Source organism: Aegilops tauschii, chromosome 7, assembly GCF_002575655.3.
Source record: "Aegilops tauschii subsp. strangulata cultivar AL8/78 chromosome 7, Aet v6.0, whole genome shotgun sequence".
In the NCBI taxonomy this organism is placed as follows: domain Eukaryota; kingdom Viridiplantae; phylum Streptophyta; class Magnoliopsida; order Poales; family Poaceae; genus Aegilops; species Aegilops tauschii.
Window position 1 is genome coordinate 139,910,165 of NC_053041.3, and position 72,089 is coordinate 139,982,253.

A 72,089-nucleotide genomic window follows, 5' to 3' on the forward strand; every position below is an offset into this window, starting at 1 on the left:
CTCTGTAGCCACCAAAAACCAATCGAGACCCTGTTCCGGCACCCTGCCGGAGGGGGGAACCCTCACCGGTGGCCATCTTCATCATCCCGGCGCTCTCCATGATGAGGAGGGAGTAGTTCACCCTCGGGGCTGAGGGTATGTACCAGTAGCTATGTGTTTGATCTCTCTCTCTCTCGTGTTCTTGATTTGGCACGATCTTGATGTATCGCGAGCTTTGCTATTATAGTTGGATCTTATGTTTCTTCTCCCCCTCTACTCTCTTGTAATGGATTGAGTTTTCCCTATGAAGTTATCTTATCGGATTGAGTCTTTAATGATTTGAGAACACTTGATGTATGTCTTGCGTGGGATAACCGTGGTGACAATGGGTTATTCTATTGATTCACTTGATGTATGTTTTGGTGATCAACTTGCGGGTTCCGCCCATGAACCTATGCATAGGGGTTGGCACACGTTTTCGTCTTGACTCTCCGGTAGAAACTTTGGGGCACTCTTTGAGGTTCTATGTGTTGGTTGAATAGATGAATCTGAGATTGTGTGATGCATATCGTATAATCATACCCACGGATACTTGAGGTGACATTGGAGTATCTAGGTGACATTAGGGTTTTGGTTGATGTGTGTCTTAAGGTGTTATTTTACTACGAACTCTAGGGCTGTTTGTGACACTTATAGGAATAGCCCAATGGATTGATCGGAAAGAATAACTTTGAGGTGGTTTCGTACCCTACCATAATCTCTTCGTTTGTTCTCCGCTATTAGGACTTTGGAGTGACTCTTTGTTGCATGTTGAGGGATAGTTATGTGATCCAATTATGTTATTATTGTTGAGAGAACTTGCACTAGTGAAAGTATGAACCCTAGGCCTTGTTTCCTAGCATTGCAATACCGTTTACGCTCACTTTTATCGCTTGCTACCTTGCTGTTTTTATATTTTCAGATTACAAAAACCTACATCTACCATCCATATTGCACTTGTATCACCATCTCTTCGCCGAACTAGTGCACCTATACAATTTACCATTGTATTGGGTGTGTTGGAGACACAAGAGACTCTTTGTTATTTGGTTGCAGGGTTGCTTGAGAGAGAGAGCATCTTCATCCTACGCCTCCCACGGATTGATAAACCTTAGGTCATCCACTTGAGGGAAATTTTCTATTGTCGTACAAACCTCTGCACTTGGAGGCCCAACAATGTCTACAAGAAGAAGGTTGCGTAGTAGACATCAAGCTCTTTTCTGGCGCCGTTGCCGGGGAGGCTGGGTAAGCGGCACTCACACCCCGTCAAGTAAGCTCTTTTCTGCTGCCGTCGCCGGGGAGGTGAGTGCTTGAAGGTATATCTTTTGATCTTGCAATCGAATCTTTTTGTTTCTTGTTTTATCACTAGTTTAGTCTATAAAATAAAACTACAAAAAATGGAATTGAGGGTACCTCATATGCTTCATATTTTTAATATCTTTCATGAAAATAAGGATTACGATAATTGTGCTCAATTGCTAGAGGAAGAATGCATTAGAATGATTGGCACTAAATTTTTGAATGATGAGCATGATTGCAATGTTGTTAGTATGAATTCCTTGAATACCCATGATGCTAATGATATGCAAAGCCACAAGCTTGGGGAAGCTATGTTTGATGAAGATGATATTTTATGTCCCCCAAGTTTTGATGAGCAAATTTATTATGATGAAAGCATGCCTCCTATTTATGATGATTATTGTGATGACACGTATGCTATAAAGAATAAAGATAACCATGAAACTTATCATCATGATTTTAATTTTCAATTGGATTATGCTTCACATGATAGTTATTTTGTGGAGTTTTCCCCCACTACTATTGATGAGAAGAATTTTGCTTATGTGGAGAGTAGTAAAATTTCTATGCAAGTAGATCATGAAAAGAATGCTTTAGGTTATATTGTTGAATTCATTCATGATGCTACTGAAAATTATTATGAGGAACATATGCTTGTAGGAATTGCAATAATATCAAGTTTCCCCTCTATGTGTTGAAAATCTTGAGGCTATGCTCGTTTTAATTTCCTATGCTAGTTGATTCTTGTTCCCATAAGTTGTTTGCTCACAAAATCCCTATGCATAGGATGTGGGTTAGACTTAAATGTGCTAGACATATTCTTCATGATGCTCTCTTTATGTTTCAACTCTTATCTTTTATGTGAGCATCATTGAAATCATCATGCCTAGCTAGGGGCGTTAAACGATAGCGCTTGTTGGGAGGCAACCCAATTTTATTTTAGTTTCTTGCTTTTTGGTTCTGTTTAGGAATAAATAATCCATCTAGATTCTGTTTAGATGTGGTTTTATCTTTTAATTAGTGTTTGTGCCAAGTAAAACCTATAGGATCTTCTTGGATGATAGTTATTTGATCTTGCTGAAAATTCGAGAAACTTTCTGTTCACGAAAACAATTGTTTAAAATCACCAGACCGTGATAAAATACTGATTCTAATTGCAGCAGATCAATACTCAAATTATCTAGGTCGTCCTATTCTGGCTGAATTTTTGGAGTTCCAGAAGTTTGCGTTAGTACATATTACTACAGACTGTTCTGTTTTTGACAGATTCTGTTTTTCGTGTGTTGTTTGTTATTTTGATGAATCTATGGCCAATAAAATAGTTTATAAACCATAGAGAAGTTGGAATACAGTAGATTTAACACCAATATAAAGAAATAATGAGTTCATTACAGTACCTTGAAGTGGTGTGTTGTTTTTCTTTCGCTAACGGAGCTCACGAGATTTTCTGTTAAGTTTTGTGTTGTGAAGTTTTCAAGTTTTGGGTAAAGATTCGATGGACTATGGAATAAGGAGTGGCAAGAGCCTAAGCTTGGGGATGCCCAAGGCACCCCAAGGTAATATTCAAGGACAACCAAGAGCCTAAGCTTGGGGATGCCCCGGATGGCATCCCCTCTTTCGTCTTCGTTCATCGGTAACTTTACTTGGAGCTATATTTTTATTCACCACATGATATGTGTTTTGCTTGGAGCGTCATTTTATTTTCTTTAGCTTTGCTTGCTGTTTGAATAAAATACCAAGATCTGAAATTCTTAAATGTTAGAGAGTTTTCACATGGCTAAATGATTATTTAACTACTCATTGATCTTCACTTATATCTTTTTGGAGTAGTTTGTCATTTACTCGTATGCTTCACTTATATCCTATGAGTAAATGGTTGAATGATTTGAATGTCATAAATCTTAAATTATATATGTTTCATATGCCTTTCCCATGGGAGTAACTCCTTCACATATAAGAAGTAGAGGTGGTAAAGTTTTTGAAGGTTAGCAAACATTGTATTGGTCACTTGAACAATTCATGAAAGAATATTGAAGGAAGAGAGATTTCACATATGAATATACAATCTTGGACATCTTCTATGATTGTGAGCCCCATTAATTATTTTCAAACCTGAGCAAATTAGTTGAAGTTGGACAAGGAAGACAACATAATGAGTTATGCTTGGGTATATTTGTATAGAAGTTATATTGTTATGGATCCTCTAACATGTGGTGCTTGCTATTTAGAATCCTTTGCTAGCCAAAATATCTGTACTAAGAGGGAATACTGCTTGTGCATCCAAAATCCTTGAACCAAGTTTCTTCCATGTGTGTCCACCATATCTACCTATATGCGGTATTTACGTGCCGTTCCAAGTAAATTTGCATCTGCCAAACTCTAAACCTTCAAATAATAATCTGTTTTGTATGCCCGAATCGCTCATGTAGCGACTAGGGGTTAGCAGTATCTTCCATGCTAGGTGGGTTATTCTCACGATGAGTGAACTCCGCTCATCATTCACGAGAAAAATGGCTGGTAACTGGGATGCCCAGTCCCATGATCCAAAGATCGAAATCAAAACAAAAATAATTGCAAACAAAACTCCCCCAGGATTGATGTTAGTTGGAGGCACCCGTTGTTTCGGGCAAGCCATCATTGATGATTGTTGGTGGAGGGGGAGTAAAATCTTTACCTTTCTGTTTGGGAACCGCCTATAATGTATGTAGTATGGAAGATATTGGAAGCTCTTGGTCGTTATGTTGACAATGAAAGCATACCTCTCAAAATTATTTTCATCTCTGTTTTTGCTTCGAGCTCTGGCACCTCTGCAAATCCCTGCTTCACTCTGCGAAGGGCCTATCCTTTACTTTTATGCAAGAGTCAGTAGTATTCCTCCTCATTCCAACCTACTCTTTAGTTGGCAAGCATCATGTGATGGAAAGATCTGAGCATATATGGCCATTCAAATATATTTGATCATTAATTATTATTGTTGACAATTATCTATATGATAAATAGGTTGGGAGGCGAAACATTAAGCCCCTATCTTTCTCTGTGTTTGATGAATACTATTTGTTCTAAAAATATGCTTTGAGTGCTAGCAATCATGGAAGACTAAATGATAGTTGAGTATGTGAAGTTTGCTGAATCAAAGCTCTGACATAGACTCTTCCTGAAAATAAGATGAATTGAATTGTTTGATGACTATTAACACGGTTTGTTAGTTTTCAAGAAAGTTTATGGTCTATGCTTTAACATGTGAATAGTTTGTTACTTGATCATGCAAAGTTTTATGGTATGAGCTACTGTTATGACATATAATGATGCTAGAAAAGGTGATTGAAATTATCATTGATCAAACTTGTGCACCTGCTAGCATTCACACTTCATAAATTCTTTCTTTATCATTTACCTACTCGAGGACGAGCAGGAATTAAGCTTGGGGATGCTGATACGTCTCCAACGTATCTATAATTTATGAAGTATTCATGCTATTATATTATCCATCTTGGATGTTTTATGGGCTTTACTATGCACTTTTATATTACTTTTGGGACTAACCTATTGACCCAGAGCCCTGTGCCAGTTCCTGTTTTTCCCCTTGTTTCAGTGTTTCGAAGAAAAGGAATATCAAACGGAGTCGAAACGGAATGAAACCTTCTGGAGAAGTTATATTTGGAAAGAAAGTAACCCGGGAGACTTGGAGTGCATGCCAGGAAAGCAACGAGGGAGGCACGAGGCAGGGGGTGGGCGCGCCCTCCACCCTCATGGGCCCCATCTTGTCCAATTTGGACTCCCAAGGGGGGGGGGCGGCGAGCCCTAGGCCCTCTCCTCTCTCTCCCACAAGGCCCATGATGGCCCATTAGTTCCCCCGGGGGTTTCGATAACCCCCGGCACTCCGATAATTATCCGGTGACCCCCGGAACACTTCCGGTGTCCGAATATAGTCGTCCAATATATCAATATTTATGTCTCAACCATTTCGAGACTCCTCGTCATGTTCATGATCACATCCGGGACTCTGAACTATCATCGGTACGTCAATACACATGAACTCATAATACCGATCGTCACCGAACGTTAAGCGTGCGGACCCTACGGGTTCGAGAACTATGTAGACATGACCGAGACATGTCTCCGGTCAATAACCAATAGCGGAACCTAGATGTTCATATTGGCTCCTACATATTCTACGAAGATCTTTATCGGTCAAAACGCATAACAATATATGTTGTTCCCTTTGTCATCGGTATGTTACTTGCCCGAGATTCGATCGTCGGTATCTCAATACCTAGTTCAATCTCGTTACCGGCAAGTCTCTTTACTCGTTCCGTAATACATCATCCTGCAACTAACTCATTAGTTACATTGCTTGCAAGGCTTATAGTGATGTGCATTACCGAGAGGGCCCAGAGTTACCTCTCCCACAATCGGAGTGACAAATCCTAATCTCGATCTATGCCAACTCAACAAGTACCATCAGAGACACCTATAGAGCACCTTTATAATCACCCAGTTACGTTGTGATGTTTGGTAGCACACAAAGTGTTCCTCTGGTATTCAGGAGTTGCATAACCTCATAGTCATAGGAACATGTATAAGTCATGAATAAAGCAATAAGAACATACCAAACGATCAAGTGCTAAGCTAACAGAATGGGTCAAGTCAATCACATCATTCTCTAATGATGTGACCCCGTTAATCAAATGACAACTCATGCCTATGGCTAGGAAACTTAGCCATCTTTGATTCAACGAGCTAGTCAAGTAGAGGCATACTAGTGACACTCTGTTTGTTATGTATTCACACATGTACTAAGTTTCCGGTTAATACAATTCTAGCATGAATAATAAACATTTATCATGATATAAGGAAATATAAATAACAACTTTATTATTTCCTCTAGGGCATATTTCCTTCAATTCGGACATATGAATAGTTCTGAGTGATTCGGGTATTTTTCGGAGAACCGGGGAGTTACGGGAATTCACGGGGGAAGTATTGGTCCTTGTTGGGCTTTAGTGGAAAGGAGAGCAGGGCTACAAAGGGAGGCACTGCGCGCCCCATGGGCTGGTCCGAATTGGACTAGGAGGGGGCAGCGCCCCCCTCTTTCCTTCTCCCTCTCCTCCTCCTTTCCTCTCTCCACCTCTTGGAAAAGGAAGGGGACTCCAACTAGGATTGGGAATCCTAGTTGGACCCCCCCTATAGGCGCGCCCCTCCTAGCCCGACCTCCTCCTCCTTCCTCCTTTATATACGGGGGAGGGGGGCACCCCAAAGACACACCAAAGTTTCTCTTAACCGTGTGCGGTGCCCCCTCCACAGTTACACACCTCGATCATATCGACGTAGTGCTTAGGCGAAGCCCTGCGCCGGTAACATCATCACCACTGTCGCCACGCCGTCGTGCTGACGGAATCACCCTCGTCCACAACTGGATCAAGAGCACGAGGGACGTCATCGAGCTGAACGTGTGCTGAACGCGGAGGTGCCGTACGTTCAATGCTTGGATCGGTTGGATCGCGAAGACGTTTGACTATATCAACCGCGTTACTAAACGCTTCCGCTTTTGGTCTACGAGGGTACGTGGACACACTCTCCCCACTCGTTGCTATGCATCTCCTAGATAGATCTTGTGTGATCGTAGGAAATTTTTGAAATTACTGTGTTCCCCAACAGTGGTATCAGAGCCAGGTCTATGCGTAGATGTTATATGCACGAGTAGAACACAAAGAGTTGTAGGCGATAATAGTCATACTGCTTACCAGCAACGTCTTACTTTGATTCGGCGGTATTGTTGGATGAAGCGGCCCGGACCGACATTACATGACCGCGTTCATGAGACTGGTTCTACCGACGTGCTTCGCACACAGGTGGCTAGCGGGTGTCTATTTCTCCAACTTTAGTTGAATCGAGTTTGACTACGCCCGGTCCTTGTTGAGGGTTAAAACAACACACTTGACGAAAAATCGTTATGGTTTTGATGCGTAGGTAAGGACGGTTCTTGCTAGAAGCCCGTAGCAGCCACGTAAAACTTGCAACAACAAAGTAGAGGAGGTCTAACTTGTTTTTGCAGGGCATGTTGTGATGTGATATGGTCAAGACGTGATGATATATAAATTGTTGTATGAGATGATCATGTTTTGTAAAAGTTATCGGCAACTGGCAGGAGCCTTATAGTTGTCGCTTTATTGTATGAAATGCAATCGCCATGTAATTGCTTTACTTCATCACTAAGCGGTAGCGATAGTCGTAGAAGCAATAGTTGGCGAGACGACAACGATGCTACGATGGAGATCAAGGTGTCAAGCCGGCGACGATGGTGATCATGACAGTGCTTTGGAAATGGAGATCAAAGGCACAAGATGATGATGGCCATATCATATCACTTATTTTGATTGCATGTGATGTTTATCCTTTATGGATCTTATTTTGCTTAGTACAGCGGTAGCATTATAAGATGATCCCTCACTAAATTTCAAGCTATAAGTGTTCTCCATGAGTATGCACCGTTGCTACAGTTCGTCGTGCTGAGACACCACATGATGATCAAGTGTGATAAGCTCTACGTTCACATACAATGGATGCAAGCTAGTTTTGCACGCGTAGAATACTCGGGTTAAACTTGACGAGCCTAGCATATGCAGATATGGCCTCGGAACACTGAGACCGAAAGGTCAAACGTGAATCATATAGTAGATATGATGAACATAGAGATGTTCACCATTGAAGACTACTCCATCTCACGTGATGATCGGACATGGTTTAGTTGATATGGATCACGTGATCATTTAGATGACTCGAGGGATGTCTATCTAAAGTGTGAGTTCTTAAGTAATATGATTAATTGAACCTTAATTTATCATGAACTTAGTCCCGATAGTATTTGCATGTCTATGTTGTAGATCAATAGCTCGCGTATAGCTCTCCTGTTTTATTTTTGATATGTTCCTAGAGAAAACTAAGTTGAAAGATGTTAGTAGCAATGATGCGGATTAGGTCCGTGATCTGAGGATTATCCTCATTGCTGCACAGAAGAATTATGTCCTTGATGCACCGCTAGGTGACAGACCTATTGCAGGAGTATATGCAAACGTTATGAACGTTTGGCAAGCTCGATATGATGACTACTTGATAGTTTAGTGCACCATGCTTTACGGCTTAAAACCGGGACTTCAAAAACATTTTGAACGTCATGGAGCATATAAGATGTTCCAAGAGTTGAAATTAGTATTTCAGGCTCATGCCCGTGTCGAGAGGTATGAGACCTCTGACAGTACTTTGCCTACAAGATGGAGGAGAATAGCTCAACCAGTGAGCATGTGCTCAGATTGTCTGGGTACTACAATCGCTTGAATTAAGTGGGAGTTAATCTTCCAGATAATATAGTGATTGATAGTGTTCTCTAGTCAATATCACCAAGCTACTAGAACTTCGTGATGAACTATAATATGCAAGGGATAACAGAAACGATTCCCAAGCTCTTCGCGATGCTGAAATCGGCGAAGGTAGAAATCAAGAAAAAGCATCAAGTGTTGATGGTTGACAAGACCACTACTTTCAAGTAAAAGGACAAGGGAAGAAAGGGAACTTCAAGAAGAATGGCAATCAAGTTGCCACTCCCGTGAAGAAGCCCAAAGCTAGACCTAAGCCTGAAACTGAGTGCTTCCACTGCAAAGGAATGGTCACTGGAACCGGAACTACCCCAAATACTTGGTGGATAAGAAGGATGGCAAAGTGAACAAAGCTATATTTGATATACATGTTATTGATGTGTACTTTACTAGTGTTTATAGGAACCCCTCAGTATTTGATACTGGTTCAGTTGCTAAGAGTAGTAACACGAAAACAGGAGTTGCAAGATAAATAGAGACTAGTTAAGGACAAGGTGACTATGTGTATTGGAAATGATTCCAAGGTTGATAAGATCACCATCGCACACTCCTTTTACCTTCGGGATTAGTGTTGAACCTAAAATAAATGTTATTTTGTGTTTGCGTTGAGCATGAATATGATTGGATCATGTTTATTGCAATACGGTTATTCATTTAAGTCAAAGAATAATTGTTGTTCTGTTTACATGAATAAAACCTTCTATGGTCATACACTTAATATAAATGGTTTATTGAATCTCGATCGTAGTGATACACATATTCATAATATTGAAGCCAAAAGATGCAAGGTTAATAATGATAGTGCAACTTATTTGTGGCACTGCCGTTTAGGTCATATTGGTGTAAAGCGCATGAAGAAAGTCCATGCTGATGGGCTTTTGGAATCACTTGATTATGAATCACTTGATGCTTGCGAACCATGCCTCATGGGCAAGATGACTAAGACTCCGTTCTCCGGAACAATGGAGCGAACCACTGACTTATTAGAAATAATACATACCGATGTATACGGTCCGATGAGTGTTAAGGCTCGCGGTGGGCATTGTTATTTTCTGACCTTCACAGATGATTTGAGCAGATGTGGGTATATCTACTTAATGAAACACAAGTCTGAAACATTTGAAAAGTTCAAAGAATTTCAGAGTGAAGTGGAAAATCATCGTAACAAGAAAATAAAGTTTCTACGATCTGATCGCGGAGATGAATATTTGAGTTACGAGTTTGGTCTTCATTCGAAACAATGTGGAATCATTTCGCAACTCGCGCCACCTGGAACACCACAGCGTAATGGTGTGTCCGAACATCGTAACCGTACTTTATTAGATGTGGTGCAATCTATGATGTCTCTTACCGATTTACCACTATCATTTTGGGGTTATGCATTAGAGACAGCTGCATTCACATGAAATAGGGCACCATCTAAATCCGTTGAGACGACTCTGTATGAACTGTGGTTTGGCAAGAAACCTAAGCTGTCGTTTCTTAAAGTTTGGGGCTGCGATGCTTATGTGAAAAAGCTTCAACATGATAAGCTCGAACCCAAATCGGAGAAATGTGTCTTCATAGGATACCCAAAGGAGACTGTTGGGTACACCTTCTATCACAGATCCGAAGGCAAGATATTCTTTGCTAAGAATGGATCCTTTTTAGAGAAGGAGTTTCTCTCGAAAGAAGTGAGTGGGAGTGATGACCCGCAAGTATAGGGGATCTATCATAGTCCTTTTGATAAGTAAGAGTGTCGAACCCAACGAGGAGCAGAAGGAAATGACAAGTAGTTTTCAGTAAGGTATTCTCTGCAAGCACTGAAATTATCGGTAACAGATGGTTTTGTGATAAGGTAATTTGTAACGGGTAACAAGTAACAAAAGTAAACAAGGTGCAGCAAGGTGGCCCAATCCTTTTTGTAGCTAAGAAAAAGCCTGGACAAACTCTTATATAAAGGAAAGCGCTCCCGAGGACACATGGCAATTATCGTCAAGCTAGTTTTCATCATGCTCGTATGATTCACGTTCGTTACTTTAATAAATTGATATGTGGGTGGACCGGTGCTTGGGTACTGCCCTTCCTTGGACAAGCATCCCACTTACGATTAACCCCTCTCGCAAGCATCTGCAACTACGAAAGAAGAATTAAGGTAAACCTAACCATAGCATGAAACATGTGGATCCAAATCAGCCCCTTACGAAGCAACGCATAAACTCGGGTTTAAGCTTCTGTCACTCTAGCAACCCATCATCTACTTATTACTTCCCAATGCCTTCCCCTAGGCCGAAATAATGGTGAAGTGTCATGTAGTCGATGTTAACATAACACCACTAGAGGAAAGACAACATACATCTCATCAAAATATCGAACGAATACCAAATTCACATGACTACTTATAACAAGACTTCTCCCATGTCCTCAGGAACAAACGTAACTACTCACAAATCATATTCATGTTCATAATCAGAGGGGTATTAATATGCATAAAGGATCTGAACATATGATCTTCCACCAAATAAACCAACTAGCATCAACTACAAGGAGTAATCAACACTACTAGCAACCCACAGGTACCAATCTGAGGTTTGAAGACAAAGATCGGATACAAGAGATGAACTAGGGTTTGAGAGGAGATGGTGCTGGTGAAGATGTTGATGGAGATTGACCCCCTCCCGATGAGAGGATCGATGGTGATGACGATGGTGATGATTTCCCCCTCCCGGAGGGATGTTTCCCCGGCAGAACAGCTCCGCCGGAGCCCTAGATTGGTTCTGCCCAGGTTCCGCCTGGAGACGGCGGCGCTTCATCCTGAAAGCTTCCTTCTGATTTTTTTCCAGGGCGAAAGACACCTTATACCAGAATTTGGGCATCGGGGGGCTGCCAGGTGGCCCACGAGGCAGGGGGCGCGCCCAGGGGGTAGGGCGCGCCCTCCACCCTTGTGGACAGGGTGTGGCCCCCCTCTGGTGCTTTCTTCGCCCAATATTTTAATATATTCCAAAACTGACTTTCGTGGAGTTTCAGGACTTTTGGAGTTGTGCAGAATAGGTCTCTAATATTTGCTCCTTTTCCAGCCCAGAATTCCAGCTGCCGGCATTCTCCCTCTTCATGTAAACCTTGTAAATAAGATAGAAAAGGCATAAGTATTGTGACATAATGTGTAATAACAGCCCATAATGCAATAAATATCAATATAAAAATATGATGCAAAATGGACGTATCAACTCCCCCAAGCTTAGACCTCGCTTGTCCTCAAGCGGAAGCCGATATCGAAAAATATGTCCACATGTTTAGAGATAGAGGTGTCGATAAAATAAATATGGACATGAGGGCATCATGATCATTCTTAAAACAACACACATATATATATATATATTGTCATATGAGTTCTTATGCTAAAGTAACAATCTATTCACAGTGTAAAGTATGAATCAGAAACTTCATTGAAAACTAACAAACTATGATCTCGGTCATTGAAGCAATTGCAATTTATCATAACATCAGAAATAATCAATATAAGAGCTTTTCAGCAAGTCCACATACTCAACTATCATTTAGTCTTTCACAATTGCTAACACTCACGCAATACTTATGGGTATGAAGTTTTAATCGGACACAGAGAAAGATAGGGGGTTATAGTTTTGCCTCCCAACCTTTTACCTCAAGGGTAATGTCAACAATAATAGTTTATGATAACTTACATCCAATTGGATATATATATATCAGGACCTTTCCAACACAATGTGCTTGCCAAAGGATAAAGTGTAAAAAGGAAAGGTGAAGATCACCTCGACTCTTGCATAAGACATAAGACAAAAATAAAAGACAGGCCCTTCGCAGAGGGAAGCAGAGGTTGTCATGTGCTTTTATGGTTGGATGCACATGCAAAAGAACGTCACTTTATATTGCCACTTGTGATAGGGACCTTTATTATGCAGTCCGTCGCTTTTATTTCTTCCATATCACAAGCCCGTATAAAGCTTATTTTCTCCACACGAATAGATCATACATATTTAGAGAGCAATTTTTATTGCTTGCAATAATGACAACTTACTTGAAGGATCTTACTCAATCCATAGGTAGATATGGTGGACTCTCATGGCAAAACTGGGTTTAAGGATATTTGGAAGCCCAAGTAGTATCTCTACTTGGTGCAAAGAATTTGGCTAGCATGAGTGGGGAAAGGAAAGCTCAACATGTTGGATGATCCATGACAATATAATTTATTCGGATATGAGAAAACATAATCCATTACGTTGTCTTCCTTTTCCAACATCAACTTTTTAGCATGTCATATTTTAATGAGTGCTCACAATCATAAAAGATGTCCAAGATAGTATATTTATATGTGAAAGCCTCTCTTTCTTTATTACTTCCTATTAATTGCAACGATGACCAAAACTATGTTTGTCAACTCTGAACAACTTTAATTCATCATACACTTTATATGTGAAGTCATTACTATCCATAAGATCAATATGCTCTCTTTATTTCTTTTTATTCTTTCTTTTGTTCCCTCAAGATCATAACAAGATAGCAAAGCCCTCGACTCAAAACTAATCTTTATTATATATAGCTCACAAACTAAATTACATAGAGGGATCATAAAGCAAAACTCAAAACTAGATCATACTAAAACCTTATCCTACTATATCAAGATATTACCAAAAGGATTGAACTAAGAAGAACAGTAAAGATAAAGGTGTGATGGTGATACGATACCGGGGCACCTCCCCCAAGCTTGGCAGTTGCCAAGGGGAGTGCCCATACCCATGTGTTTATGTCTCTTTCTTCGGAGGTGGTGATGTGATATTCTTGGCGATGATGCCCCTTAGGATATGATTCTCTTCCTCGAGCTTATTGACTTGCTGCTTGAGATCCATTATTTCCTTACGGAGCTTACCTGTGACGGCTAAAGCTCCTTTCACCCATGGATGTTGCATAGCTGCGGGAGAACAAGTAACACTCTTTTTCAAATTTTCATAAGAAAGAAATCTAGAATTGGGAGGGATGGCCGAGTTTGGAATTGCTGAGCTCTGAAGTTCCTCCATCGTGAATCTGGCTTGGAGATGAGAGGTAACTTCTTGGTCCTCCTCCATGGCATCTATCCTTTTCAAGTCGGCATCCATCTCTTCCTCCGTTGATGGCCAGTGGTCGGCATCACTGTTTGCTCCTGGCCCCGGTGTCGGATGAGACACCCGACTCTCCCCGACTGACTCTTGAGAAGACATCTTGCTCTAAATCTGCTGCAGAAACAACTCAAAACAAAAACAGAGGATATTTGCGTGGTACGGTGGTCAAAACCTTCGGGTGATTATATAACGACTTTTTACCGACCAAAAGAAGTATCGTGCAAGAAAACGGAGTCCGAAGAGCACACGAGGTGCCCACGAGGCAGGGGGGCACGCCCAGGGGGGTAGGGCGCGCCCTCCACCCTCGTGGATGTCTCGTGTCCCTTTCGGACTACTTCTTATTTTCCTATTTTCTTAAATATTCCAAAACGGAGAAAAATTGCTATTAGAACTGTTTTGGAGTCGGTTTACTTACCGTACCACATACCTATTCCTTTTCGGAGTCTGAAACGTTCTGGAAAGTGTCCCTTATGTACTCCTCCGGGGTTACGGTGTCAATAACATTGGTTTCAACATTTATGGGATTACCTGAGATATAATGTTTGATTCTTTGACCGTTCACCACCTTTGGACTCGTGCCTTTGAAGTTGTTGATTTTTATGGCATCGCAATGATAGACCTCCTCGATAACGTAAGGACCTTCCCATTTAGAGAGAAGTTTTCCTGCAAAAAATCTTAAAGAGAGTTGTATAACAAAACATAATCACCTACATTAAACTCACGCTTTTGTATCCTTTTGTCATGCCATCTTTTAACTTTTTCTTTAAACAGTTTGGCATTCTCATAGGCCTGGGTTCTCCACTCATCAAGTGAGCTAATGTCAAATAGTCTCTTCTCACCGGCAAGTTTGAAATCACAATTGAGCTCTTTAATGACCCAACATGCCATATGTTCTAGTTCGAGAGGTAAGTGACATGCTTTTCCATAAACCATTTTATACGGAGACATACCTGTTGGTGTCAAAACCAGCGGATCTCGGGTAGGGGGTCCCGAACTATGCGTCTAAGGTTGATGGTAACAGGAGACAGGGGACACAATGTTTACCCAGGTTCGGGCCCTCTCTATGGAGGTAATACCCTACTTCCTGCTTGATTGAACTTGATGAATATGAGTATTACAAGAGTTGATCTACCACGAGATCGTAATGGCTAAACCCTAGAAGTCTAGCCTGTATGACTATGGTAATGAGTATATCTGCCGACCCGGACTAAACCCTCCGGTTTATATTGACACCGGAGGGGACTACGGTTGTACAAAGTCGGTTACAGAGAAAGGAATCTTCATATTTGGTCGCCAAGCTTGCCTTCCACGCCAAGGAGAGTCCTATCCGGACACGGGAGAAAGTCTTTGATCTTGTATCTTCACAGCCCATTAGTCCGGCCCATGTCCAACAGGCCGGACGCCCGAGGACCCCTTAATCCAGGACTCCCTCAATAGCCCTTGAACCAGGCTTCAATGACGAGGTGTCGGTGCGCAGATTGTCTTCGGCATTCCAAGGCGGGTTCTCCTTCCCGAATACTCCAAGATAGTCTTCGGACGCAGCAAACGTGTCCGGATCTGCAACACAAGTACCACATACACAGCCGTAGAGAGTATAATATTTCACGAGTCCAATCTGCTAACAACTTTTTGTAACGTGACATCACGCTTGCCCGGTCATTATTTCGAACCGTTCCCTGTCTTGCCGTTCCATGTTTTGAGGCGCGGTTTTTATTGGCACGTCTTGTCGAGGCAGAGACCGCGTCCCCTTATTGCGGGATTTTCATCAATACGAGCGTGGGTAACCCAACCGTTCCATTGGAAAGATTCCTTAGGAATAGACAGGCTTTCAGGCTTAGGAGGAGGCGTTTGATACCCGTTGCCTTTATAAAGGAGCCAAGGGCCGTCTTTAGTTACGCCAAACCTCTCCTCAGCCTTCCCAACCTCGAGTTCGAGCACCCAAGGTTCGACTCCATTGCTTCAAGCTTCCCCGCCATGTCCGGACCCAGCCCGCAGGGCCGATGGGTGGCTTCCTCTGTTACAGAGGAGGACATTGCAAAGCTTCGGGCGGCCAGATACTTGACCGCGGAGATTCCCCACAGGCTTCCTGCTCAAGGACAGGTTATTCCGACTCCCAGATCCGGCGAGAGAGTCGTATTCATCTCTCACATCCTCCGAGGGCTAGGGTTCGCTCTTCACCCCTTCGTCCGGGGGCTCATGTTTTATTACGGACTAGATTTTCACGATCTAGCGCCAGATTCTTTCCTCCACGTCTCGGTGTTTATCATTACGTGTGAGGCCTTCCTCCGAATTCCCCCACACTTTGGCTTATGGCTCAAGACCTTCAGTGTGACGCCGAAGGTGGTCGACGGGAAACAAACGGAGTGCGGCGGTGCTGTAGTGAGCAAGCTTACCAATACTCACTGGCCAAAAGGCTCTTTCACCGAAACTTCCAACCAATGGCAGCGGGAGTGGTTTTATATCACAGAACCCCGCGGTACCAAGTGGGTCGCTATACCTGCTTTCCGTTCTGGCCCCCCGTTACAGCTTGCATCATGGATTAATAAGGGGCTGGACTGGGGATCAGTTGATGAAGTGCAGACTCTACAGAGCCGCATCCGAACCCTCCTCGAGAGGGACATCGATCTTGTCAACCTGATTCAAGTAATGCTAATCCGCCGGACCCTGCCATGTTAGCGTAGGCCTCTTCGTATGTGGGAGTTTAATCCGGAAGGACCACGAACCCTCCAACACTTCTTCGGCACTACGCACAAAGGAATGTGGAAGTTGTTTTTCGGGAAACGAAAACAGTGGTCGGACACCACCGAGGACCTTGGCCTCGACTGCAACCATCCGGATACCTCGGTAAGCGCTCAACTTCCGAACACTTTGTAGTTAAGCACGCCGTAATACGTTACTGAACAAACTATCTTCCTCTAGGGCTGGATAAAGAAAGCGGAGCGTATTAGGTGTTCGGCCCCCCTTCCCGAAGACTCGGCGGATCCCGTACTAATGAGGATGCTGGCCCCGGCACCGTGCCAGGTGCCTGCGAAGGGAGACAAGGCGGAGAGTGCGAAGGCCAAAGGTGGCCTCCCTTTCGAGGGTACATCAGACACCGTGCCCGGGGAGATCAAGATTCCCCTGCCCGAAGGCCAAAGTGGAGGAGAAGCCAACATTCCCTCTCCCCATGGTAAGAAAAGGGCCGCCTCCGAGGGTTGGGAGGAAACGACTCCTAAGCGAGGCAAGATGCCCCCGTTGGGTGGCCTGGGCTTGGAGGGCGACGTCATCGCGCGGTCCCATGGAGAGGACAAGCCTTCAGGCAAACGGTAAGTGAACGCGGGTGTTTTTAAACATATACCGTTGTCCGAGTAATGGGCCATGGGTAGCCTAACCCGAGTCCCAGAACCTTTCAAGACATCGGGGCTGGCTGCGCCCCTCAAGACGTCAAGACGAAGCGCCGCCTTCTAGTGGCCGGCTGGCTGAACGACCGACTGCCAGAAGACGGCCATGCTCAGGAAGGTGGCTCCAAGGTGGGCCGACTCCTAGCAGGCGGCCTCCAGAGAGGCCGGCTCCTAGTAGTCGGCTCATGGCGCCCTCAACGTCTGTGCCCCCATTAAGAAGACAAGACAATGCAAGGCTACAGTGTGGCCCATCACCCCCGTATCCAGGGCCGGGCGTGGCCACAGTGCTCCGTACGGACGGAGATCTCCGCCCGACGCGGCACTGTTGCCACTCCACCTGTGACGTCACTCTTGTCAGGCGGAGCCCTGCTCCCACGATCGCCTGTCGGTACGGCCAGAAGACGGCGGGCCCTACCAGGCAGCAAGAGCCCGGAAGACGGCAGAAGCCTCACCAGTCGGACCCGAGGGAGGCCGGCTCCTAGCAGGCGGCCTGTTCCCTCCTCGGGGCCTGAGCACCATTAACCAGATAAGACCCGGAGTGGCTACAGTGATCTCCCGCCAGGCGGCGGGACTGTAGCCATGCACCCCTGACCAAGCAAGCATCATTAGCATCACAGCTACAGTAATCCGCAGCCGGCAAGACCCGCGAGCGGCGGAGGTGGCCTGTGGGCTCTATACCAGACCAGGCGGCGGGCCCCAGCAGCCGGCGGAGAAGCCGGCGACCAGAGAGACCGACAGTCGGGTCCTACACCCGGCCAGATTACCATTGTACCCCTGGGGGGTAGGCTTATACAAACCCCCCAGGGCACCCATGCAAAGGGTTCCAACCTGTTAGAATTAGACTCACACCTAGGGGGAGAGGAGAGCAAGCCCAGCCTTCTCCTACCTCTAGCATACAGCTCGAGGAGCACCATTGTACTCACTAGTGCCTTAGTGATCATGCGGAGACCCCGCAGAGCAGGACTATGGGTGTTATCTCCTAGGAGAGCCCCGAACCTAGGTAAAGTGCGCCGGGGTTCGTGTCTACGCCTCATCCCGCTTCCAGGCACCGGCGATGTTCTACTCGTTCCCACCATGATAAGCCATCCATTGGCATATGTCGCACCCAACCCCCGACATTTGGCGCCCACCGTGGGGCGAGGTGCACTATCTCCCGGACACCTGTTCTGGACGAGAACCCTGTTCCTTCCTGGCGAGCGCAGCCAGCCCGACACGCTAGATGGCGTCTGCGCCGACACGCTGCACGGCGCGGAGGTCGCCTGCGCGGCGAGCTGCCTCGCCAACCTTGTTGGCGAGATTCGCCTCTCCGACGAGCCCGTGTCTGATGGAGGCACCGATGGCCCTGAGAGCCGCCTCATGAGCCTCCTCGATCAGCTCCACGTCGCCAGCGAGCCTGCTGCTGACTTGGAGTCGGTTGGCTCCACCGACCCGATGTTGGTCGACTCCGACACGGCGTCGCTTGACGCGTTCCCCACCAACGTGGTGGTCTACGACGAGCCGCTTCCTCGTGCGGACAGCGGCGGCAGCAACGTCACGGAAGTGCTCGTCATCAGCCATGGCGAGCACTCTGGCGGAGGTGGCCAGGATCCGTTGCAGGCGGCGATGCAAGACTTGACTGCGCCCATCCCGGAAGACGCCGACGCCGAGACGCTGGAGGCACACCGTCTCCAGCTCGTCGAAAGTGCGAACCGGCTGGCCAGCATGAGACGCCTTTCAGAGGCCTACCAGCGAGAGATGGACCGTGCCGTCGGCGGCATGCCGGCTCCTAGTGGTCCTAGCCATATTGGCCTGGTCCGACAGCGTGGCGCGACCGTCGCCAGCATGTTCGGGACAAATTGTCCCGTCTACGCCACGCCTACAGAGAACATACGAGCTGCCCAGGCGGCAACAGACGAGCTAGACAAGCTCGAGGGCGACGAGCGTCGCCACATGACGGAGCGAGTCCAGCAGCTCCTCGACGTGGCTGCTGAGCAGCAAGAGGCCGAGTGCCGCACTGAAGCGCCCAACCGGCGAAATGATGACCCGCCTCCTCGCCGAGACCAAGGCGCGACATCCCGGACGCCGACTGGTGGCGTCCGCGGTAGGAGAGACAAGGAGCCGGCTGCCAGCCACAGCCGGACTCACATCACCATTGAGCGCGACCAAGACGGCCGCCCAAGAGCAGTGCGACGACGAGACGACTGTCCGCCTCCCACTCCCCGCAGGGAGAGGCGTATTTCCCCGCCGCCTGTTGATCACCCGTCACTCGGCAACCGCCTTGGCCGCCGAGAGGGGATCGGAGAAAACGATGCCCACCACCGGATCGATCGCCTCAATCGATCCCTGGCGCTAGAAGAAGAAGATGAGTTGGGTCCGCCTTGCTTCGGCCCCCGCATCCGAGACGAACCTTTCCCTAGAGGGTTCACGCTCCCAAGAGATACACCCAAGTACACCGGCTCCGTGAAGCCGGAGGACTGGCTGGTCAAGTACTCTACAACCGTCAGCATCGCCAACGGCAACAAGCGCGTTGCCGTGAAGTACGTTTCGCTCATGCTCCAGGGCACGGCCCGGACGTGGCTGAACAGCCTGAAGCCCCGCAGCATCAACAGTTGGGTTGACTTCACTGAAGCATTCATCCGCAACTTCACCAGCACCTACAAGCAGCCGCCCAAGCCTCGCCAACTCTCCTTGTGCGTCCAAGGCCCCAACGAGTCGACTCGCAACTACCTCACGCGCTGGGCCGAGCTGCGCAACTCTTGCGAGGGCGTGCACGAGGTGCAGGCCATCGAGTACTTCACTGCCGGGTGCCGAGAGGGCACCCTCCTCAAGCACAAGCTTCTCTGCGACGAGCCGGCGACCCTCGACGAACTGCTGATCATAGCAGACAAGTACGCCATGGCCGACTCCTCCATGAAGGCGGAGATCCAAGTTAATGTGTCGGGCAAGGTGGCCCCTCAAGCTCCTCGGACCCCGGCTGGTGACACCAGTCGGCGATAGCAACCGAACGACAACAAGCACAAGGCCATGCAGCTGGCTTCCACGAGCCAGCAGGTGGCAACAGTCAAAGATCAGCAGCCGGAAGGGCAGCCTCCTCCCAAACGCCAGAAGGGCGGCAATCCCAACTGGTTGCCCGCCTTCTCGTACGAGCAGACTCTCGATGCACCCTGCAAGTTCCACAGCGGCGCGAAGCCATCCAACCATACCACTCGGAAGTGCCACTGGCTCACCAGGATCGCCAAGGGTGATGGACTCCAGCCCCCCCGCCTGCCGGCCCGCCGCCTCCTCCTCCTCAGCAGCCGGCGGTTCGGCCAGTCGGCACGATACAAGATGAATATCCTGAAGAGCATGGAGTTTATGTCGTGTTCACCAGCGTGGCCGACGACGGGCACAGCAGACGGCAGCGACAACAAGAAGAAAATGCAGTGGCGTCAGAGACCCCCGAGTTCATGCACTGGTCTGAGAAGCCCATCAGCTGGAGCAGAGCCGACCACCCGGAAGTGATGCCCAATCCCGGCTCTTATGCTCTGGTGCTTGATGCCACCTTTGCCATGGAGAGGCGGGCTACTCGCTTCTCCCGACTTCTGATAGATGGCGGCAGCAGCATCAACATCCTGTACAAAGATACTATGGAGAAGTTGGGAATCAAGCACAGACATCTTCAGCCCAGCCGGACTATTTTCCATGGCATAGTTCCTGGCCTTTCCTGCTCACCAATCGGCAAGACACAGATCAATGTCCTCTTGGAGACAAAGAACACTTTCGCCGAGAGCCAGTCTGGTTTGAGGTGGTGGACCTTGAGAGCCCTTACCATGCGCTACTTGGCTGGCCTGCCCTGGCCAAGTTCATGGCGGTCCCCCACTATGCTTACCTCAAGATGAAGATGCCGAGTTCCAAGGGAATCCTGATCATAGCAGGGGATTACAAGAAGTCGTCCGCTTGTGCAGCAGACAGCAGCCGGCTAGCCGAGTCCCTCGTGATCGCAGCCGAGAAACGGCTCCTGGACCGGGTTGTGGCAATGGCAGGCAAGCAGCCGGAAATGTCACCCAACCCCAAGGAGTCGGAAGCTGAGGGTTCATTCAAGCCGGCGAAAGAAACAAAGAAGATACCCTTGGACCCGGAGCACCTGGAGAGGCACGCTGTCATAGGTGCAAACCTTGACAGCAAATAGGAAAGCGAGCTCGTCGATTTCCTCTGTGAGAATCAGGACATCTTTGCATGGTCTCCCAAGGACATGCCGGGTGTTCCGACGGATTTCGCCGAGCACAAGCTACATGTCCGGTCTGATGCCAAGCCAGTCAGGCAGCCCTTGCGCCGCCTGTCGGAAGAGAAGAGAAGAGTGGTTGGAGAAGAGATAGCCCGGCTTCTAGCAGCCGGCTTCATCATGGAAGTGTTCTTTCCAGAGTGGCTAGCCAACCCAGTCCTTGTACTGAAGAAGAACAAGCAGTGGCGCATGTGTATTGATTACACCAGCCTCAACAAAGCATGCCCCAAAGACCTATTTGCTTTGCCAATAATCGACCAAGTGATTGACTCCATAGCCGGATGCGAGCTGTTGAGCTTTTCGGATGCATACTCAGGGTATCACCAGATCAAGCTAAACCCGGCCGACAGGCTGAAGACCGCCTTCATCACACCATTTAGAGCCTTCTGTTACCTGACCATGACGTTCGGCTTGAGGAATGCCGGCGCCACGTTTCAGCATTGCATGCAGAAGTGTCTCCTCAAGCAACTCAGCAGAAACGCCCACGTCTATGTGGACGATGTTGTGGTGAAGACGGAGAAGCGTGGAACGCTGCTAGAAGACCTCAGGGAGACCTTTGAAAACTTGCACCGATTCCAAATAAAGCTCAACCCGGAGAAATGCGTCTTCGGGGTACCAGCCGGCCAGCTCCTTGGCTTCCTGGTCTCAGAGCGCGGCATAGAATGCAACCCTGTGAAGATCAAGGCCATCGAGAGGATGGAGGTGCCCACCCGACTGCTGGACGTGCAAAAATTCACCGGCTGCTTGGCATCCGTCAGCCGTTTCATCAGTCGGCTGGGCGAGAAGGCTCTTCCCCTGTACCAGCTCATGAAGAAGACCACTTTTTTCGAGTGGAACGACAAGGCGGATGAAGATTTTCTACAGCTCAAGAAGATGTTGACCACTCCGCCTGTCCTGGCGGCTCCGACTCCTAAAGAGCCCATGCTCCTCTACATCGCCGCCACCAGCCGGGTGGTCAGCATGGTCACAGTTGTGGAATGCAAGGAAGAGGCAAAGCGCTACCAGTCCGGAGGCCGGTGTATTACCTGAGTGAAGTACTGTCCGCCTCCAAGCAGAATTACCCCCACTACCAGAAGATGTGCTACAGTGTACATTTTGCCGCTAAGAAGCTGAAGCCGTATTTTCAAGAGCACCCAGTCACTGTGGTTTGCACTGCTCCACTTGCCGAGATCATTGGAAGCCGAGATGCTTCAGGCCGAGTGGCCAAATGGGCCATAGATTTGGCTCCCTACACCATCTACTACCAACCTCGCACCGCCATCAAGTCACAAGCACTGGCCGACTTCCTCGTCGACTGGGCTGAGACCCAGTACCTGCCGCCAGTGCCAGACTCCACCCATTGGCGAATGCACTTTGATGGTTCGAAGATGCGCACCGGTTTGGGAGCCGACATCGTTCTCACCTCTCCCAAAGGCGACAAGCTCAGATATGTGCTGCAAGTCCATTTTGCCGCCTCCAACAATGTTGCTGAATACGAAGCACTCATTCACGGGTTCTGGCTTGCCAAGGAACTCGGCATTCGCCGGATCCTGTGCTATGGAGATTCCGACTTGGTGGTCCAACAGTCGTTAGGCGATTGGGACGCCAAGGATGCAAATATGGCCAGCTACCGCTTCCTCGTTCAGCAACTCAGTGGATACTTTGAAGGATGCGAGTTCCTCCATGTGCCAAGAAATGACAATGAGCAAGCAGATGCCTTGGCACGAATCGGCTCCACCCGGCAAGCAATACCAGCCGGCGTCGCCCTACAACGCCTCCTCAAGCCATCGCCAGAGTCGGATTCCATCTTTGTGCCGGCTCCTCCTGAAGCAGTCGGATCCGACTTGAGGACCCCGGCAGCCGGCACGGGGAATACGGCAGGCGACCCGGGGACTACAGCAGCCGCACCCGGCCCGGGGACTGCAACAGTTGGCCCGGGGACTTCATCGACTCAGCAAGAGGCAGCCGACTCCAACCCGCCGCCTCCCGACCCAACCGCCCTCGTGCAAGTAGCAGTCCTAGCAGTCAAAGAAATTGCAGCACCTTCGTGGGCCCAGCCCATCCTCCACTTTCTGGTGAATAAAGAGCTACCGACTGACGAGATCTCGGCCCGACAGGTGCAGCGTCGGGCAGCAGCATACACCATTGTCAACAGAGAACTTGTGAGGCGCAGTGTCACTGGTGTTTACCAGCGCTGCGTAGAGCCGGAGCAAGGCCAAGCAATCCTCAAAGATATCCATTAAGGCGAGTGTGGTCACCACGAAGCTTCAAGAGCACTCGTGGCCAAAGCTTCCCGCCATGGTTTTTTATCAGGCCAACTGCTCTAGAAGACACCAAAGACTTGGTCCAAAAATGCAAAGGGTGCCAGAAGTTCCGCTCCAAGCCACATTAGCTGACTTCTGCACTCAAGACCATCCCCATTGCCTGGCCCTTCGCTGTCTGGGGGCTGGATATGGTGGGACCATTCAAGACAGCACGCGGCGGCATGACTCATCTGCTTGTCGCGGTGGACAAATTCACCAAGTGGATAGAAGCAAAGCCAATTAAGAAGTTGAATGGCCCGACTGCTGTGACTTTCATCTCCGACATCACCATCCGGTATGGCATACCACACAGCATCATCACCGACAACGGCACAAACTTTGCCAAAGGCGCCTTGGCCCGTTTTTGCGCGACGCAGGGCATCCGACTGGACCTAGCGTCCGTTGCCCATCCGCAGTCAAACGGCCAGGTGGAGCAAGCAAACGGCCTCATTTTGTCCGGCATCAAGCCCCGACTGGTCGAGCCTCTGGAGCGTTCGGCCGACTGTTGGCTCGATGAGTTGCCGGCCGTCCTCTGGAGCCTGCGCACAACTCCGAACAAGTCAATCGGCTTCACACCTTTCTTCCTCGTCTACGATGCCGAAGCCGTCATCCCGACGGACATAGAATTCGACTCCCCTCGAGTCACCATGTACAGTGAAGAGGAGGAAAAAGAAGCACGAGAAGACGGCGTCGATCTGCTGGAAGAGGGCCGGCTGTTGGCACTCAGCCGGTCCACCATCTACCAGCAGAGCCTGCGTCAATAATACAACCGGAAGGTCAAGCCAAGATCCTTCCAAGAAGGAGACCTTGTGCTCCGGCTGATCCAGCGAACAGCCGGCCAGCACAAGCTCTCGGCACCTTGGGAGGGCCCCTTCATCATCAGCAAGGTGTTGGGCAATGACTCCTACTGCCTGTTCGATGCTCAGAAGCCTCGAGCACGCAAAAGAGATGACTCCGGCAAGGAGACGGAGCGACCATGGAATGCAAACCTCCTTCGAAGGTTTTGCAGTTGATGCAGTATGTACCACGCCAACTTTTGTATTAAGTACGAAGACTACGGGTCCCCCGAGAAGAGCTCGGGGACTGCCGTCTTTGTTATTTCTTTAGTCCGCCTGGCACCGGGTTCGACTAGTCGACCCGAGGACTCGCCGCCTTGTGCTATGTAATGCTTCCTGCAGCCAGACAAGTAATGTGTTGGCACTTAAGCCCCTGCCAGAAGCCGCAGCTCGCAGAGCAACTATCCGACAGGCAGGAGTCAAGGTAGAAAGGGTGTCCGCATGAAAAATGGCTAAGGACCCAAAGCATACACATAGTTCAAGCAGCTTCCTGTTTCGCCGACCGGCTGCTGAGCAGCTGGCCGACCGGCTTCTACTTAACTTGCTAGAAAACTCTAATCGGCTAAGTACTTGCCTTCCCGGAAGTGGGTAAGTACTTGGCCCAGCCACAGTCCGCAGAGCGGCTGTTCGGCTGGCAAGACGGCAACCGAGGGAAGGCGGCAAAGGAAAAAGGCCAAAGAGCAGAAAACAAGGAAAGATAGAACTCGGCAAAATTATTTACATATCAAAAGGCCCTTGGCCGACATTCAACAAGAGTTTGGAATACACCCCGCGGGTGGAATTGTGCGAAGTTAACGAAGTTTGTCGAGACTGATAAGCAGGTAGAAACAAAAGGTAAAATGGCAGCCTAGGATGCAGCAGACGGGTTCGGCGGAACGGTGGAGTCGGTGGTGCCGGCTGGTGGAGCGGCCGGCTGGTCGGTCTCTGCTTCGTCGCTTTCAGCAGCAGCCGGCTCGCTCGGGCGTGCCTCGTTGCTGGAGGCGCGGTCGAGCTGAGGCTGGCCGTCCGCTCCGACCTCTGGCGCCTCCTCTTCACTTTCCTCCTCCTCCTCGCCTTCTCCCTCGTCGCTGGAGTCGATCACTTTGGCCGAATCCTCGCCATCCTCTGGGTTCAGCCCGAACCATTCCTGCGGCGCCTCGGTGCCGTTCTCAGCTAGCTCAGGAACGAAGACGCTTGTGTTGGTGTACTCGGCGATTGCCGCGGCTCGCTGAACAAGTTCACACTCCACCGCCACCAGCTCCTCTTGGGCTTCCAGTCGAAGCGTGGCCAACTGGGCTAGATTTAGCCCAGGATACCATGCCTTGACGACCTCTAAGGCCCGGCGTGCCCCGGCCCGGGCCGATGAGCCCTTCCAAGCCTCAAGACGGCCGGCCGCCACCTCCAGCCAGTTGGCAGTCCGGCTGGGTGTGCGTGGAGCCGGCATGTCTGGCCACAGGGCGGCAATCGCCTGGGCGCCAACACGCTGAAGTCGGCGCAGCATCTGATGAGCCGGCTGAAGACGGGCCTGGATGTTGAGAAGCTGCTCGCTAAGGGTCCGAGGGGCGTCGGCGGCGATCTCCGCACCTGCCGCCCTTCGCCCTGCGCAATCGGCCTCGATGGCCTGATTGGCGGCACCGGAGTGACCGGGGAAGAAATCTGCTCAAACAGAAAGCAAAGAAGCCAAAATTAGAAACAAGAAGCCGGCTTGATCAGAAGCCGGCGACCTGAATAAAGAGTAAAGAAGGCAGCTTACCGTTAACCATGTCTTCAATCTCGCCGAAGCCAGCGGTCAGCAAAGCCTCCTTGTCGGTCCAGGCGGAGCGTTCGGTCTTGAACTCAGCAAGGAGACCGGCCTCCTTGTCCTCCGCCTCCTTCTGGGTCTTCTTGAGAAGCTCCGCCTGCTCCGCCAGTTGCGTGACCAGCCGGTCACGCTCTTCGGCCAACTTGCTGCAGTCCGCCTCCTTGGCGCGCAACACGGTGTTGGCTTCGCCTAGCTGCTGCTGCAGGGCGGCGTTGGCCTCTGCAAAAATAGAAGAAGAAAAAGACATCAACAATCAACAAGGAGAGATATAGTTGCCCGGGAGATCCGGCCCGACTGCTCAGCAGTCGGCCCGAATCTCGGGGACTACAGCCCATGGGTGCGCCAGCACGCCCCCGCAGAGAAAGAAGTTATCACTAGCTACCAAGAAGAAGAACAGTCGCCGGGGAGATCCGGCCCGACTGCTCTGCAGTCGGCCCGAATCTCGGGGACTACAGCCCGCGGGTGCGCCAGCGCGCCCCCGCAGAGAAAGAAAATAAAGACTTACTCCGGATTTCCGACAGGTCGGCGGTCCGTTGAGTCAGCTCCTGGACCTTGGAGTTGAAGGCGGCTGCGCGAAGGTTATGATTATCCTGCAGTGAAGATATCAGACAATGTTAGTACTTGGAGCTTGTCAGTTGAAGTTCCGAGCCGCCTACTTAGCAGCCGGCCCGAAACTCGGGGACTACACCCAGTGGGTGCACTGGCGCGCCCCCACAGAGAAGTATTAGAAATACAAGAATCAAAATGAAGAACCAAGAAGCATACCCGGACGGCTGCTCGCGACTCCGGGAACACCTTGTTGCAGTGCTTGAGAGCATCGGCTTCAACGCGGAGCTTGGCCTGGACGTCCAGGATTGCCTTATTGAAAGGGCCCGTCCCGCCTCCCCGCACCCACTCAGTGGGCGCGACGCTGGTCGCCTCGGCATCCGGGATCGAAGAGCTCGCGGCACCGGTCTCCAGCGGGCATGGCGCCGAGGCCGCCTTGGCAAACCGGCGGTGCGATGGTGTGCAAACCTCAGGAGTCGGGCCGGTTACCATCTCGCCTCCGGCTGGCGGCACCGATGCGTCCGCCGACTGCTCGTCTCGCGCATCTCTAGCACTACAAAAAAAGACACATCCGTGACATTTTGGGCCGAACGAAAATCTTTTCTGTCATACTTATGACACTTCTATGACGATAATTGTGACAAAACCCGGTATCATCATAGATGTGGTGGGGTCCTACTTCTATGACAAAAAATCATGATAGAAAATGGGCTTTTCATCCTGGGCGGGCCGGAGACGCAGCTGCATGACATTCTTTGGGCCGTCCATGACGGAAAAAACCGTGGTAGAAGCGAGGGCGCGGAAAATATAGGGGAGTCCCTGGTTACGGTGGGTGGTCGGGGGCCGAGCGATGCGCGTTTCTCTCGTACGTGTGCGCGTGTGTGCGAGGCGTTGGGCTCTAACTGAACCCGAGCGATTGCACTGCAGGCTATGCGTTACTGAACCCGAGCGATCGATCGATGGCTGTTAACTAAACCCGATCGAGCGATTCCTTCGCTACTGCTGCTAACTGAAGCCGATCGATGCTGCCTCTGGATGAACAGTGAGCGTTGCTGGGGGGTTTGGATGAGCAGTTCCCGGTGGGGGTGGATGAACATGACCCCGTGGCGTTGCCTCTGGATGAATAGTGAGTGTTGCTGGGGGGGTTTGGATGAACAGTTCCCGGTGGCGGTGGATGAACAGGACCCCGATCGTTCGAGCCAGTTGGGGCTGGATGAACAGGACCCCGTGGAGGGCAGGATGAACAGGACCACCCCGTGGAGGGCAGGATGAACAGTAGACGGTGGAGGGCAGGATGAACAGTAGCGCGTGGAGGGGTGGTTGAATAGGAGCCCGTGGAGAGGGCTGGTTGAACAGTAGCCGGTGGAGTAGCGCGCGGTGGAGGCTGGATGAACAGGAGCCCATGGATGAACAGTCGCAGGTGGAGGCTGGAGGAGGTCGACGGTGGATGAACAGTAGCCCGTGGAGGCTGCAGGGGTCGACGGTGGAGATGAACAGTATCCCGTGGAGTCCCGTTTTGCGGTACGCCACACCCCTCCAGATGAACAGGACCCCCGTTTCGACCGTAGAGCTCCAACACAAGTCCGTTTCCTCCGTTTTGCGGTACGCCACACCCCTCCCGATCAACAGGACCCCCGTTTCGACCGTAGGAGGTCCGTTTCCTCCGTTTTGCAGTACGCCAGACCCCTCCCGATGAACAGGATCCCGTTTCGAACGTGGCCGGTCAAACACAAGGACGTTTCCTCCGTTCTGCGGTACGCCAGGCCTCATTTCCATCGGCTGTTCCGTCCAAGCCCTCTCGATGAACATGATGATGCATTCCATTCAGACCCAGCCGGTTGGCTCCCCATGAACACGATGACGACGCTGTTTCTCCGTTCCGACCCAGCCATGTACACGAGCCCTGGCCGTATGTATGCGCGAGTAGGCGTTCGAGACCCTGCCTGTATGTACGTACGTGGTCGTATTTTCTTTCTTGCACATTGGCCGTTGTACGTACGTGTACATGCTACGTGCGAGCCTCTACTACGACACGTGCGCGCCTCTACATCGACCAGTATGTACGTACACGTTCGCGACCAGAATGACAACGCTACATACGCTTCGACCAGGTGGGTCCCGACCGTCAGGCACTTCCTTGCGTGCGAAGATGTAGCTGGTGGGTCCCAGCAGTCAAGGGGGCGAATCATTTTTTTTTGCCCGCACGCACTTCCTGGCGTGCGAAGATGTAGCTTGTAGGTCCCAGCAGTCAGGGGGAAATGATTTTTTCGCGAAATACAGTTGCCCGTCCGGTGGGTCCCTGGTGTCAGGTGGAGGAATAATTATTTTCCGCGTAATAAGGAGGCACTTCCTTGCGGCTGCCATGGACCCAGCTGTCAGCCTCTCCACGACAGTACTCTTTCGATGGAAGCCGTTCCTTGACCACGTTGACCACGCCGCGCCGAGAGCACCAAGGCGATGGACGACGGCGAGGCCTAGGAAGGGGCGACGCGGAGCCGGGGAAGACGCGGCAGTGGAAGCCCGCGCGGAGAGGAGTACGAGGGTTCACTGGTTCGGCTGCGGTGTGAGGCTGCCGTCGCCACGGAATAACAAGGGGTGTGGGTGAGTAGAGGGATGGCCTGGCCAGCGGTGGGAGTAGTAGGGGGCGGTGAGGCCTCCGCGACATCACAGCCAGCCACGGGAGGCAGGAGCACGCGGCACGACCGGCGCTGCTTTGGGCGGCTGGAGCAAGAAGACCAGAGGTTGAAGAAGCACTACGGCCGTTAGATGGACATCGTACGGTCACTGCAGCTAGAATCATTTATATTGACTAAGTTGACAAAGCCCTTGGTACGCGTCAACTTAGTAGGCCCACAGGTTAGCCTCAGAAACGGTGCGCCCCAGATGTCAGGGGGAGGAATCATTTTTTGGGCGGCTGAAGCAAGAATATCCGAGATTGAAGAAGAAGCACGACATCCGTTGGATGGACATCCAACGGCCACAGCTGCCAGAACCGTGTGTTGTTGACAAAGCCTTGCATACGCGTCAACTTAGTTTTTTTACGGGACGCGTCAACTTAGAAGGCCCACAAGTGTGTGGCAGAGAACATATAGCCCATTTGCGATTTGTAAGAATGTATAGCCCATTTTTTAATTCCAATGGAATTTACTACAACCCATTTACAGTTTGTTAAAAGTACAACCCATTTTCTAGCTAGGACAATGATTAATAATTTCAACCAAGCGCTTAAAACAGAATTCAAGAAAAATTCCCACATTTTTATGGGATCCCAAATATTTTTATCCGAAATTTCTAGTCAGATTAAATATAATTTTGAAATAAAGTTGTATTACGTTAAAATCCAACGAAATATTGTGCGCGCAACAAGTAATGAAATTAAAATTTTCAAATTCTGAAAATAATATATTTTTTAAACTAATTACGCGTTTGATGCATCTTTTTATAGTTACTGCCTAGTTATTATAATTACATCCCATTTATTATTTCTTAAAGTCCATTTTCTTGTTAAGCCTAATGCATACCTCCTAGGAAAGTTTGCAGCCCAGCGGGGTGGAGAATAACAAGTTGACCCGGATATTGTGTACAACTATCGGCCCAGTTGCATTGCTGATGTTGAAAAAAAAGGCTTGTGTAGTACAATACAACCTAACATGGCTACTTAGCCCACATTCAGCGACGCCGGAAAGGCCCAAACAAGGCTTCTATACAACTTTTTGAAGTCACTGAGCTCAATTAATAACTTAATAAAAAAGTTAGATTACAGTGGAACCTAATTAAAAGCTGTCACGAGCAAAGAAATAATTCAACGGGTCCCACTTGTGCGTGTGTGCGTGTGTGTGTGTGTGAGAGAGAGAGACCCATCGGTCGATGCTCGTAAATACATCTTTCAGCCATATGCATTGCTGATGCTCAGTAAAAACTTATATAGTTGACACAATCATATAGAACATCATAGCACACTTAACTTGCATACAAAAATTTCACGTAGGCGGCACAATCAGGATGGAAGCAGTGGATCGCTACGGGTAGGGCTATGTTGAAACCAACGAACTCGTACATAACGGTTCATCTTCTTTATTAGGATGGAAATATCTTGAATGCTATGCAAAGAAAACACACAGACAACACAATAAGTTCTGCTAGCACATTAAGTTGACGTACAGCCCTTTCTAAAAAAAGTTCAGGTACAAAATTGGAACAGGTCACAATCAAATGTACTGGCACATCAGTGCTTCACACCCATAGCTCGGGTTTAACTAGTATCTGACAAGATTCAGTTGTTACCTCAAATTAGAGCACATCCAGGCAGCCAGCCCTGCCTCTTCTCCCAAAGAAGCAGTGGCCTCCGCTGCGCGATGGAGTAGGCCTTGTGCCATCCATCGTTCCGAGCAACATGGGGAAAGTCTGACGTTGACTCCTGTAATGGACGTCGTCAACGGACCCTGGCACCAGCGGCGGCGGCAGGACTTCGATTGATGGATTGACCACTTCTTCGACATGCACGAACACTCGATACAGGTACATCCCTAACGTGGTGCGCGGCGGCCTTGGTGGCGACGAATAGTACAACCCCGGTTCTTGCACCGGTATCTCAATACCAATCACCTTCGGTATGGTGGACGGCTTCTTCATCCATGCCATAACCGTCAGAGCCCAGCTGTCTGGAGGAACAACATACTTATGAGCTCACCTCCAAGGTCGTTGATAAGCTCATTCATGGACTCGTTGTTCCAAGCACGTCGAGGCATGCCGTGGAAGGTAAGCTTTGTTAAAAACTCAAGCTCAGAGGGCGCCGAGCCCCATCCTGGGTGCCACCGATCAAAGCTCACGAGCGCGCCATCGCAGAACAAACGCCGGGAAGATTCGAACACACGACTGCAGTCGAAAGTTGTCCGGAACCTGACGAAGAAATCAGTCGGTGGCGGACAGACTTTGACGAGCAAGTCACTTATTTGGATGCCGTGCGCAATGCCAAGAGCTTTGACAAGGTCGTCCGGCGAGACGGGAGGTCGGTCGCCGTTGATGGTTACCATCAGCACTTTGCCGGCAAACTGGTCATCAAGCCCCGCCATGCCACTGTTGAGCGACAGCACGCAGCGACCGAAGGCGGGACGGACCTCAGGATCTCCGGCTCGGAGATCCACGTTGACCAGCGACATGATAGTGAGCTTGAGTATAGGGAGTACAGGAGGGGGATTTGGGGGAACTGGAGTAGGAATCAAGATTCCAGAGGTGGGGGAGGGGCGGGAGATTGGGGATGAAAAGGTAGCTTGAATTTCAAACACGCGCCAATATGCTCTCGGCGCGCAAGCGCACGAAAACACCAGTGGCGCCCACATGTCAGCCTAAGAGTCCTTATTCTTTCTTTTTTGGAGAGCCCGGCCTTTTTTAGGATCTTTTGAGAGCCCGGCCTGAGAGTCATAATTGACCTGTTTGGCTTGCGTTACTACTCGGCCCATATTCAACAACACCTCACTGGCCCAAACAAGTGTACATCATCGAAAAGACACTAAGCTCAAATTATATAACTTGAAAAAAGGAGATACACTCTGAACACTGGAGAATGGTGATGCCCTCATTTAGCCCACCAGTAGTTCGAGACAATAAACAGTTCAAAACAACGATATATACAACATTCAAACACTGACTAGTGACTACTACCGACATAAACAACAAGACATGATAGTTCATAAGAAGTCTTGCTACACCACCAAAACGCACCCATCTGCAGCGCCCAGACTCTCGTGATCCAGACGAGAATGACATTCTAAACAGAGCCAACTATTACATAGTAAGAGTGACATAGACGAGGATGACCAAATGACAAGGAATATGCATAACAAAAGAAAGAACTACCCATCTAGAACAAGCAGCAAAGACAACAAAGTCATTCGAAGAGATGATCCAACACCATCATAATTTGCAAGCCCGCTTCAGCGACCAATGATCCGGAGACACCAGTACTCCACCCTTTCGATGCAACAGCCCAATTACCTATCAACCTGAAGGCTTGAACCACATCACTGCCTGTCGTAATTGAGACATCGAAGGATCAAAGTTAATCTGAATGCCTTTGTCATTCTCACCTTCTTTTGGCTGCAGGCTGTATCGTTGACAATCAGGGGAGTTTGCTCCCGAACTCCTAGGGCTCGCCGTGTAGACACAGTTTTCCATAGCAAACAGAGCCTCTCTGCCATCAAGGTCCTTGCCAACGGTGATCTCCTGGTTAATCGAATAATTGAGTCTGAGAAACAGAGAGTGTGATCCAAGGCTGTTTACCCGCCTCCAACTAAAAAATCCTGAAGGCCCCAACAAGCTGGTATCCTGCTCATAGACGTAATAGCCACTGTCCGGATACTCACGTATTTCACGGTGCTTGTATACAGTGGGGTTTTTGCAATATAACTTTTCCGGCTCATGTGTCCGAATGATCATCAGTCTTTTGCCATCGTCTGATCGAGCGAGGAACCAGTTGTGCTTCCCTGTTTTTGGCAAAGGTGGTGTGATTACAAAGGGCAGTAACTGTAGGGACGCTGCATCATATCAAAAAGGACATGCATTGTTAATGTAAGATCAGCATTGTTCAGAGTATGAGTAGGATAATGCAAGAAACTGCATTGATATGTCCCTGTTGGAACTGGGAGGAAAATACAGGGAATGTATACTGGGTTCAAAAATATAGAAGTGCCATGCATGGTTATACTCATGTTATCTCGCAATCGATTCTTCACAGGAAACTACCATGTCATGCATGTTATGGAATCATGTTCTGTCCTCACAAACAAATTCTTCAAGGTAACTAACAGACCATGCATTGTTATATACTCGTGTTCTGTGGGCAATTTTTTTGTGAGGATATTATTCTAGCCATTGATTGCTGAAGGGCGAATATAGGTATGTACACATGGTAAGCATTACAGGATTTCACTACTTCCAAATATAGAGTTCTCCATATGCACATTTACTTCCCTAATGTATGGTTAGATGAAACCAACAGTGTGGTGCATGTTTCTACATCATGAAAATGAGGAAACTAACATGGCCATTGATACACACTCATATTTAGTAGTAGTATATAGATTACTGTAAAATAAGGAGAATATCCACATATTCCTAACCGTTTGATTATTCAGGGGTACAAATTGGCTGTAATGACATGATCACAATTGCATGAATTAACTCATTCCAAATATAGCTAATTTACGGCGTCTCTAATACATTGCCATAGTTCTACTCAAATTCTGCTCAAACAGGGATATGCCAATCATCACAAAAAGTTCAAACAGTGTCATGGCGTCATCATTAACATGAGATGGAAACAACTTACACGCGCCGTCCCAGCAATACGTGGTGCCATTTGCTTTGTCGATCACGTAGATGATGCCATTGTGTTCAATAGCATCACAGAAGTGTGTATCAGCTTTGACGACGATCCACTGCGAGCTGAGTTGTCTCCATCTAAAGAAGGCACCGGCGTAAAGATAGGCGAGTCCCTTGTCGAACAAGGCAGTTAGCTTGAAGTCTGCGTAATCCGCATGTCGTGTGGGCACTTGGCAGATTACAATCTTCTACAAAACAAGGTCCGTCCAACTGACGCGGTAATCTAGATGACTAGGACCGCGATGGTAATACTCTATATAATCTAAAGGAGGAAGGATAATCTCATGGGAGGTCTGGAAGTTCACGAGCACCAACTTTTTACCGTCTTCTCTGACGGCAGCCATCCAGTGGGAGTTCATGCCGACCCACTACATACCTGCCAAGAAGTTTCAGGCGACGGTGATCGGATCGAAGTCGAGGGAAATGATGTACGGCGACCCACTACATACCTGCAAAGAAGTTTCGGCTAATGGAGATCGGATTTAAGTCGAGGGGCATCATGTATGCCTCCGTATCATGGTGAGCCAATCTCGCAAGACTAGATAGCAGCAAGCAGGGTGTCTTGAAAAGCTTAGGCCTCGCTTCAACGAAGGCCGTGTGCATGCCCCTCGAGCATGCAGCCAGCCGCAGGGCGCTCAACATATCCATACACGAACAACAGAGGTTGAGGACGTCACTGGGGAGATAGCTCCAATCGCGGCTCATATGGATCCTGTGCGGTTCGCGTTCGGCCATGGTGGATTTTGGAAGGTGGGGTTTTGGGGGGCTTGATTTACGGGGGAGAAGGCTGTCGGTGCTGGAGCGGCTAGCGAGGGAATAGTGGTACTGGGGGAGGCGAGTGAGGCGAGGGTATGCGGGGGCACAGTGAGATAATGAAGAGTGACCTCAGGATCTCCGGCGAGACGGAGATGGAGATGGAGTGGTGCTAGGGGAGAGGGAGACGAGGTGAGGCATGCTATACAGCGGCGGTGACAGTGACTGCGCAGTGCACAAGGTGAGGCTGACTTTGGTAACCCGGACACGCCGCCTGGACTGGTGTCACCTCGGGCGCAGGGTCTTGTCACTTCACTGTGAGGACCGGATGAATAATAGTATTTTGACCATCAAGTGTACCACAATTGTACTACTACTACTAGTAGGAGTAGTAGAAACATGAGTACACTCCCGTGCTAGCATGCCTCTGGGTTCACTTCATCCTCCAGCTATCATCCATATTGCGAGCAGAACCAAATTCTCGTGCATGCGGAAGCGCGAAGAAGGAATTTTCTTTTTTTGAGGATAACTGCATATTCCTTAACCGTAGTAGGAACATGAGTAGTACTCCCGCCGGTCCTCTTTTGTCTGCGCATAACTTTTTCCAGTATTTCTCTAATTAGTCTGCGTATATACCCTTTTGCATGCGCCCATTTCCCTCCATGCCCCGCATTCACATCATTAATTAGCGTACGCATGAGCAGCTGCAGCCCGACTCCAGCCAATAAACTACAGCATGCAAGTGGGCCACTCTGTGCGCGTGGGAGAGAGAAAAGGCAACCGAAGAGCCCGTCCATTCCATTGCATGCAGCAGTCAAACCACCGCACCTCTCCTCATGCATGCACATAACTTCTCCCATTTACTTCTCCATCAGGAACCGATTTTCCTCAGCTTTTTCACTACTCCTTGATCTTCATTTGCATCCAAACCACACTACATTCACATTGTTTTAACCTCTTCACATCCTCCTGGAGTAATTCCGAAACCCCTATAAATAATCATCTTCTTCAGTTAGATTAGCCATCTAATCCTAATTCTCCAAACCATAGCCCTCCGGTCCAGCGGTTCCAAATGGCGAAAGAGATCGAGATGCAGGTTTTTAGCGTCCAACATGTCCTCGTCGAAGGCTCGTTGAGCATAGTTGCCACAGTCACCGACCACCCAAGGGTTGTTCGGAAGTGGATCAACAATGTATCCAACTCCCTCCAAAAGGTGGAGATGAATGTCATCGGTCTCGACGCAAAGTACACGGAGCGTGCCACTGGGAAGATCCAACGAGCCGCTGTCCTTCAGCTGTGCCTCGAAGATGATGCTTTGGTGTACCACATCATACACGCGCCCTCCATACCAAGATGAGCTTCATGATTTCTTGTCTCGGGAGGACATATACTTCTGTGGGGCAGCCATCGCAGGGGACAAACAGAAGTTGGAGCCGTACAACCTTGATTTGAAAAGCATCACTGACCTACAAACCAGAATAAAAATTCCTGTAGAAGATTGTGATAAAGCGACACCATCCCTATTCGACGTAGCAAATTTTGTGCTAGGAACAAATCTTCAGAAGGGTGACGAGATGCTGGCATTAAGGTCGTCTAGATGGGAGAATTATCCCTTGACGTACGAGCGGATAAAATATGCTGCCCTCGATGCCCGTGTGAGTTTCGAGATAGCTGCAAGGTCCAGAGAGCTTGTTGCGAAGCCGTCTCCCACAGAAAATGAGAACAAGAAGAAGAAGATGCTGCACCAGCAGCAGGGCATTATGGATGGATGAACTATTTCCTCTCTTGTAAAAAAATATTCCCTCTCTATGTATATTGATATAAATGGACTATTTCGATGGTGTGCATGTCTTTGGAACAAGTAGTAGCGTGGGTCCGCTTGACTATAAGGAACTATTTATCCGCCTAGCTTTCTCTACTACTCCTTCTAGTGATCGGTATGCAATGCATGTGTCCGTAGACATGACAGCTTGTCCATGGAAGTTCAACTACGACGACCATCACGTTTCATCCACTGCCACTCGCGATTCCCACGACGCCGCTCCAACCCACGGCACCACGTCCCCCGACGTGCGCCTCACCCCTCTCGGCCGCACCGCCCCTCTGCCTTTGTGTGCATGACATGTGGGCCACCTTAAATGCGGCGAGCATCAAGTTTCTACCACAGCCACACGCGATTCCCACAACGCCGCATGAACCCATGACACCACACGTCCCGCACCATCGAATTTTCATCCAGCGGCTGTGACACATTTTGTCCCGGGCATCAATCCTCAGCTGGAGTACTTTTGTACTACAGGTAGTACCCGCCGGTGTCGCCATCTACGCCTCGTAACGCCCCAACGCCCAGCTGTGGCACCCTCGCCACGGCCACGCCACCACCGGCCGGTTCATCTCGAACGAGTGTGTCGCGAACCACACCACCACCATGAGAATGACATGTGGGCCAGCCGCATTTGACGTCCGCATGTCATTGACTCAGAGCATGGTTAATAATATAGCCGGCTGCTGGCTATATGATGTTGCCACGTCACATATAGCCAAGCTTGTAGCCAGCAAGTACAATAGTTGAATATTAATATGTACTACTTTGTTGTTACATGACCCACCTCGCTCTCTCATAAAATGCCTAGGAGCACGTGCTGCAGCCGGCTGTTAACTAGTAGCCCGCTTCTCTTCTCTTTCATCTTCTCTCTCGTCCAACTAAGCAAAAATATAATATTTAATGTCTTACAGCCCACCTACATCACCTTATTGTACTTGCTCGCATAGGCCGGGCACTAAGCCACTGAAGTTCGGTCCCGTGGGTCCCGAGAGGGAAATGTAACTCATGCGGCAGGCCTTGTGGTGCTCCCGCAGTACGAGCTCGTGCCAAACCCGGAATTTGTTTCTTACTACTACCAACTACTAGTAAGGTACACGTGCATTGCACGCATGAGATTCTGGTGGTTTGTGCATTATGCTTCTACATGTGGAGTCTTCTAGATTCTACATGTGGCAAAATCTGGTGGAATGTAGATGATATCCAACGGCCAGTAGTGCTCGGATTTGCCATCTTTGTACCATCGGATTGGCTTCATCCAACGACCAATGTTTCAAAGTTATGGTTTGGTTTGCAGCCTAAGGTTGCCACGCCTAAGCTTAGGCGTGCCGGCATGTGTTTGGTTCATTGCTACACTTGTGGCTTGCCACACTTTTCTAGCTACATGGTCCACATGTCATAGACTCAACTTCTTGCCAAATCTTGCCACACTTGTGGTGGCCATTTTGTTAGCCACATTTTTTGTGGCAGACAACACTTTGCCTAAGCTTAGTTGTGGCAAAGTTAGTCATGAATGAAGTTCAACCATGGAGTCTTCTAGATTCTACACGTGGCGGAATCTGGTGGAATGTAGATGATATCCAACGGCAGTAGTGCTCGGATTTGCCATCTCTGTACCGTCGGATTGGCTTCATCCAACGACCAACTTTCAAAGTTATGGTTTGGTTTGCAGCCTAAGGTTGCCACGCCTAAGCTTAGGCGTGCCACAAGTGTGTTTGGTTGCGTTCTCGTCTCAGCATAGTTGTTCCCTCTTCATGCATGCTCAACTCAACACCCCTCTTCATGTATGCTCTCTTCATGCATGCTTCTAATGTCTTTGTGCTAATCTAGAATGGACTCATGCACCCTCCATACACTCTACCAAACACCCAAAAATGGGTCGAGAAGGGAACTCTTGGGATCATGCACCCTTCATACACCCTACCAAGCACACCAGGCATGTGTTTGGTTCATTGCTACACTTGTGGCTTGCCACACTTTTCTAGCTACATGGTCCACATGTCATAGACTCAACTTCTTGCCAAATCTTGCCACACTTGTGGTGGCCATTTTGTTAGCCACATTTTTTGTTTCAGACACACTTTGCCTAAGCTTAGTTGTGGCAAAGTTAGTCATGAATGAAGTTCAACCATGGAGTCTTCTAGATTCTACATGTGCAGAATCTGGTGGAATGTAGATGATATCCAACGGCCAGTAGTGCTCGGATTTGCCATCTTTGTACCGTCGGATTGGCTTCATCCAACGACCAACTTTCAAAGTTATTCACACACTATATAGGGGGTATAGATATAGATGTGCCGGCCCGTTGCAATGGATCCAAAGTATATCTGTTTAGTGGAGTGCACTCTAAACACATTATCTATTTATTTTTCTCTAACCTTTTGTAGCCATGCAACCAAGCCACATTAGCTTCATGGGTGCCCCCACATCATATTATTCATACTACGTTGACAGACAAAAAGATAAATCACCCAAAACAAGATCTTCCTGTTTTTTGTTCCTACGATGTTGTGCCGTGCACGTACCTACTAGTTGTATAGTGGTAGTACTAGTTGTATAGTACAAACTTGGTACTAGTAGGAGCAGAGTAGTACGAAATGCTCCTACTCTATCAACGAGCCCCGTCTGACACCAAATTTCTTGGCTTCCGTGCTACAGCTAGATCTTCCCCTCGTTTTTGTTTTCCAACCCGGTGGCGGGCGGGGTGCGGTTTGCCAATAGTCGGTTTGCTCAACGGTGGTCCCACATGAAAGTGAAAATGCTAGGCAAGACGCCTTCCCTAAGCTATGTGTCGTGCCGGACGGGCCGTGGAGTACTCCCGATTCCCGGGCGTGTGTGGGGTGAGTGCGACGCAAACGCGGCAGGCCTTTTCCTTTTACTAGCAATGTGCCCGTGCGTTGCGACGGATCCAAAGTAGTAGAATAGTAGTACTTGTTCACAAACTTGAAAGAAATCACTCTTGTTTTGATATACTCCTAATATATTACTCCCTCCGTTCCTAAATATTTGACTTTTTAGAGATTTCAAATGGACTATCACATACGGATTATATAGACATATTTTGAAGTGTAGATTCACTCATTTTGCTCCGTATGTTATCACTTATTGAAAAATCTCTAGAAAGACAAATATTTAGGAATGGAGGGAGTACTTTTCACTCAAAATATATTTCTCGGGCTGTTTTGATGAGGTGAGGGAGGGATATGGTTGCTTTCAAGTTAATAAGGGGTTTTCTGCAAATTGGAGCAGATAAGTGGGCTATTGTTGCAAAAATGCCACAACTTACCTCACAGCCATTAGATGTAGATCTAATGGTCAGAAACGACGTATGGCAGACACACCACCATCACCAACTGAGTCTTTTATAGGAGTATATATTTCTCAGGCTGTTTTGATGAGGTGAGTGAGGGATGTGGTTGCTTTAAAGATAATAAGGGGTTTTCTGCAAATTGGAGCAGAGAAGTGGGCTATTGTTGCAAAAATGCCACAACTTACCTCACAGCCGTTAGATGCAGATCTGATGGTCATAAATGACGGATGGCAGACACACCACCATCACCAACTGAGTCTTGTATAGGAGTAGGAGTAGAGAAACATGTATAAATTGTAACATTTTGGTTCTGCTCCTTGGCACGATTGATAGATAGAAATAACGATTGGAAACGCTAGGGCGAGGCTATTTCTGCCAGATAAGCAGGGTACGTAGTAGCTAGGTTGGTGCATCGTCGGTTTGGTCACACGCGGTCCGACATGTTCTAGTGTTTCTAGCAAGATGCCCCCGCGTTGCACGAAGTTGACGGAAAAGGTAAGCACAACTTATAAATTGACGGATGGAGTACTAGTTATAGTGATGCATATAATTAAGCAAAGGGATCACACATGTCGATATTGATTGGAACGAGAATGCAACACCACAATAAGAATTAAGGCCACGATGATGATGCAATCGCAGTGGTGGTTACAGAAGGCAAGAATAAAGATGCATCCATCAACGTACGACCTCCTCCTCCTCAACTTAGTGTGTCGGGCCACCGACCGACGGCTAAGGAGCGGCGGCTTTTGTGGCGAGGTCGAGGTGCTTCTCAGCAAAGGCATCCAAGGCTTCCAGTCGGTTGAGGAAGGCCAACGTCGTAGCGTCCTCACTGGCCGTGTAGATACCAATGTACATGATTTGCTCGTACACGTGGATGTGTAGGTCGACGAATTCTTGCAGGGCGAGGTGCCTCGCGGCGAGCGCGACCTCCACGTGGACATTCTTTGTGGCGTCGGCGGGCAGTTGTAGGGCCACCAGTGCTTGAAAGAGGTTCCGGCCATGGAGGCTGATTAGGGTGGTAGGCAATGAGGAGCCCAGGCGCGTGGGCTAGAGGAGTACGTTGATGTCATCCGCGAGCTTCTTGAGGGCGGTGAACTTGTTGGTGGTGGCAACGATCATCTGGTCCAACTGAGAGTCATAGTTGGCGTCGACAGCGGCCATCCACCAGCCGGTCTTCAACACCGTCTGGAGACGATCCTCGGCGCCATGCCGTAGGCCGACGTCGTGGACCATCTGGCACAGCCGCTGGCCGCTCGCGCGCATCGCTGCCATGGGTCTGGAGTGAGCTCTTTTGCGCTTAGTGTAGGTGCTTGGGCAAATGCTTAGGTGCGTACGATGTGGAGATGCATTGGAATGGAGGGACGCCTTTATATGAGGGCAAACTGCGTTGCATTCACATCGTGCAGCCTCTTTTCCCAGTCCTCCTCCCATTACTTCCCTCATGCATTAATTGAAGGAGGATGCATTGGTCGTTCAACATTTCGGGAACCGCTACTCCCTCGCTCGTCTGCATTAAAGCCGTATCGGGAACTGCGCCGCCCGCTGTCAAATCGAATAGTAGTAATGCACCGCCCGCTGCACGCCCGGCTGAACACGCCTCCTCGCCTCCATCAAACCCCTCCGTTAAACCCGCATGCAAACCGAGAAACCTACTCCGGCCACACGTCCGTTCATGAGCGGGCCGGAATTAAACGCAACACCGGCCGAGCTCCTCCCGTCCGCCCTCAGTTTAAACGAGGCCAGACACCGGCCAAGCTCCTATCATCTGCCCTCTATTTACACGAGGCCAGACAGACAGCGGGCAAGAATCGCACCCCTCCGCCGCTCCCCCATCTCCGCCTTCACCAATTTTTCCACTCTTCTGATGGCTTCCGAGGAGCCATTCTCCGGCATATTACCCGGCTGGGTGGCCCGTCGAGCCCTCCGGATACGGGCGAGGCCGCTCGGTGCTTCACCAACCTTGCTTGGCCCGACGGAGCTAGTTTCCGCCCCAAGCGGGCGCGTGGTTCAGCAACTCGCCGCTCCAGTTCAGCTCGATGAGGAGTGGCGAGTTGCTCCACGCTGGCACGGCGGCGAGCACACCGGTACGGGCGTCTTCGCTGCCGCGTCGTACCGCACCTCCCGTGTCTGTGGGCGCGCCTCCCGTGCCTGCGGCAGCGCCATGCAGGCAGAGATAGAAGCCGGGTGCGTGGACAACGATGAGTCGGTGGCCAGCTTCTCCGTGTCCGCCGCGATCATCGAGGAGAAGTACAACATGGGAGGCCGCCGCCACTTGGGTCCCATGAAGGCCACCGCCGAGGCGACGACTGCGCATTCAGGTGGTTTCTTTGCTTCTTCGTCTCTTCCGAGGACCTTCGTCGACCCCGCAAAGTGTCTGCCAGACATGAGGAAGACAAAGGGATCCGCGGGCGGCCATTTAGATTATGTACTCCCTCTCCAGCTGGCGGGAAATTTTGTTCAAAGAATGGATAAATTGTATGTATCTATAACTAAAATAAGTCTAGATACATCCATTTCTAGGACAAGTATTTCCGGACGGAGGGTCTATTAATTGGGATAATTAGATTTATGCCCCTAGTTGTGTCCCACTCGTCTGTTTTACCCCTAATTCCCAAAATTCACCGGTTTTGTCCAAGTCACTTTGCTCCTCTTATGCTTTTGCCCTTTGACCATCTGACCGTCAGTTTGAAAACTTCATAACTAATTCATACTAAATCAGAAAAATGCAAATAACATACCAAAATGTTCAGAAAAACATCACCTATATGTCAGTGTCATTTGCATTCATGAAAAAAGTGTTAGAAAGTGCACATCCGAGTTTTAGCTCTTTTGATACCACCATGAATAGTGAACTCTAAAAAATTCAAATAAAATATGGTGGCGAAGAACAACAAATGTTCTAAGTGCTTGCCAAGTTTCATTAGGGAACGACATTCGTGGAAGTCGTGGCAAAAAAATAATCTATTTTGGAGTGCTGATTGTTTTTTTTGCCGCGGCACCCACAAATGTTATTCCCTGATGAAACTTGGCAGGCAATTAAAACATTTATCATTCTTTGCCACCAATTTTTTTAATTTTTTTGAACTTTTTTAGATTTTACTATTCATGGTGGTAGCATAAGAGCTAAAACTCGGATGGGCACTTTCCAACACTTTTTTCATGAATGCAAATGATACTGACATATAGGTGATGTTTTTCTGAACATTTTGGTATCTTATTTGCATTTTTCTGATTTAGTATGAATTAGTTATGAAGTTTTCAAACTGATGGTCAAACGGTCAAAGGGCAAAAGCATAATAGGAGCAAAATGACTTGGACAGAACCAGTGACTTTTGGGAATTAGGGGTAAAATAGACGAGTGGGACACAACTAGGGGCATAAATCTAATTATCCCCTATTAATTATACCAAGATAGCCGGATTGGCACCGCTTAGTTCATGTAAATGTAATGAAATCCATCCTGTTTATATGAAGATCCGGCTTTTTTATACGAAATCCTTCATGCTTATATGAAATCAGTCCGTGTTTGCACGAATTTCATCTGGTTGGTTAGAGTTGTGAAAATGTATGCCGCTGGCGTTTGATGTCGTCCTCCGCAGAAGGAAACAGGAGGAAATTTGCCGGCTGCCGTTGGAGATGCTCTTATGCTGGAAATAATAGAGTGACATCCAATCCATTTGAGTTAATTGCGTGTATGATTGTCCCTCTATAAAAAGTTAATTGCATGTACAGTGTACACGTGACTTGCAGGGTGGCTACAGCTTCGTACAGAAAGTTAAAAAGAAACAAGTCCATCCTTAATCTTGTATTCTAAGTACTCTGTGGGTTCCACTGTCAGTACAGTAGCGAAAGAAGTATATATTAAATAAGTAATATATAATATAAAAATATAAAGTTAAAGACAAAATTCGAACTCATGTCATCGCGTTGCGAGCATCCGGCGCTAACCAGACCAGCACATTTTTGTTTTAGACCATGCTGCTAATATATCTCCATGTCTACTCTTATAATCCATCCGTTCCTAAATATTTGTCTTTTTCAGATTTCAAATGGACTACCACATACGGATGTGTATGTAGACATATTTTAGAGTGTAGATTCACTCATTTTGCTCCATATGTAGTCACTTGTTGAAATATCTAAAAAGATAAATATTTAGGAACGGAGGGAGTACAAAACAGAGTTGGTGATGATGGTGTGCGTGCCATCCTGCAATATAGGCCGTTGGATTTATATCTAACGGATAGGAAGAAAACTATGGCAATTTTGCAAAAATTTACCCACACCCCTCTCCACGTTCGCAAATACGGCCTTCCCTCGTTCATCCTTTTCTCTCACAAGATAAACTACTCATAGAAATGCATCTTGATTTTCCGTGCAACACACGGCCATCTAGCTAGTTTCTTTTAAAATCGTTACTGCGATAATTGGCTTGAAGTGATATATTTTATGTCTGCCCCGAATGATTTCGGATTCACTAGTAGTAACAAAGAAAAGGTTGCCTTGTTAATTAACAGAAAACAGGGTGAAAACTATCACATGAGGCCGGTAAAAACGAGGCACACTGGGTTCAGCGTCATCGTCACTACAGCTGTGCGCGCGCGAGAAGTCTACATATCGAGGGGGCTACTGAGCGAGGCACAGAGACACAATGTTCGAGAGAGAAACCAATTGACAGATTACGATCAGATTGAGTTGTCACCCTTCTGCTGTCATTGTTGGGGTGGGGGGGGAGGGGAGGGAGAGAAAGACGTATCGAGAGTGTGCGCGGTAGGCATAGAGGCACAACTAGCGAGTGTCTGTGTATGTGTGTGTGTTTGAACAAGGAGTAGATAGATTACTATCAAGATCGAGGTGCCGCCCTACTCCTTCGGTGTCGGGTAGTGTGTGTGCGTGTGTGTGTGTGTTTGAGAGAGAAGCCAGTCGATAGATTAGTATCAAGATCGAGGTGTCACCCTACTCCTTCGGTGTTGGGAAGTGTGTGTGTGTGGTTGTGTGGTTGTGGGTGTGTGTGTCAGGGGGGGCAGTGACACTTACATATCCCTACTCTTATAAAAAAAGAGTTGGTGATGATGGTGTTCCTGCCATCCTGCATTATAGGCCATCCGATTTATACCCGACGGATAGGAAGGAAACTGTGGCAATTTTGCAAAAAGATACCCACACCCCTCTCCGCATTTGCAAATAAGGCATTCCCTCGTTCATCCTTTTCTCCCACAAGATAAACTACTCATACAAATGCATCTTGATGTTCGGTGGAACGCATGGGCATCTTGCTAGTAGGGAGAAGGAGTTTGTGTGACACATATCTAGCTATATTAAGGGATGGGTAGATAGCATTTGTGCGAGGCATACTTAAAGCATCACGAAGATAAACAAAATTGTGTGCATGCAAGTGCCGGAAAAAATGAAGCGAGAAACAATGTGTTGGAGAGAGAGAGAGAGCGAAATCTCAAAACAAAAAGGTGCTCTGTTGGAATCCCATTGTATGTATTCATATGGTTCCGGAACTCGAGTTAACCTTAGGCATATGTGTGAGAGACATTATTATACTTTGAGACATTAGTGGCTATGGGTGGGCGGAATTAAAGGGGTGGGCGTGTTCGACCGAAAGAGCGTGTGTGTTTCTGTGTGAGAGACTTGTAGGACGGGGTAGAAAGACGAATTCTAACCTTGATGGAGGGAGAGAAATACACGAAGTGCGCGTGTGTGATTCTGATGACCACAGGGAAATGAGATATGTATGCGTGTGAGAGAGATTGCACAATTCATTCACGTAACACTATCTAGCGATCATGGACGTGCATCGCTTGAACATAAATCAATATCTACTTCGTATCGTGGCCAAAGGTACAATATCGATTCAACGCTATAAAGATTGGACACTCACATATCACATTTTTTTCTATTTAAATAAACCTTTTCATTTGTGCATGCCAAAGTTACAGTGATGTTTCTTCAAACAACCAATGTAGCTATCATGTACATGCACCATTGTTACTCTTGCATTCAAAATCATTAGTCTTGGATGATTTAAGGTTCTATTATGAAGTAATATATGTAATATTCATATGAATTCAACGGGTACGCAATTTATGAAATGGAGGCTATGTAATCATATGAGGTAACACTTTTAAGTAGCGGACTTCTTTTTGTGCGCCTCTACACTAACACGTCAATGCATTATGTTTAAAGTAAATAACCAATTGCACTAAATTATCTATTTACACGAGAAATACATAGGCTGAGCGTTTGATCCCTTTTTTGTGAACGCGCCACTACACCCGTACGATTGGCCGCGCTCGTGTGAACGTCCAAGTTATCGGCGCATCATCCCGCGTTATTGTCTTTTTTTTCTGGGGTGGATAGACCCGTTATTAACTGCTGACGCGTGCCGTGTACACAGTCTCACATGACCTTCCCGCTAGCACGGTCCAAAATTAGTTGAAACTGGATACGAACGATCCCGCGGGCGGCAAAATCTCCCGCCTCCTTCTAAAATTTCCGTCACCTTAGTCTTTAGCATGCGAAATTCCCCTTTTGTCCTTGGTGCACGGAGACCAACAGTTACAATACCGCCCTCATCTACATAATAGGTCGGGGCTGCTTTGGTAACTTCCGGTTCCCCCCACTACACGGCACCCCCATTTCCTCTCCCCCTCCCGCAAAAACGACTAACTCCACAGCACCAGAGCATCTCACATCACGCCGTCCGTACTTCATCGGCCTTTCTCCCCTCCCCTTTCGAAACCCTAGACTGCTCATCCACCGGCGTACCAGAGCCCATTCACTGCCAGCGGTGTCCACCTCGCCGGATTTGCTTCTGCGGCCGCATCTACCCCTCCCACCTCCCCTAGAAACAAGTAGACTGCTCATCCACCACCGTACCACAGCCCATTCAGTGCCGGCCTTGTCCACGGTGCCGGATCTGCTTCGCCGGTACTCTCGTCAACCGCAGTGCATCTGCAGCGGCTCATTCGTACTCCCCACCAGAGACGCTTCGTCCACACACCCCGGAGCCGCCCCACCGACGCCCCCGTCGGTGGCCTCTGATCCTCTTCGCCGACACCTTCCTCAACCCTACCGGAGCCGCTTCACCGACAACATCGTCAACCCCACTAGAGTAGCTTCGCCTATACCATTTTCAACCCTACCGGGGCCGCTTTGCCAACTCACAAGTCCACGGCCTCCGATCCGCTTCCTCGCACCCTCATCCAACCTACCGGAGCAGCTTCTGACGCCCTGTCCACGACCGCAGATCCGCATCGTCGACACCATCCTTAACCCAACCACCGGAGCAGCTTCACCTATGCCCTCGTCCACGGCCACAGATCCGCTTCGCCCACACCGTAGTCCACCCTACCAGAGCCGCTCCACAAACACCCTACTCGGCAGTTCTAGATCTCCTTACCGGACCCCGACAGCTAGCGCAGCGTCATCACCCTTAACGTTTCTAACCTGATTCCCATCGTATGGCAAGATGCCAAGCACCCGCCACAACCTAGGTACTTGTCACCTTTAAACCCGTCCAGCATCACCTGCCCGATGTACTTCAAATATACTAACAGGTCGCTTTTACCTGTTATGCAGCTGGCAAAAACTACAAGGACGATGTTTCTTCTGGATCTAACAGCTTGCCCAACCAAGATCCTGGACCGAGGCATTGCTATGATCTTGTAAGCGTGTCTCTCTCTCTCTTGTATTGTTCTGTGCCTGCCAGCGTGCTTTGCTAGGATTTTCGACCAGTAATCCCTTTGTGCAGACAATGATTTCTACTACTGGCTGCTAAATTAGATATGTAGATGTCATACATGATACTACCTCGTACCTCCGTTCCTAAATATAAGTCTTTCTAGAGATTCCAATATAGGCTACATACAGAGCAAAATGAGTGAGTCTACACTCGAAAATGCATCTATATACATCTGTATGTGGTCCATACTGGAATCTCAACATAGACATATATTTAGGAATAGAGGCAGTACATTACACAAAATCGTAGGTGGCATGTAGGAATTCCAGTACACTACATTAGGCTCCCTTAGAGTGCCTGCAAGTCCATCACACAGAGTCATGGCTAGTTTATGCTACGCACACAATCATTAATTGGTGGTTTAGATATGCGCAAGGGATATGCAATGTATTATCATGTAGAGATGTCTGAAATTAGCCGTGCCAACTTGCAGATTGGGTTACATAATGAAAAAGTACAAGATGTATGTGGCAATTTCATGGAACATCGCAAAAAAAGGAGAGCCAGCGGTGAGCCTATACAGTGTGCTATGGTATGTCACTCCTCCATTGCAATCATCGTGACATGTTATTTGTATGTCTGTTCTATTGGCCAAGTTTCTTAGGGACAATTATTACGAGTTATCCTAAGAAAATAAGCACCTGTGAATATAAGCTCCATGTAATAAGCCAACCAGTTCTTTTCATTGCGTTTTCAGCTTATCTTTGGTATGATAAGTGAAAAGTCTAGATTGCATTATATTTTTTCATTTTGCTGCCCATATGAAAATTAATTTGACTTGCAAACATCACAAATTGAACCCAGTGCAGTAATTAATATGATAGGAAAACAGACCATCACTATTTGCTCAAAATGCAAATACAAAGATACCATCTACTTGGCACAATCTACTTTGGTCAATGTTTTCCATAGAGATCCCATTGCCTAATTTAAACGAAAAACGCATGACCCACATTTAAATGAAGAACAATTATTTATTGAAATTCGATGGTCCAAGTGGCTGGTTATTATCATATAGCAGCACCACCTGAAAGCATCATATAGCAACAGCAGCAGCTCATAGCAACTCATCATACAGCAGCAGCAGCAGTGTGCAATTCATCATATACCAGCAGCAGCTCATAGCAATTCATCATATAGCAGCAGCAGGAGCAGCTCATAGCAATTCATCATATAGCAGCAGCATGAGCAACTCATGGCAATTCATCATATAGCAACAGCAGGAGCGGCTCATAGTAATTCATCATATAGCATCAGCAGGAGCATCTCATAGCAATTCATCATACAGCAGCAATAGGAGTAGCTTATAGCAACTCATCATATAGCAGCAGCAGTAGCTCATAGCATTCATCATATAGCAGCAGCAGCTCATAGCAATTCATCATATAACAGCAGCAGCAGCTCATAGCAATTCATCATATAGCAGCAGCAGGAGCAGCTCATAGCAATGCATCATATAGCAGCAGCAGAAGCAGATCATAACAATTCATCGTATAGTGGATTAGAATGAAAATTTGGCAAAAAATCAGAGGAGATCCTCACCTTGTTGGATGAGCTCATCCTTCAACAGCACCTCAAGGCCACGGCCTGGGAGGTGGGGAGGGGGAATAAGGTGCCTTCTGCCGCAGTGTGGCATCAGCCGTAGTTGTGCAGCGCCTGCCGGAGTAGTGTGTTGGACGAACCACAGTGGAGCAGCTGCTGGAGACCATGAGAATAAGGGGCGGCACCAGAGGGAGGAGCAGCCAAGGAGATTTGCCCCTACCCGCCGACCATGTAGCCTTGCTGGACAGAGCATCGTCGAGGACCAGGCCAGATGGGACTAGTGGCGGCGGCTTGCTGGAGGAACCCTAGTGCTGCAGGCAGGGGATCGAGGTAGAGGGAAAGGGGAGAGGAGATGCAAGGAGGCAGGGCAATGAACGCTTGCGTATTTGTTTTTACTTGAGGGTGAGGTGTGACGCGGGCGTCACCAGTTGCATTTTGAGTGTAATATAGGCAGACAACAGAGTCATTTCACTATTCCCCTTCCCTTCAATTTTTAGTGAGGTTCTACCCGAAACACCCCCTCCAAAGCGAAATTAGTTAAGCCCAAGCCCATAACTCAAAAATGACTTCTTTACATCTTTTATGGCTTATTTTGACAATAAGCCCTGAAAAGGCGGAATAGAACTGGCCCTTAACCTGCAATTCAATTGTGCGTGCAATGATGAATCACTCATGCCTGCTATAGTGTACATGCAGGCATCATCATACATGGCATAACCTAATACATGTGAATTCCATTGTAGAATATGGAATATGCAATGTTTATGTTAGTTCATACATTGCACATGATGTTTAAATGCCCCTTAAATCTGGTCAGTCAAGTGATGGTCTTTAAGCCTCCTTCTTTGCTTCTTTTCTTGATATGTAAGATTTCCTCACACATCTGTTCAATTGCTTGTTTGCATCAGCCAGCCATACTAGGACTGTTTGCTTTGATTACTTGTTGTTCTTGACCTAACACTCTAACAGAGCTTGTCAACGATTTAAACACTAAGGGCTGCTGTAGTGGGGCCTTTTCTAACTCATAGGTGACATAAAGGTTTGGCTGTACACTAAAGTAGGCTCTCCAAGAGTACCTGGAGATCCAGTTCGAAGGTATGCCTAGTTTTTACATAGTGCACACATAGTAAATGCTCATTTCGTTGTGTGCAAGTGCAAGAGATGTGGCATGTTCCATTATGTGGTGTTGTTTTGTTATAATCTCATCCTTTTGTGTTCACAGACTGGAAAGTATGCATATTTATGTTCCAAGGAGACGAGTAACTAGTTTGTGTCACCTTGCAGAGGGGGTGCAATGAAGATAAGATTGAGGATTTCCAAGTACAAGATGTTAGGAAGGAGCCTTGCAAGAGAAGTAGGAGCTGCGCTGATCCTCTTCAACCTGTTAAGGTAAGTCACTGTATCCAACTCAATAGTTCAATTCCTTGTTTGTTTCAGGCATAGTTAATTTGCTCTTTTCAATTGCTTTATTTGTCCTCATTTAATGAGATGCCCAAAGAATGATGCCTGATGTTGGGTACTTGTATAACTATTAGTTGACATAATTAAAGGCCTTACCATTTAATTACTCTGCTGAAGTGTGCCTAAAGCTTTGAAGTCTATTAACCAACTATTATTGAATGAGGCTCACAATCTAGTTTATACTAGGCTAATGATTGCATAGTTTTGCTTGTTGTAGTATGTTTGTATGAAATCCTTTGCTATTCATTATGCTCCCTAAGACTTTAATTGAGCTACAGAATGGCCAACTGCTTGCTTACTTCTACGCAACATGTTGTCTAAATTTGTAACTTGTCTGTGTTTTGGATTGGTCCCCAACATCATGCTCCTCTGGTGAGCTAAGAGAGATTTCTGTATGCAGGCTGCACAGACTACCTTTTTTATAATTTTTAAAATATCACCTGCTTATGCTTCATGACGTGTAACATTATTGTTAGTCCTGTTTTGCCATGTACAAAATAGTCTGTCTTGCTCGCTTCACTGTTGTAACTATATTTTTGCCCTAGTCATGTGTACTTACAGAAACATTTCAGGATGAAGTGACATCAACACAAAGATCTGCAAGCAGTGCGGCATGGGCGTTACCGAATGATTATGGATTGGAATTGGAATGTGCTGATGTTCTCGAGCATCAACTAGAGGTGGCAAGACAACGTGTACATGATTCTGAACGTACAATCAACAAGTTGAGACTGGACATGCAGGTATTAGATGCAGGAGTCAAAAAATGAAACAAGACACTGAGGTAACAACGAAGGAATTGGAGATTTTGCAGACTGAAATTTCTGCTATCTAAATCCGGCCAATCCTATTTTCTGAAGAGATTATAGTTCAAATGGTAAGTTATGTTGGTGCGCGTCCATGATGTATGAGCTGTATTTGCCTAGTGTATGTAATTTGCTGTTTGTGTATGCTTTATTATCACTGGTGCCGAACCATAACGCCCAGTGGGTATAATCGGCTGTAATTTCTTTATTGTATATTGTAGGATTATTCTACGTTTCTATGCCTTAGTCTCTTTATTGTATAGTGTATGTTTTTTAGAGGTGATAGTATAGAGTAGGATAATTCTTTGAATATGCTATATCGTTAAATGGGGGCCAACTCGCCCAAACGTTGTAGTGACCATGCCCCTCCACAAGCCGTACATTCCATGGGCCATCTACGGGACCGACGATCCTTGGCCTTCTGTGGCCGTCGGATTCGTGGGCCTTATATGGGTTGTCGGATCCATGGGCCTTCTATCGGCTGTCGGATTCGTGGGCCTTCTATGGGTTGTCGGATCCATGGGCCTTCTATGGGTTGTCGGATCCATGGGCCTTCTATGGGTTGTCGGATCCATGGGCCTTCTATGGGTTGTCGGATTCGTGGGCCTTCTATGGGTTGTCGGATCCATGGGCCTTCCATGGGCCAGCGGATCCATGGGCCTTTTATGGGCCGTCGGGTCAATGGGCCTTCTATGGGCCATCGGGTCAATGGGCCTTGTACGGGCCGTCTCATCTATGGGCCTTGTACGGGCCGTATAAGGGGCCGTAAACAGGCTAGAGTGGAAATCGTACGTTTTATGGGCTGACCATAACGGGCCGTTAAACGACCGTATTTGATGATGCTATGAAAATGGCCCAACAGATTAACGGGCCACAAACAGGCCGACTGTATCCATGGGCTGAATTTGGCCCACAAGCAGAAAAGGCCTGTAACGGGCCGTAAGTAAACGAACGCTGGAAATGAGCCCAAGAATAAATGGGCCCTGAGAAGGCCGAAAGATAACATGGGCTCGAAACGACCCAACGGTATAATGGGCCGTTAATGGGTATAAAGTGATACACTGTTCATCACGGGCCAGTTTTACCATGGGCCGTTAACGGGCCGAGGGTTACTAAGGGCCTCAGATGGGCCAAAAGACGTCATGGGCCTGAAGTTAAAATGGGCTGGAATTATATTGGATGGCCCAGATGACGCTACTGGGCCTAATTCGGATAGGCCGTAAACGGGCCCTGGGTTAGCGGGCTGTAAATGGGCTATATGCGAACATGCCGTTAACAGGCTTGCCGTGGGCCGGGCCACCACCTTTTGACCAAGTCAAACGGGCCGGCCTTTTCATAGGAATGGGCCTCTGTTGGGCCGTGCCACGTGTTGACGTATCATAGGCGCTTTGGGTCCAATGAGTGGATGACATCTGTCCCAACGGTGAGCCGACACGTGTTTCCTCCAGCCAATGATGATTTTACACGTGGAAAATCCCCATTGGTCGGGGCTGTTAACGGGTTATGGGATCCAAAACCGGACCCGATAGCTTAACGGCGTTCCGTTACGGTGGATGCCACATGTCGGTCACCCTTGACAAAAGCACTTCTGTGACGCGCGATTTATCGTCATGGAAGTGGACACTTCCGTGATGATAATTTTGGTAATATCATGGAACACTTCTACGACAGCACAGGTATGACTATCTTGATTTTGTCATAAATTTGTCATGGATGTACATGCATGACAAAAAACGCGACCTACTATGATAAACACGTATCATCACGGAAGTGTATTTTTTTTGTAGTGCAGATGGCGGTGGCGGAGGCACGGTCGCGTCCGGCATGACAACATCACCGCCGTCCCTCTCCATGATCGGGTGCTCATCGCCGGCCCCCCCGGCCGGCGCCACGAACCCTAGTGGCGGTGGCGCGGAGTTCAGGGGGATGACGAATAACGCCGACTGGCGGCGCACTGCCTCTTCGGCCTGCTCCTTCGCCGCGGTAGCGGCCTCGGTCTCCGCCAGCTTCTTCAAGGCGGCGGCTTCCGCCTTATCCGCCTCCGCCTTCTCCAGACGGGCGGCTTCCTGCTCCTCGCGCACCTCCCGTGCGTTTCTCTCCCGCGCCTCCCGGAGGTCGGCGGCCGGATCGATTCTCTGGGTGGTGGTGGAGGCCTCCGCCGACCCAACGATGGAGGCGGCAGCTGACTTCTCAAGAGAGAGCGGGGCCCTAAATCAAGAAAGACACAGAGAGAAAGTTCAGAAAGAGTCGACAAGGAAAATAAAGCACAAGGAAAGATACTTACGCCGACACCAAGGGAGGCGAATTTGGGAGCTTCTAGAACTTGCTCGCCTTCGCGGCGGCCTCCTTCCGCCTGGTCGCAGCAGTCGGATTCTTGGCCTTCTTCGGCGCGCTGCCGAACAAGATGGCGCCTTGTTTATGCTTGTGCGTGCCGCCTCGAGCAGACGGCTCGACGGAGGGGCCCGCGTCCGCTCTGCTGGCACCCCGCGCAGGGCGCGGCTCTTCTTCCTCCTCCTCCTCATCAGGCCAGGTCTCGATGCCGCCTTCTTCGGAGCCGCCTGCTTCGTAGACGCCGCCTGTCGCGGTGTCCTCCAAGGTGGCCGCCCCCAAGTCGGGGTCGTCCACGTCGCTCACCGCCCGGTCCGGTTCATAGTCGCCACCCGCCCCTGTGATGGCGGCCGTCGCTTCCGACATGTAGATCTGTTTCAAGTGGTGAGAGGCTGGCTGATCAAGACCAAGATCAAGACTAAGACGAGTATCAAAAAAAAGAGTTGGAAAACTTACCGCAGGCGGCGGGTCGGCGCGGGAATATGGCCGCTTGTCGAAGCCCCAAGACCCCTCCAGCTTGAGGCAGGAGATGTCGTTCACCAAGTTTGCGACCTCGGCAGCCGGCATCTCTTTGGTACTCAGCCGGCACGGGTCGCGATGCCTGCTCATCCGGCTGATCAGGTGCGGCCGGCCTTGGAGCGAGAGAACCCGGCGCGCGACGAAGGCAACCAACAAGTCGGATGCCTTGAGGCCTTCGGTGTTGGTCAGCTCTCGGAGTCGTTGGATGGCGGCGGCGCTGTCTGCTGATACCGGCTTTGGCTTGTAGCCCCAGCTGGCCCGAGGCTCGGCCGGTGGGCCGGCTTCATAAGTCGGCAGGTTGATGAAGTCAACGGTCGGGTCCACGTTCTCCACGTAGAAGTAAGATTGCTGCCACATCTTGACCGACTGTGGCAGCTTGATGGTGGGGAAGGCGTTCTTCGGCGACGGCCGGCGAACCGCGACGAAGGCACCACACTGGGAAGCCACCTCCCGGACGGAAGTGCCCAGCTTGGTGTAGAAGAATGCTCCCCACAGCTCGATGGTGGGGAGGATGCCAAGATAGCCTTCGCACATCGTGACGAAGGCGGCTAGGACAATCATGGTGTTGGGCGTGATGTGATGAGGCTGGAGGTGATAAAACTCGAGGAAAGAGCAGAGAAAGCCGCTCGCCGATCAGGCCGAAGCCGCGGATGAAGTGTGAGCGGAAGACGACCCGCTCACCCTCCCCCAGCGCCGGCGAGATCTCTCCCTCCGGCGGCACGCGCGCCTTCACGTAGCTCACGCCGGGGAGACGCCGCATCTCGAAGTTTCAGACAGATCCGACTGGACGTGGCCGACTCCTACCAGGCGGCTTACCAGGAGTCGGATGAAGCTTCCGTCCAGAGCACCCGGGGAAACAAACTGTTGAGGCTCCTCAGCCCCTCGGCCACGACACCTCACCAGCTTCGGGGACTACTGTCGGAGTAATGGGCCACGGGTAGCCTAACCCGAGTCCCAGAACCTTTCAAGACATCGGGGCCGGCTGCACCCCTCAAGACGTCAAGACGAAGCGCCGCCTTCTGGTGGCCGGCTGGCTGAATGGCCGACTACCAGAAGACGGCCATGCTCAGGAAGGCGGCTCCAAGGCGGGCCGACTCCTAGCAGGCAGCCTCCAGAGAGGCCGGCTCCTAGCAGTCGGCCCATGGCGCCCTCAACGTCTGTGCCCCCTTTAAGAAGACAAGACAATGCAAGGCTACAGTGTGGCCCATCACCCCCGTATCCAGGGCCGGGCGTGGACACAGTGCTCCGTACGGACGGAGATCTCCGCTCGGGGCGGCACTGTTGCCACTCCACCCTTGACGTCACTCCTGTCAGGCGGAGCCCTGCTCCCATGACCACCTGTCGGTATGGCCAGAAGATGGTGGGCCCTACCAGGCAGCGAGAGCCCGGAAGACGGCAGAAGCCTCACTAGTCGGACCCGAGGGAGGCCGGCTCCTAGCAGGCGGCCCGTTCCCTCCTCGGGGCCCCAGCACCATTAACCAGATAAGACCCGGAGTGGCTACAGTGATCTCCCGCCAGGCGGCGAGACTGTAGCCACGCACCCCTGAGCAAGCAAGCGTCATTAGCATCATGGCTATAGTAATCCGCAGCCGACGAGACCCGCGAGCGGCGGAGGCGGCCTGTCGGCTCTGTACCAGACCAGTCGGTGGGGCCCACCAGGCAGCGGGCCACAGCAGCCGGCGGAGAAGCCGGCGACCAGAGAGACTGACAGTCGGGTCCTACACCCGGCCAAATTACCATTGTACCCCTGGGGGGTAGGCCTATACAAACCCCCCAGGGCACCCATGCAAAGGGTTCCAACCTGTTAGAATTAGACTCACACCTAGGGGGAGAGGAGAGCAAGCCCTGCCTTCTCCTACCTCTAGCATACAGCTCGAGGAGCACCATTGTACTCAGTAGTGCCTTAGTGATCATGTAGAGACCCCGCAGAGCAGGACTAGGGGTGTTATCTCCTAGGAGAGCCCCGAACCTGGGCAAAGTGCGCCAGCGTTCGTGTCTACGTCTCATCCCGCTTCCAGGCACCGGTGACGTTCTACTCGTTCCCACCATGATAAGCCATCCATTGGCATATGTCGCACCCAACCCCCGACACCCGTCCCTTTCTTGTGACCGAGGTAACATCTAGAATATATGTTTTTTGCAGCTCGACGAACAGTCTTCAGCAATCCTCTTCCTCGAGGGACCTTCTCCCAGAGATGATGGAAAGCGAGACGCCTCCACCGGTCTCCTCGCCCAATAGGGCGGACGACCTTGAGGTATCGTCGCAGAGGGTCTCTCCTGATCAACAAGTGGCACGAGGGATGGCGAAGACAGAAATCGAAGGTAATACTTCGGTAGCCCAGAGTCCGGGGGCCGATAACAAAGGGCCCGAGCTGTCCGGCCTACGGCCGAAGACAATCACACGGACGAATAAACGGATCCCTTCAAAGGGAGGCCGTACTCCTACGGCAGCTTCCGGAGGTCCCAAAGCGCCGGATGCCTTGACGAACATGCTGCAAAAGGCGTTCGTCTCAGAGGAACATCGTACCTTGATGGGTACGGTGGTTGAAAGGGTTCTATCCGTGAAAAGCGGGTTGAATGAAGCCTTCGTGAGCCTGCTAAAAGGCTTCAAGGTTTGTAATATATTTTTTATTGTGCTTGACTCACACACTGCACCTATGTATAGGTAGTAGCCCCTGAGACTCGGATTGGCTTCCCAAGGGAGGCGATCAGAGGATCAAAAATGATATTTCCAGGAAGTAATATGATTAATTGAAATGCAGGCTGTCGCTTCCCGGGCATCCGCCCGGACTACAGAAGTTGCCGATCTATAGCGGAAGCTTGATATGGCGGGAAATGACCTTATGCTTATCAACAAGCGTCTTGACGAGTCGCAAGGTATGTTTTTCGGGCAGTCCTTACAAGCACGTGCTTTGTAATGTGAGCATCACGCGAAATATTGTATACTGAGATATGCATTAACGCAGATGGTGCCGCTGCGGTCGAGATCCTTGGGGCTGAGCTGGCCCGGGCCAAAGAGCAGGCCCGGATTAATAATGCGGCTGCTGAGAAGGCATCTGCCGAGTTAAAGGCCGAATAGGCTGCTCGGCGCCAATGCGAGGAGAGAATATCCACGATGACGCGTGAGCTAAAGGATGCCGCTAGCCACTATGAAATCCTCGAGAAGGATAATAAAGCCAAAACGGCTGATCTTAACAAGGCCTTACAAGAGGCAAAAGAAGCGCGGTCTGAATCTAGAGCGACAAGCTGGAGAGATCGTGGCTGGTAAGCCCTTTTTATTGCAAACTAACTTCGGCGATCCGAATTATGCTCCGCTTAATCCAGTGTGGAGTTCTCCAGACGCGTTATTGGACCTGTCGAAGAGTGCTTCCGATGCGGCGCAGTTTTACCAAACGCAAGAAGGGTGTGCAACGGAGAAGCTTTTCTGGTCGCAGTTCGGTGTGTCAAAACGCCCACTGTTGCTGAAGAACAGATGACCCAATGGGCCGAGCTCCATAGACTATCCGGTTCTGCTATGAGGGACGCCGTGATCGGGCTGTGGCCGAACGAGCCAATTCCGGATAGTTATTTTGGTTTGGCACGGCGACTTGCTGGTGCGGTGCCGTGTATCGACGTCGTGAAGCGGTCAGCGTGCATTGAAGGTGCACGGATGGCCTTTGCCCGTGTCAAGACATACTGGGCGAAGATGAAGGCCACTGATGTTGCAGCGAAGGGTCCACCCAAGGGCAAGGACCATTACGCACCAGAGCATTATTTCGAGGATGTCCTGGAGGGTGCCCGCTTGATAGAGGGTCAATGCTCAAAAAACATGATATTCAAGTGAAATGTATGGAAATGTGTAAAATATAATATTATAATAAGGCTATTTTTTGTAGTTTCGCCTAAAACTTTTGTTCCTCCTGTGCGGCCATTTTTGTATTAATCTGAAAGTTTTCTAGTCGTCGGCTTCAGCCCCCTCGTATAAAGTACGGGGGTGTTCGGAAAAGCATTTGATCACTCTTAACCCAACGTCTTGGTCCATTAAGGAGGTGTCAATGCAGTGAACGAGGCAATCGGACTATAGGGCGTTAACACTTTCACTTAGCCATAGGAGTTTTATAGGGGGACTACGATATAGCCCCTGGTATGTGTACGGCTTATTCCAATATGGTGTGTTACATATATGACCTGAAGAAAAAGGTCCTTCGTATAATACGGAGGGAATCGCGTAAGATTTTGATAAGTCATCGAGTGGTCGACCAGCTCTCGCCACATCATGACAGTCAGTTTTCGGCTTTCTCTACTGAGGTGCTTGACCAGATGAACAGGAAGCACAATCGCAGTAGTTCTCCCTTTACTACCCTAGCCGATAGAGCGGAACATAAGGTAGCAAGCACAGGAGCCGGGCAACCCAACTATTGACCCAAGACATGATTCGGAGCTGATGCATATAAGGCCAAACTCGCGACGCCGAAGTGCGCTATAAAGCTGTTCGGACTTGTCGGCAACTCATTTGTTCCAATACCGAGCCCCTGGCAAGTTATGCCGAGGTGTATGTGTGAAACAACCATAGGAGCCAAATTCAGTTCTTTTTAGAAAAAAGCGAATGCTGGATGCGGATTATGTTTACTGGGACCTGAGTGATATGTCAATTGTTATAGATAAAAAAGCCGGAACCCCGGCTATTTGACATGCCTGGGGTCGATGGCGGAGGGAAAAGGCACATTACAGGCTCGAAATAAAGAGTGTGGTCTACAAAAAGTTATTTTGGACCTCCTACCGCACGTCTGCGCCGCCTGTCCTCGGTGAGGGGACTCCATGACAGGAATGGCCCTTAGGTGAGTGTATGAATCCGAACTCCATAGAGTCCATGAGAAGATTAGCCTTTGCGTCACCTGTGGTAAATGACAGAGAAAGAGTAATTAGAAAGAAACATAGGTTATGGAAATGCTTGCAGGCTCGTCCGTATTATGCTTCCGCCGATGCCCAGGGTATCTTAAGTGCATAGTTATGTATGCGCGGTACAGATTTCGCAGATATATGAGGTGGGCGGCGGAAGCCGAACTGCTATTTTCGCTCCGGAATTGGTCAATCCTGTTGAATGGAGACCGGTGCCTTAATGGCTGACAAGGTATGCGGTTTAATAAGACCGCTTTGTACTGAAGTTGCCGCAGTATGATCTTCAGTCCGGAGGGAGTGCTTCTCCTGCTCCCTTGTAGAGTTGTGTGTCGTGTATACCATGTTCACTGTTTTTACTTCGGGGGGAAATTGCTTCTGACCCCCGGTATTTGGTTGGTGAGTCTCTTCGTCGTCACTATCACCGGGCGGCCTCCTCCCCTTGTGTTCAGCGTTGAGCTTGACGGCCTGCTTGAAGACCCAACAGCTTCTGTTGGTATGATTAGCTGGTTTGTCGGGGTGGTCGTGAATCTGGCAGGATCGATCCAATATCCTATCTAAATTGGATGGTCCGTCTTTGTTCGCCTTGAATGGCTTTTTCCGTTGACCGGGTTTGGGACCGCTGAATCCGGCGTTGACCACTGTGTCGCACGTTCTTTCATTATCATTGCAACGTTTGTGTTCGCTGCGTCGTGGCTTGCCATTGCCGTCTCGGACTTCGGAAGTCCCCGGATCGCTGGCGTTGTTGCTTCTACGAGCGAGCCAGTTGTCTCTCCTGCGCAAAAGCGGGTCATCAGAGCGGTAAGGGCTAACATGGATTTTGGTTTTTCTTGACCGAGGTGGCGGGCGAGCCATTCATCCCGGACGCTGTGTTTGAAGGCCGCTAGGGCTTCCGCGTCCGGACAGTCGACGATTTGGTTCTTTTTAACTAAGAACCTAGTCCAGAGCTTCCTGGCTGACTCTCCGGGCTGCTGGACAATGTGACTTAAGTCATCGGCATCTGGTGGCCGGACATATGTTCCTTGGAAGTTGTCGCGGAAGGCGTCTTCCAAGTCCTCCCAGCTGCCAATAGAGTTTTCCGGCAGACTGTTTAACCAGTATCGAGCTGGTCCTTTGAGTTTTAGTGGTAGGTATTTAATGGCATGGAGGTCGTCGCCGCGGGCCATGTGGATATGGAGCAGGAAGTCCTTAATCCATACCGTGCGATAAGTTGTTCCGTCGTATGATTCGATATTCATGGGCTTAAACCCGTCTGGGATTTCGTGCTCCATTACTTCGTCTGTGAAGCAAAGAGGGTGTGCGGCGCCTCTATATTGGGCCACATTGCGGCGTACCTCCGATGGAGTCCGTTTGCGGTTTTCAGCCCGGGCGTGGCTAGGTTTCTCACGTCCGAATAGGTAGCCGTCGTCTCGTGTCGAGGCACGTCCTCGCGATCCGTAGATCGATCTTGTATGTCCTGCTCTACTGTCCAGGTCCTGCCGAAGGTCGTATGTATAACCCCGAGATGTTTTATCCTTGCCTTTATGGCGAGGTGGGGCGGTCTGGTGTTCGGCTTGAGTTGCTGCTTTACCCCGACCGTGTGGCGGTCGGTCAGCCGCATTGCACGATGAGGGTACGGGCTTCAGCGCCTCATCATCGAACTGAGGTAGCGATTTGCGCTTCGGGTAATTTTTGGCTGGGCCACTAAGGCCGTATTCCTCGGCGGCCAGGACTTCGGTCCATCTATTGTTGAGCAGATCTTGGTCAGCTTGAAGCTGCTGCTGCTTCTTTTTCAGGCTCCTTGCAGTGGCTATTAGCCGGCGTTTAAAGCGCTCCTGCTCGAGAGGTTCCTCAGGCACGATAAAATCCTCGTTGCTGAGGCTCTCCTCGTCCTCGGAGAGCGGAAGATAATTACTATTCTCCGAGTCTTCGTGTATGGCCTGTTCATCAGGGCTAGCGTGCCCGTCTTCCCGTTCATCCTGTTCGGAGATTGCCCCAATCGGGTCTTCATTGTCTTCGGCATCGTCGGGAGTATTGTTTTCTTTGGTGCCGATGTTGTTGTCTTTTGGACGACGTGACTTAGAGCAGCGCTGCTGACGCCGGCGTCTGGGCTGTGTCTCAGGAGGTTTGTCCCCAAGAGGATCCTCTTTGTCATCGTTCTTAGTTTCTTTAGGTGTATCCACCATGTATACGTCGTACGAAGAAGTGGTCGTCCTGCGTCCGGTAAACGGCGGGTTTTGGCCCTGCTCCTCATCGGCATTGTCGTCCATACTGTCGATGTCTTCGGAGCCGTAATCAAGCATGTCGGTTAAGTCCTCGACAGTGGCTATGTAGTGGGTGGCGGGTGGGAAACGAAATTCCCCGTCGTCAGCCTCCAGTTCAAACCGGACATAGTTCGGCTGTGACTCTCCCGCCAAGGACAATTTTTTAATGAGTTTAGCACATCGCCACAAGGCGAGTGTCGGAAGACGTATGCGGCACTGAATCTGAAGATCGATAACTGATCAAGCTCGGCGTCTGCGGACGCACATGGTTCGGAGCTTATAACCGGAGACGAGTCCGGGGTTCCGGTGACACAGATATCACATGAGGTTAAGTCTGCGTGCGGCTCCAACGCTGCGGAATCTGCGGCCTCCGTGGTGGGGTTGAGCTTCCCGTCCTCGGATGGCGCAATCTGCTCCGGATCTAGGGCCAGAGTAGTTACAGGTGCAATTTCCTGAGTATGGACCGGTGACAGATTTAGGTCATGTTCACCGTAGGGACAGGGAGCGGCTGCCGTGGTCTCAGAGCTGTCGAAGATCAAGTCTCCACGGATATCCGCGACATAGTTCAAGCTCCCAAATCTGACCTGATGGCCAGGGGCGTAGCTATCGATCTGCTCCAGATGGCCAAGCGAGTTGGCCCGCAGTACGAAGCCGCCGAACACGAAGATCTGTCCGGGGAGGAAGGTTTCCCTTTGGACAACATCGTTGTTAATGACTGAAGGAGCCATCGAACCTTTTGGGGACGACACAGTGGAACTCTCAATGAAAGCATCAATGTCGGTGTCAAAACTGGCGGATCTCGGGTAGGGGGTCCCGAACTGTGCGTCTAAGGTCGATGGTAACAGGAGACGGGGGACACAATATTTACCCAGGTTCGGGCCCTCTCTATGGAGGTAATACCCTACTTCCTGCTTGATTTATCTTGATGAATATGAGTATTACAAGAGTTGATCTACCATGAGATCGTAATGGCTAAACCCTAGAAGTCTAGCCTGTATGACTATGGTAATGAGTATATCTGCCGACCCGGACTAAACCCTCCGGTTTATATTGACACCGGAGGGGACTAGGGTTGTACAAAGTCGGTTACAGAGAAAGGAATCTTCATATTTGGTCGCCAAGCATGATTTCCACGCCAAGGAGAGTCCTATCCGGACACGGGAGAAAGTCTTCGACTTGTATCTTCACAGCCCATTAGTCCGGCCCATGTCCAACAGGCCGGACGCCCGAGGACCCCTTAATCCAGGACTCCCTCAATACCCATAGGATTTTTATATGCAGTTCTATAGGCCCATAATGCATCATCAAGTTTCTTGGACCAATTCTTTCTAGATCTATTAACAGTCTTGTGCAAAATTAATTTAATCTCTCTATTATTCAGTTCTACTTGACCACTAGACTGTGGGTGGTATGGAGATGCAATTCTATGATTAACATCATATTTAGCAAGCATTTTACGAAAAGCACCATGAATAAAATGTGAACCACCATCAGTCATTAAGTATCTAGGGACTCCAAACCTCGGAAAAATAACTTCTTTAAGCATCTTAATAGAGGTGTTATGATCAACACTACTAGTTGGAATAGCTTCTACCCACTTAGTAACGTAATCAACAACAACTAAAATATGTGTATACCCATTTGATACGTCTCCAACGTATCCATAATTTTTTATTGTTCCATGCTATTATATTATCCATCTAGGATGTTTTATATGCATTTATATGCTATTTTATATGATTTTTGGGACTAACCTATTAACCTAGAGCCCAGTGCCAGTTTCTGTTTTTTTCTTGTTTTTGAGTATCGCAGAAAAGGAATACAAACGGAGTTCAATTGACATGCCAATTTTTGATGATTTTTATGGACCAAAAGAAGCCCCCGGAGTAAAAGAGTTGGGCCAGAAGAGTCCCGAGCCGTTCACGAGGGTGGAGGGCGCGCCGTACCCCCTGGGTGCACCCCCTGCCTCGTGGACGACTCGGAGACCCCCCTGACGTGAGACCTACGCCAAAAATTCCTATAAATACAGAAACCCCCAGAAAGAATAACTTTAAGATAGTGACATTGGAGTATCTAGGTGACATTAGGGTTTTGGTTGATATGTGCCTTAAGGTGTTATTCTAGTACGAACTCTTGAATAGATCGATCCAAAAGAATAACTTTGAGGTGGTTTCGTACCCTACCATAATCTCTTCGTTTGTTCTCCACTATTAGTGACTTTGGAGTGACTCTTTGTTGCATGTTGAGGGATAGTTATATGATCCAATTATGTTATTATTGTTGAGAGAACTTGCACTAGTGAAAGTATGAACCCTAGGCCTTGTTTCCTAGCATTGTAATACCGTTTATGCTCACTTTTATCATTAGTTACCTTGCTGTTTTTATATTTTCAGATTACAGAAACCTATATCTACCATCCATATTGCACTTGTATCACCATCTCTTCGCCAAACTAGTGCACCTATACAATTTACCATTGTATTGGGTGTGTTGGGGACACAAGAGACTCTTTGTTATTTGGTTGCAGGGTTGTTTGCGAGAGACCATCTTCATCCTACGCCTCCCACGGATTGATAAACCTTAGGTCATCCACTTGAGGGAAATTTGCTACTGTCCTACAAACCTCTGCACTTGGAGGCCCAACAACGTCTACAAGAAGGTTGTGTAGTAGACATCAAGCAATTTCTGGCACCGTTGCCGGGGAGGTTAGTGCTTGAAGGTATATCTTTAGATCTTGCAATCGAATCTTTTAGTTTCTTGTTTTATCACTAGTTTAGTCTATAAAAGAAAACTACAGAAAATGGAATTAAGGGTGCCTCATATGCTTCATCTTTTTAATGTCTTTCGTGAAAATGATGGGAAGGAAAATTGTGCTCAAGTACTAGAAGAAGAATTACATAGAATGCTTGGCATAAAATATGTGAATGATGAGTATGATTGCAATGTTGTTAGTATGAATTCTTTGAATGCCCATGATGCTAATGATATGCAAAGCCACAAGCTTGGGGATGCTATGTTTGATGAAGATGATATGTTTTGTCCCCCAAGTTTTGATGAGAAAATTTATTATGATGATAGCATGCCTCCTATTTATGATGATTATATTGATGAAAGTGGGTTTGGAAGAGTGTCAACTTTAGGAAGTAATGATCCCACTATTTTGGATGGTGTTGAATCTTATTGTGATAATTATGAAAGTGGATTTGGAGAGGTCATGACTTTATTTAGTGATGATTCACTATTTCAGAAGAGGTTCCAATTGATTATGAGAATAAAGTTGCTATCTATGATGATTATTGTGATGACATGTATGCTATAAAGAATAATTATAACCATGAAACTTGTCATCATGATTTTAGTTTTCAATTGGATTATGCCTCACATGATAGTTATTTTGTTGTGTTTTCTCCCACTATTATTCATGAGAAGAAATTTGCTTATGTGGAGAGTAAAAAAATTCTATGCTTGTAGATAATGTAAAGGATGCTTTATGTGATGGTTATATTGTTGAATTCATTCATGATGCTACTGAAAATTAATATGAGGGAGGAATATATGCTTGTATGAATTGCAATAATATCAAGTTTCCTCTCTATGTGCTTAAAGTTTTGAAGTTATGCTTGTTTTGCCTTCCTATGCTAGTTGATTATTGTTCCCATAAGTTGTTTGCTCACAAAATCCCTATCCATAGGAAGTGGGTTAGACTTAAATGTGCTAGTCATATTCTTCATGATGCTCTCTTTATGTTTCAATTCTTATCTTTTCTGTGAGCATCATTGAAATCATAATGCCTAGCTAGGGGCGTTAAACGTTACCGCTTGTTGGGAGGCAACCCAATTTTTATTTATGTTCTTTGCTTTTTGCTACTGTTTAGTAATAAATAATTCATCTAGCCTCAGGTTAGATGTGGTTTTATGTTTTAATTAGTGTTTGTGCCATGTAGAACTTTTGGGAAGACTTGGGTGAAGTCTTTGCGATCTTGCTGTAAAAAACAGAAACTTTTGCGCTCACGAGATTAGATTCCATTGTTTACTGGAGAGTGCTTTTAGGTTGATTCTTTCTGAAGATGATTAATATACAAATTCCTCGGGTCCACCAATTTATTTCAGAATTTTTGGAGTTACATAAGTATTCGAATGATACAGATTACAGACTGTTCTGTTTTTGACAGATTCTGTTTTCATTGTGTTGTTTGCTTATTTTTGATGAATCGATGAGTAGTATCGGAGGGTATGAACCATAGAGAAGTTGGAATACAGTAGATATTACACTAATATGAATTTATAATGAGTTCACAACAGTACCTAAGTGGTTATTTATTTTCTTATACTAACGGAGCTTACGAGTTTTCTGTTAAGTTTTGTGTTGTGAAGTTTTCAAGTTTTGGGTAAAGATTCGATGGACTATGGAATAAGGAGTGGAAAGAGCCTAAGCTTGGGGATGCCCAAGGCACCCCAAGGTAATATTCAAGGACAACCAAGATCCTAAGCTTGGGGATGCCCCGGATGGCATCCCCTCTTTCGTCTTCGTTCATCGGTAACTTTACTTGGAGCTATATTTTTATTCACCACATGATATGTGTTTTGCTTGGAGCGTCATTTTATTTTCTTTTGTTTTGCTTGCTGTTTGAATAAAATACCAAGATCTGAAATTCTTAAATGTTAGAGAGTCTTCACATAGTTACATAATTATTAGAATAATCTATGTGCTTCACTTATATCTTTTGAGCTAGTTAATTTTGCTCTAGTGCTTCACTTATATCTTTTTAGAGCACGGTGGTGGTTTTATTTTATAGAAATAATTGATCTCTCATGCTTCACTTATATTATTTTGAGAGTCTTTTAGAACATCATGGTAATTTGCTTTGGTTATAAAATTAGTCCTAATATGATAGGCATCCAAGATGGGTATAATAAAAACTTTCATATAGAGTGCATTGAATACTATGAGAAGTTTGATACTTGATGATTGTTTTGAGATATGAAGATGGTAATATTAGAGTGGTGCTAGTTGAGTAATTATTGAATTGAGAAATACTTATGTTGAGGTTTGCAAGTCCCGTAGGATGCACGTATGGTAAACGTTGTGTGACAAATTTGAAGCATGAGGTGTTTCTTTGATTGTCCTCCTTATGAGTGGCGGTCGGGGACGAGCGATGGTCTTTTCCTACCAATCTATCCCCTAGGAGCATGCGCGTAGTGCTTGGTTTTTGATGACTTGTAGATTTTTGCAATAAGTATGTGAGTTCTTTATGACTAATGTTGAGTCCATGGATTATACGCACTCTCACCTTCCATCATTGCTAGCCTCTTCGGTACCGTGCATTGCCCTTTCTCACCTCGAGAGTTGGTGCAAACTTCGTCGGTGCGTCCAAACTCCGTGATACGATACGCTCTATCACACATAAACCTCCTTATATCTTCCTCAAAACAGCCACCATACCTACCTATTATGGCATTTCCATAGCCATTCCAAGATATATTGCCATGCAACTTTCCACCGTTACGTTTATTATGACACGCTTCATCATTGTCATATTGCCTTGCATGATCATGTAGTTGACATCGTATTTGTGGCAAAGCCACCATGCATAATTTTTCATACATGTCACTCTTGATTCATTGCCCATCCCGGTACACCGCCGGAGGCACTCATATAGTCATATTTTGTTCTAGTATCGAGTTGTAATCATTGAGTTGTAAATAAATAGAAGTGTGATGATCATCATTATTAGAGCATTGTCCCAAATAAAAATAAATAAATAAAAGAAAGGCCAAATAAAAAAAGGAAGGCCAAAAAAAGAAAAGAAAAAGAAGGGACAATGCTGCTATCCTTTTTCCACACTTGTGCTTCAAAGTAGCACCATGATCTTCATGATAGAGAGTCTCTTATTTTGTTACTTTCATATACTAGTGGGAATTTTTCATTATAGAACTTGGCTTGTATATTCCAACGATGGGCTTCCTCTAATGCCCTAGGTCTTCGTGAGCAGGCAAGTTGGATGCACACCCACTTAGTTTCTTTTGGTTGAGCTTTCATACATTTATAGCTCTAGTGCATCCGTTGCATGGCAATCCCTACTCCTCGCATTGACATCAATTGATGGTCCCTAGCCCGTTGATTAGCCGCGTCAATGTGAGACTTTATTCTTTTTTGTCTTCTCCACACAACCCCCATCATTATATTCTATTCCAACCATAGTGCTATGTCCATGGCTCATGCTCATGTATTGCGTGAAAGTTGGAAAAAGTTTGAGAATACTAAAGTATGCAACAATTGCTTGGCTTGTCATCGGGGTTGTGCATGATGAGAGCCTTTTTGTGTGACGAAAATGAAACATGGCTTAACTATATGATTTTGTAGGGATGAGCTTTCTTTGGCTATGTTATTTTGAGAAGACATAATTGCTTTGTTAGTATGCTTGAAGCATTATTATTTTTATGTCAATATTAAACTTTGATCTTGAATCTTTCGGATCTGAACATTCATGCCACAATAAAGAAAATTACATTGAAAATTATGTTAGGTAGCATTCCACATCAAAAATTCTGTTTTTATCATTTACCTACTCGAGGACGAGCAGGAATTAAGCTTGGGGATGCTTGATACGTCTCCAACGTATCTATAATTTTTTATTGTTCCATGCTATTATATTATCCATCTAGGATGTTTTATATGCATTTATATGCTATTTTATATGATTTTTGGGACTAACCTATTAACCTAGAGCCCAGTGCCAGTTTCTGTTTTTCCTTGTTTTTGAGTATCACAGAAAAGGAATACCAAACGGAGTCCAATTGACGTGCCAATTTTTGATGATTTTTTATGGACCAAAAGAAGCCCCCCGAGTAAAATAGTTGGGCCAGAAGAGTCCTGGGCCGTCCACGAGGGTGGAGGGCACGCCGTACCCCCTAGGCGCGCCCCCTGCCTCGTGGACGACTCAGAGAACCCCCTGACATGAGACCTACGCCAAAAATTCCAATAAATACAGAAACCCCCAGAAAGAAACCTAGATCGGGAGTTCCGCCGCCGCAAGCCTCTGTAGCCACCAAAAACCAATCGAGACCCTGTTCCGGCACCCTGCCGGAGGGGGGATCCCACACCAGTGGCCATCTTCATCATCCCGGCGCTCTCCATGACGAGGAGGGAGTAGTTCACCCTCGGGGTTGAGGGTATGTACCAGTAGCTATGTGTTTGATCTCTCTCTCTCTCGTGTTCTTGATTTGGCACGATCTTGATGTATCGCGAGCTTTGCTATTATAGTTGGATCTTATGATGTTTCTCCCCCTCTACTCTCTTATAATGGATTGAGTTTTCCATTTGAAGTTATCTTATCGGATCGAGTCTTTAAGGATTTGAGAACACTTGATGTATGTCTTGCATGTGCTTATCTGTGGTGACAATGGGATATTCACGTGATCTACTTTATGTATGTTTTGGTGATCAACTTGCGGGTTCAGTGACCTTGTGAACTTATGCATAGGGGTTGGCACACGTTTTCGTCTTGACTCACCGGTAGAAACTTTGGGGCACTCTTTGAAGTTCTTTGTGTTGGTTGAATAGATGAATCTGAGATTGTGTGATGCATATCGTAAAATCATACCCGCGGATACTTGAGGTGACATTCGAGTATCTAGGTGACATTAGGGTTTTGGTTGATTTGCGTCTTAAGGTGTTATTCTAGTACGAACTCTAGGATAGATCGAATGGAAAGAATAGCTTCGTGTTATTTTACTACGGACTCTTGAATAGATCGATCAGAAAGGATAACTTTGAGGTGATTTCGTACCCTACAATAATCTCTTCGTTTGTTCTCCGCCATTAGTGACTTTGGAGTGACTCTTTGTTGCATGTCGAGGGATAGTTATATGATCCAGTTATGTTATTATTGTTGAGAGAACTTGCACTAGTGAAAGTATGAACCCTAGGCCTTGTTTCAACGCATTGCAATACCGTTTGTGCTCACTTTTATCATTAGTTACCTTGCTGTTTTTATATTTTCAGATTACAAAAACCTATATCTACCATCCATATTGCACCTGTATCACCATCTCTTCGCCAAACTAGTGCACCTATACAATTTACCATTGTATTGGGTGTGTTGGGGACACAAGAGACTGTTTGTTATTTGGTTGTAGGGTTGTTTGAGAGTGACCATCTTCATCCTACGCCTCCCATGGATTGATAAACCTTAGGTCATCCACTTGAGAGAAATTTTCTACAGTCCTATAAACCTCTGCACTTGGAGGCCCAACAACGTCTACAAGAAGAAGGTTGTGTAGTAGACATCACCATTAGAGGAACGAATCGGCCCCATATAATCAAAGCCCCAAACATCAAATGGTTCAATAACAAGTGAATAGTTCATAGGCATTTCTTGACGTCTACTAATATTACCAATTCTTTGACATTCATCACAAGACAAGACAAACTTACGGGCATCTTTGAAGACAGTAGGCCAATAAAAACTGGATTGCAATACCTTATGTGCAGTTCTATCTGCAGCATGGTGTCCTCCATAAGCCTCGGAGTGACACTTGCGTAGGATCTGTTCCTGTTCATGCTCAGGTACACAACTTCTAATAAAACCATCTACTCCTTCTTTATAAAGGTGTGGGTCATCCCAGAAGTAATGTCTTAAATCATAGAAAAACTTTTTCTTTTGCTGGTATGTGAAACTAGGTGGTATAAATTTAGCAACAATGTAATTGGCATAATCAGCATACCACGGAGCAGTACGAGAAACATTTATGACAACTAATTGTTCAGCAGGGAAGCTATCATCAATAGGTAGTGGGTCATCAAGAACATTCTCTAACCTAGACAAGTTGTCTGCAATGGGGTTCTCAGCTCCCTTTCTATGAATAATATGCAAATCAAATTCTTGTAGTAGGAGAACCCATCTAATAAGTCTAGGTTTAGCATCTTTCTTTTCCATAAGATATTTAATAGCAGCATGATCAGTGTGAACAGTTACTTTAGAATCAACAATATAAGGTCTAAACTTATCACAAGCAAATACAATTGCTAAACATTCCTTTTCAGTAGTAGCATAATTCCTCTGGGCACTGTCTAGAGTTTTACTAGCATATTGGATAACATTTAATTTCTTATCAACTCTTTGTCCTAGAACAGCACCTACAGCATAATCATTAGCATCACACATAATTTCAAAGGGTAAACTCCAATCAGGAGGCTGAACAATAGGTGCAGAAATAAAGGCTTTCTTAAGTATTTCAAATGCTTCTACACAATCATCATCAAAGACAAAAGGAACATCTTTTTGTAAGAGATTAGTCAGAGGCGTAGAAATTTTTGATAAGTCTTTAATGAACCTCCTATAAAAACTGGCATGACCAAGGAAACTTCTTATACCTTTAATGTCCTTAGCACACGACATTTTTTCAATAGCATCAACTTTAGCTTTATCAACCTTAATACCTCTTTCAGAAATTTTATGCCCAAGACAATACCTTCATTAACCATAAAGTGGCACTTCTCCCAATTCAAGACAAGATTAGTTTCTCCACATCTCTACAAAACTCGATCAAGGTTGCTTAAGCAATCATCAAAAGAAGTTCCATATACAGAAAAATCATCCATGAAAACCTCAACAATCTTTTCACAAAAGTCAGAGAATATAGCAGTCATACATCTTTGAAAGGTAGCAGGTGCATTGCATAAACCAAAAGGCATACGTCTATAAGCAAAGGTACCGAAACGGCAAGTAAAAGTGGTCTTTTCTTGATCCTCTTTTGACACAGGTATTTGAGAGAAACCAGAATAACCGTCTAAAAAGCAAAAATGTGTATGTTTGGATACTCTTTCTAGCATTTGATCAATAAAAGGTAAAGGGTAATGATCCTTTTTAGTAGCTTTATTTAGTTTGCGGAAATCAATTACCATTCTATAACCTGTAACAATTCTTTGTGGGATCAATTCATCTTTATCATTAGGAACAACAGTAATACCTCCCTTCTTAGGGACACAATGGACAGGACTTACCCACTGACTATCAGCAACAGGATAAATTATACCTGCCTCTAGAAGCTTTAGTATTTCTTTTCTTACCACTTCTTTCATCTTGGGATTTAACCGTCGTTGGTGATCAACAACCGGTTTAGCGTCTTTCTCCAATTTTATTTTGTGCTGGCATAGAGTGGGACTAATGCCCTTAAGATCATCAAGAGTATATCCAATAGCAGCACGGTGCTTCTTCAGAGTTTTCAATAATTTCTCTTCTTCCTGCTCTGAAAGGTTAGCACTAATAATAACAGGATATATCTTCTTTTCATCAAGATAAGCATATTTATGAGTATCAGGCAATGGTTTAAGCTCAAACACGAGATCACCCTTGGGTGGAGGAGGATCCCCTAAGATTTCAACAGGCAGGTTGTGTTTCAAAATAGGTCCCTGTTTAAAGAAT